The sequence below is a fragment of the Akebia trifoliata genome, chromosome 12, assembly GCF_017979445.1.
Source record: "Akebia trifoliata isolate Shusen 1 chromosome 12, ASM1797944v1, whole genome shotgun sequence".
Classification (NCBI taxonomy): domain Eukaryota; kingdom Viridiplantae; phylum Streptophyta; class Magnoliopsida; order Ranunculales; family Lardizabalaceae; genus Akebia; species Akebia trifoliata.
This window is the reverse complement of record NC_141386.1, coordinates 3,589,413-3,661,501: the sequence shown is the minus strand read 5'-3', so window position 1 is coordinate 3,661,501 and position 72,089 is coordinate 3,589,413. Positions and strand designations below refer to the sequence as shown.

Sequence of the window (72,089 nt, the reverse complement as noted above, 5' to 3'; positions counted from 1 at the left end):
CACCAAATTAACATGGGAGAAAATAGAAATAGAGATTACAAAAAGGTATTGGATTTAACAAACCATTTGTACATTCATCAACAGGTCATGTTCTTGTTAAATCCTTAAAGATAGTATTTGAAACTCAGTGAATCAACTCATATCGAGTACCAGAGTTTGCAGTGCATCATCTTCCCATTAGCATTTACGAAGACTGATGATCTCCAGCAATTTCAGGAAAAAATTGGAACCTTATAAATTAGTACACGCACGTACCTTATACACACTTCAGTGCATTTTCACCATACATTTCAAGTTGAAGTATCCCTAATAAATGAAGGGGAGGATGGCACGCCGAGTACATGGGTAGTTATCAAATTTATGAAGGTACCACCTCTGCGTTTCGGCTGCAGCAAAGACGAGATTTGCCACCTGCCATCACCTGGAAGGTGAGTTTTTCATTGAAACAAGGCATGATCATATAGAATTAACTTCCAAAACAAGGCCTGAATTAGGGGAAGGGGAAAATACCACAAATCCCAAAAGCAACCAGATTGTGAAACCAGAATACCAGCATATATAACCTACATAACAGGAGAGAAACAATTAAGAACATGAGAGCAGTTGGCCCTTGACAGCAGTAAAATTTCTTCGCATTAAGCTGATTTTGTATGTTGCATAGAAGATGAAGATGTTTAGTAGATGTGTTGAGAGAGAGATTTTACAATCTCTGCCAGATAGTGCGGGCATGAAACAACTTTGAACCAGTCACCATGCGGGATTACATATTCATCAGTTTGTTCCTTGTGTTCTCGCAGCAAACCCTGCTCAAGAGTTGGAATTTCAGTCAGCAATGCTGGTGAAAAGGGTCGAAACACGATCTCTTAACAGTGTCTAGCCAAAAAAAGGGTCCAAGCAGACACATATTTTGCAATTCTACTTGTTGGTCATGTAACTATGCCATGAACTAAAAGAAAGTAACACTTACAAGAATTGCATGGCAACGGTGCTGATGTATCCAACCCCAAATAAAAATAGCTGAACCAATCCACTGAAACCATCCAAGCTTTGTCAGAGGCTTTACACATCCCCACCAATCAAACTCGATGATTGGCATTCTATCTCGACCTTAAACAATGAACTCAGCTACTAGATGAGTTGCAAAGTATAACACCTCCGATGCACAATTGCTGAAAAGGGATAGTGGAGTTGCTGTGTAGAAACTAACTTCAGAATAATAACACAAGTCAGTAAAAAAAGTTTAGCAACATGTGAGTAAATGGAGTTATACTGATGGAAAAAAAAAAAAAGACAACTCTGCACAGGTTTCAGCATTACGAGATCAACTTCATGCAATAAAGTGTTATTTACAAGTGATTTGACCAGTCTGATTAGGACCAATCCATCAACAACATGACCCAAAGGTGGTATGTTTTCTGATAAAAGCAAGCTTGAGTAGGAAGCAAGGTTAAGTAGGAGTGTCAAACAGAAAGTTCTGAAATTTGGTTTTAACAAGAACAAGTGCTCCTCTTGTCAGTTACTAAAATCCAATCATTTATGAGCTGGGTGTTCTTAGAACTTCAGTTCAAGCTGCTTGTCTGGACCAAGGGAAATTCCCTTACACTTGTGCATGCACCACTAATTAAGACTGTCCTAATGTTGGGGCCAACCCTTGGATCAGGCACAAACTAAATTTCAAAATGCTTAAACAAACCCAGCCATCAGTTTTAAATACTTTTATATAGACAGACCACCAGCCTTCACACACAAAATAAAAATACGAAGTAGATGCTGCATTTAGCCCATGGGTACATAATTAACTAGGTTTTTTAAGTTCTGAAGCAAACCTTGAGATTGTAGCTCGTGATTCATGACAATTACTCTTTACAAAAATATACTATGCATTCCTAAGGGTTTTTATGAGAATGTATCGCCCATGGACTACATGTAGGTAGTTTAAGAGGACTTTTTGCACAAACAAAACTGTGGCACTTGTGGAAAATAGGTTTGAGTGGCATAGCGTTAGAAATGCTGACCACATTATCAAAAAGAGTCAAGCTTAATACTTGAGTGTGGGGAATAGACAAAAAAAAATTTATTTAACACTTCTACGGATAACTCGTGGAAACAGGAACTAAAATAATGTTTCATGGTGCTTGCCATCCAAATTAAACAAGAAAGATGAATGTAATAAGCTAAGGCTGGAACTAAACAAAGATCTAGACCATAAAGGGAGCCAAATTTTGTTACCAAAATATCATATTAATACACTTCATGCAAGATAGCCAACTGGGGATCATTAAATGCATTGTTATAGAGGTCATAAATTACCAAGAAATTTGAAATGTGATAAAAATATGTTGCAACAAATGGACAACTAGGTTATGGCAAATGCAAACAAGCTAAGTATACTTCATGTGCAATCAATCCAAGCAATAGAAGATAAAATATATAGTGCAAATGATGAACTTCACATATCGCTAGAGAACTTACAACATCCCAGTCATATAGCCAAAGATGTGCATTCGTGCTGAAGGACCGTAGTCAAAGACATGAATGGTTTCATAAAGGCGTCTCAACACTTGAACTTCCATCAATAAAAGCAAAAACACGGTTCTCCATACCCTGTATCTAGGCTCTATAGGAGTCGAATGAGACTTTTTGTGCCTCGAAAAGATATGCAAACGTCCAGTTAATTGGCTGGCAACTGTCGTATAATGCAGCGACTCTGTTTCAAAGGGTACAGTTCTATACGCATACAACCATGTCATAAGCAGCAACAATGTAGTCCAAACCACGGCCACCACGTAAAAATGCAAGGAGTATCTATGAGGAACACTGAATTTCTACCTTCCATTATCTCCATAAAATTTAAACTTCGTTGTATAACACAAATACATAAGACTATATATATATATATATATAGATAGATGAGTTTTATTGTATAACATGAATATATAACATATGTATTTAAATCAGAGCGGATATTAACGAATTGGATTTCGTAACATCCGAATTCGTATCCAAAATTCATTTGAATGTTAAAATAACATCTGAATCCAAATCCGATATCCGAAAATTTTGGATAATATCCGATTTTTCAAATTCGAATTTCGACCATCCATTAACACCCCCTCAATCAAAATCCAATCTCTTACTGGACCCTCTGTTTTTCAGGTTTTTATTATTTATTCTCTTTGTGATTCATGAAGATTATCGAAGCTTGATCTTGGTCTCGTCTTTCTCTGCAACATACTTTATCTCGAACCTTCTCTCTCGCTCTCTATGGGGAATGGGTTATATTTGTTTAATGGGTGCATCCAATTCTGTTTTTTACGTGATTGGTTGAACGATTGAGAGACTCTCAAATTTGGGTCTCTATTTTAGTTTGAGACCAAATTTTCTATATGAATTTTGTTTTTTTCCTTCTTCTTACTATAGGTTTGAATCTGTTTTCTTCATTATTTACAACCCATTCTCCTTTTCAATCCCTGGTAACCAAAAAATAAAAATAAATGATTTTTTTTTTTTTTTGTCTTACGTCCTTGCAATCTTTTCTCTGAGATACCTAAGAAGTGAAAATCCATTTGTTTCTAAATTTATTGACCTTTGTTGTTGGAAACATGAAAGCAACTAAGAAACAGGGGAGTTATGAGAAGCAAGAATTGCCTCAGATGGCATCAAAAGATAGCCATCAATGGAATTCGATTTCTGAAGAGGAATCCACATATCATGGGCCTCTCAAAAAGATAAGAAGCCCCAATTATCAAACCCCTTCTCATCCCTCCAATTGGATTTTCCATCAAACATCACATTCCCCATTTCGTCTTCTTCTCTTACAACCACTCTTACACCTTAAAGGGTTGAAAGTTTTATTATAAAAAAAATCGACCCTTCAACAGTCAAATTTTTTATTAAAAAGAAAATCGACTGTTGAATGGTCGATTTTTGTTTGTTTTGACAATTTCTTAAAAATTGTTATTTTTTTACTAAATATTATTTTAAATTAAAAAAAAAATTGTGTGATAATTTTCCCAAAAATATAAACATTTTATAAATATCAAAAGTAGGAGAATACAAATAAGGTCAAAGAGTCTCAAGATGAAAAGAAAAAACAAAATCCTACTAGTTAGATAGGCTATCACATCTAAATACAAAGTCCTCGAAAGAGAACTCGGAGAAGTCTTTCCTTAACTTTACTTAGACAAACAACAATCCTAAAATCTTCATGTAGAATTGTTCTTCTTACTTTGGAACACCCTGTTATTTCTCTCTTTCCAAAGACACCGAGCTATGATAGAAGGAAAGATAGTCCAAATATGTCTTTTTCTATGAGAGAATATGTTGCAAGCCCACCCTTTAACATCATAAGAAAGTCATTTAGGAAAACCCAATACATGTGAAAAAGAAGACATGAACTACGATCAAATTCCTCTGGAGAAAGAGCAATAAAGAAGAGTGTGATCCACAAATTCTACATCACTCTTACAAAGGGGACAAAAATTAGGAGTGGTCCACCCTCGAGAAATTAAATTATTCAAAGTAAGAATCCTCCCTAAGGAAACAAGCCAAACAAATAAGGAAATTTTGGAAGGAACATGAGAAGACTAAATGAGAGATTTCGAAAAACTATTCTTCGACCTTGGAAGAATGGCTTTGTAAAATGAGCGAATAATGAATCTCTTATCATTAATCTTGACCCATTTCCCTCCTATCCTGACCATTTTCCCTGTTTTTTACTTCATTCAAGAAATTTAGAAAAGATGTTACCTCAATTATCTTTCAATCATTAAAGTTTCTTCTAAAACCCTGATCCTAAGAATTAGTGATTTCGTTACTAATCAGATAGTGCTTAATAGGGCAATTCTTTTTAAGAGAACAAGCGTACAATGATGGGTATTAGATTGGTTGAGCCGAATTACCACATCACCTATCTTCCCAAAACCTCAACCTATCCCCTAAATCTACTCTAAAACTAATCTTTTTCATAAAATCATTGGCTACTTTGAGAATACCATTCCAAATACTATGACCATAAGATCCCTTGGCTTCCCCGCTGTACCACCCAAACATCTTTTCCCCATACTTAGCACAAACAACCATCCTTCACAAACTATCCATCTCTTCACTGAACCTCCATAGCCATTTGCTTAAAATAGTTATTTTCCTTAGCCTAAGACCTCTAATCCCTAGACCTCCATTTTTCTCGAGGGTGCATATCAACTTCCAATTAATCAAATGATATTTTCTTCCTCTATTCTTATCAATCCATAGAAAAATTTTCATAAGTCTTTCTATGTGGATCTCTATTGACTTAGGCATAGAGAAAAGGGAAAGGAAGTAGATAGGAATGCTAGACAACGTGATTTTGATTAAAGTCACCTTACCCCCCTTAGAAAGATATCTCACTTTCCACATGTTTAACTTATTTTTCATTCTATCACCTACCCCACCCCAAATGCTCTTATTGTTATACGCCACACTCCTAAGGGGAGATCCAAATAGGATGAGGGAAGATTATCACTAAAGCACCCCAAGATAGTTGTAAAAAGATCTTACTTTTTTGCAAATTGATATAAAGATCAGAGATTGCCTCAAAGCAATTTAATAACAAACGCAAGATTCTCATTTGATATTTGGAATGGTCCAAGAACACTAAGGTGTCATCAGCTAATTGAGGTGGGAGATTAATGGTCCCTCATTATTCACCATAAACCCCAAAAGCTTTCCTATGTCCACGGTTCTTTTCAATAATCAACCTAAGGCTTCGGCCACAATAAAAAATAGGAAATGAGATAAAGGATCACCCTGCCTCAAATCCCTCAACCCTTTAAAAAAAATTGTCGGACTATTGTTGATTAAAATGGAATAGGATACCAAGGTTATACATTTTATAATCCAACCAATCCACTTCTTACCAAAACCCATTCTACCCATTATATACTCCAAAAAATCTCAGCTCACATGATCATAGGCTTTTTAAATGTCAATTTTTCCTACCAAACCCGTCTTCTTGTCCTTAATCCTTGAATTAAGATACTTATTCGCAATTAACACCCAAACTTTTGCTTATTACACTCCAATTTCTTAAATTGTTTATTGTACCCACAACTAAAAATTAAAACACACTCTTCAAACCTTACAAAGGTAATCTCAACTTTACAAAACATTATAACACTCATTCAAAAAAAATTCAGTTGTTATTAACAATTTTAATTAGACTTATAAAATCCTAAACCCAAAAAATAGAAATTTAGTAAAAAAATAAAATGAAAAAAAGAAAGCTTCTATTAGGATCCCAACTTTTAGTTATACTCAACAATTCAATTATGGGATTTTCCCCAAAACGTGTGCAACTTATGTCAAAATTATGATTTCGATACACTGTTCATTTCAACTAATTCACTGATAAACTACTAGCGAGATTGTTGATATGGCAAAATCGTTGGTATTTTATCTACAAATTTGTTGATATTAAAAGTGACGAATTCACGAGTTTGTAGATTATAAAAGTGCATATTCACTAGAAAAACATGTTTTGGGAATTAAAATGAACAATATACCGAATTCAAAATTTTAATGGAGATTCACTTTTCAATTAGTTTCTTTATTTTTAATTGGGTGTAATAAGTAAAAGTTGTGGTGAGCCAAAGGCCCTAGAACTTGAAGCCCAATCTGCCCAAGTTTTTTGGGCTCAAGACTAGCCTAGGATGAGTCCTTTCAGTCCAAACTGGAACCATCCCCACATAGCTGGCCCGAATCTTGACTTGAGTCCAAACAAGGCCAATCTAACCAGGCTCATTTGGGGAATCACTAAGTACGTGTTTGATTCAGCTTTATAAAGCTGCGTTTTACCGCTTTTTAGCATCAAAACGCAATTATGTGCCGTGATGCATGTTTGATTGAGCTTCGTAAAGCTGCGTTTTGATAAGCGGATGAAAGGAGCTTCTCACAACTGCATTTAAAAGCTTCGAAGTAAGATGATGAAAATAACCTTCATCAAATAATCAATTTCCAACGAATGTTGTTTGTATAACAGAACCCTATCGATCGATTTTCGTTTTTGTTCAACCTAAACCCCCGACAACAGCTCTAGATCTCTCTCTCACGATGGCAGGCATCTCCGATCGACGCCATCGACAAAACCCACACACGACGGCAGGCATCTCTCTCTCTGACGCCATCGATTTTTCATTCGACCTAAACCCCACAAACACCACAAGATCGCCATTGACGACGACAGGCATCTCTAATTGACGCCATTGACAGAACTCACGCTCTCTCTCTCTCAATCGCACAACATCTCCAATCAACGCAATCGATAGAACCCACGCTCTTTCTCTCTCTCTCGCACAACTCTCTCAATCACATAACTAATAGGGGCGTTTTCTGAAGCTAATTAGGTGCATTTTCTAAAGCTTGTTTTGTGCATTTTTTGAAGCTTGTTTTGTTGTTCGATTAATTGTTGCTTATTTTGTTGTTTGATTTAATTTATCGATTAATTGTTGTTTGTTTTGTCTGTTGAATTGTTGCTTGTTTTAAAAAATTCGATTAATTGATTGATTAATTGAATTATTTGTTTGAATTTGTGTGGTTGTTCGATTAATTGTTTAATTTACAAATTGAAAAATTCAATTAATTAATCGATTAATTGAATTATTTGTTTGAATTTGTGTGGTTCGATTAATTTATATAATTTTTAAATATAATTTTATTATATTTATATATATTTAGTATAATTATATATTTATAGGGGTATTCTTATAATTTTTTATGCATTCTGAGTGCATTATGTTGGATTGAGTATTATGTAGGTATTTTGTTTATCAGAAAATTTTCATATGTCTATTTTTAAGAGGAGATGTTGTCAAAATTTCTATAGAATTATAAATTTTTTATAATGTTTTAAATAATTATAAAAATTTTAAAATTAAAATAATTATTTTTATAAATTTTTAATATAAAATTATTATAATTATATATATTTAATGTAATTATATATTTATAAGGGTATTCTGATAAATTTTTATGCATTCTGGGTCCACTATCAATCTTAAGGGTATTCTAGTCATTTTACCCTAATATAGTAAATTCTAGAAGCTGTATCAAACAATAATTACCAGATTCTGGTAAACAACACAGCACTTTTACAAAGCTTGATAACAAGCTTTTCAGTGTTTCAACTTTTAAGAGCAAATTCTGGCAGCAGAAGCTGACAGTAAATTCTGACAGCTGAATCAAACGAGGCCAGTAACATCCGCTTTTAATATTTGATTTTAAAAACGCAAATATGTGATGCAGCTTTTTTCATCAGACGACAATCATGACTGAAAAATCGATTTAATGACGCAAAAGTAAAAAAAAAAAACACTTTTAGAATCGATATCAAACACCTACAAAATTTGTGGTCCATTGGCCGTGGAACTTAGGTATTAAAATTCGATGGGCCACGCCCAACAATTTTTTTTGTTAAAATTTTGGATTTTTACATAGTATCTCTTCTTTCATTTGAGTCCAAGAATTTCTTACATTTTAAATCCCTCGATACTCCTTTTACAATTAGAGCTGATTTTGAAATTTTCTACAAAGATCATGAAGGCTTAAATACTCATGCTTTGTTTTCTTGGAATTGTTTTGAGATTTTCAAGATTTGAGAGACACCATCTTTGTTGCTTCGGTGTATTGGGTAATTAGTTATGTTTCGATTTTAGATGCAAGAAGCAGATATTGTGAACGATGATGACTAATAAGTTTGATATTTGAACAACTCTATATATATATATATGGGGAGCGTTCGGAGGTCCCAAAGAGAGCCAAATATTGTGTCAAACATTTTTACAAAAATGGGTGAGATATTTTGAACTGGGCTGATTTTTTGTGAGTATGATCTCTACGGTGAGGAGATCATCCTAAAAAAAAATCAGATCATTTTGAAACTTTTATCCCCATCAAAAGTGGTTTACAATTAATTGATGGTCCACATTTCTTCAACTAGTAAACTAGAGTTAGAAGTTTCAAAATGCACTAAATTTTTTTTTTTAGGATGACCTCCTCACCAAAGAGATCATACTCACAAAAAAAAAATAGCCCATTCCGAAACTTCTAACCCATATTTTGAAACATGTTTGGCATGAGTTTAGTTCTCTTTAGGGCCTCCAAATGCTTGCTTTTATATATATATATATATATATATATCCTAAAATCATATGTGTTCATTTTAAATACTTTTACTCTTTTACTTTTCCTTATTCTATACTCTTCTTTATGTTTATTGTGTTGAAACCAACTACACAACTTTGGCTTCTTTGTTTTTTTCTTTATCACGTGATATGGATACTATGCTACAATTGAAAGCCAAAGTTGAATCCAATCTTTTGTTGAGTAATTGTCTTGTATTCTAATTTTGGGATTTTTTATTTTTACTGTTATTAAAAGGAAATTATGTAAGATTTTCTTTTGGGTTTTTTTTTTTTTTTTATATTTTATTTTGGGGGAGATAAACTTGTTTTAGTAACTCCTGATTTATAAATAGAGATTTTTAAAGTTGTAAAAATTACAAGGAATTTTCTTCATCTAAGAATTGAGAGAGAAGGAGGGGGTGTATAATAATTTTTTGGCTTGGGTTTGGAATTAAGACCTTAGGTATTTTTTTGTACTATTCTCCTTTGATTTCTTAGTAAAAAAGATTGGTTCTGATTTGTGGACGTGGGCACACTGCCGAATCATGTAAATCATTGTCTGTTTCATGTGTTTTTTTATTTTTGTTCTATCTACTATTTCATTATTTCACATCTTTTTCACCTAATTTACTACTGTGGTAAGTTTAGAAAATCGAGTGGGATCAATGAACAAGTGGAACCAATCTTCTTCACTTAATTTACCCACCACTAGTCTCATCTCTTGTTAGATGATGGAGCTCAATTGATCCAATATAATGTAAATATTGGATCAATGAATAAGAATGATGGGCAAATAAAATTATACATGGGAGTCTATTATGGTGGGAGGCTGAAATAATAAATGTCTTTTTTTTTTTTGGTTGACTCGTGTTGCAGTGACATTAAAATTGACATTGTTTCACACAACTATAAATGCTTTTCACTCGTATCTTGATGAAAGGCGTTTATTGTTACATATACACATCCATGTCAGCAATGTGTGAAAGAGTGTGAATTTTAATGTCATTCTAGCATTTATTTATTTATTTGCTTTTTTAGAGAGATTATATTGCCACGCTAACTTTTGCTTACATCAACTCAATTCATACGTAAATCACACAACTTGGGTAGCATTAGCGGTGACATTAGCAAAAGTTGGTATGGCAATAGAAACTCTTTTTTTTTTTTTTCTTTATTTACTTTTGTTTGTGCTTGTCTTTAGAAAAACGAAAAAAAAAAATAAAGATTAATAATAGTACATAAAAAGGTTCATTACATTAGAAGAGCAAACGACTTAGGGTATGTTGGTCATACTTTTGAAGTCTGAAGTCTAATTTTTGTTTTTTGAAATTTGGAATTTGAAGTCTTGTTCTGGAAAAATTATTTATTTATCATTTTTAAAAGCTTCTAATTACAAACAAAATTTTAAAACATAATGGTCATTTTGACAATATTATCCTTTTATAATTCTAATACATTGTTAATTGAAAAACATAACATGTTATGCATGATGAAACCATCCACACATATAATTTCAACTTATAATAAATCAAAAACCCAAAAAGTATTGTTTTCAAATTGATTTCATACTTGAAAAATTATATTCTAACAAGGTAAAACTCAAACAATAAACAATCATGCATTTTCTAGTTCAATTGCAATCTGATTACGTAAAATGATGTGAACTACCTACAAATTTAACAAACAAAATAAAAAAGAAAAGTGGATTGAGATGTGAACTACCTTATCAAAAGGAAAAGTAGAAAGACCTTGACAGCACAGTTGTAGAGGTAGAAAAGAAAGGAAAGGTAGAAAAGTTAAAAATAAAAGTTTGAGAATTTATATAAAGAAGAAATCAGTGTTTTGAAGAGAGTATTTTAGGAAAAATAATAATTCAGAATTTAGAAGTTTCATCCAACATCCCCCCATCGCTGAATCAAAAGTTCTGAATTTTTGTTCTTAAGTTTGAAATCTGAAATGAAACAAACGGCAATAAAGCTTTTGAAGTCTAGATTTTAAAGGTGGACCACTTCTATTTAGACTTCAAAAGTGTTACCAAATACACACTTAATTTCCACTAGATGTTGAGGACATTTCAGTTCACACAAAAGCACACACCAAAGATGCTTAATCACGAGATCTTGTTCTATATAGGTAACACTTAAATAATAAAAGATTGATTATTTTACATTTAAAAAAATCATTTAACTCGGGTGATATTTTCAAAATATTGGGCAAATCACCTAGGTGATTTGCAAGTAATCACTCTCTTATTATATCAAATCTCCCTCTCCTAGGACTTAAAATGGGTTGAATTCGGGTCGGATCTGAGTATGTTCATTTTCAAATATTTTGTCCAGATCAAAATCAGGCTCGGGTCTTATTGGATAACATCATGTCCACTTAAATTGAATATGTCCCAACCCGATCCAAATTGATTGATTTGGGTCAGGTTGATTTGGTTAATTTTGTACCATGTATCATTTTTCTTTACTAAAAGTAAGTATTCATGTTGTATTAAAGTAGTAGAAAGACATATTTTAAAAATCTAAAAATATTACTTTTCAACGTGATAGCATACTCATTGACTTTGATCTTGCACAAGAGACTCATATAAAATGACCAACACAGCCTCATGACAAAAATACTTGATTTTTTTTTTTCTTTCCCAAAATCCCATTATCAAAATATTTTTTTTCAACCTTGAACTCATTCAAGCTTATCTTCAACCTCTTGTAAAACCTTGAATTTTCTTGTCAAAGGTCTATCATCTTTATTCTCGTGGTTTTATGGTTGGAAGAGATAAAATATCTATATTGAAGATTAAATTTGTTTGCCTCGTGTCATAAGATAATGAATTTTTGGGAGAAAAATCAAGGATTCCCATGTAAATTGAAAATGTGGCTATTTCAATTCTTTAAGGTCAGGGGTTCAAGTCCAACTTACCTATAAAATAAAAAAAAAACATAGTAATCTCTTTTGGAAGATTGAAATCAGGAGGTATGTCATTTGTTTGAAAATACAAGTATTTCCAATTTTCACACCAAAACTTGGATGGGTTTTTCAAAATTATTCTAAAATAAGTCATTAGTTATTTCATCTCTAAATTGAATAATTTCGTAAAAGGATGATGTGTAATCATTATATTATAAGCTTAGGGTATAGTCATAAATAATGGTGTGGTAACATCATTTCTTAAAAAAAACCTTCACGTCTCCATTAGAGTTTGTCCAACTCCAATTTCTATTGTCACAAAAGTACTCCAAAATTATAATAATAATCTTTTGTGTCATAATCCTTGTGATGACACCTATCAAGATAATGTTAAGTATAAATCCATCAAGAGAAAAAAAATATTCCCCAATAACACAGATTTCCTCACACCCTTTTGGGATGGGACTAGTCCTTATAGTTGCACTTCCCATCACCATGGAAATTTCCCAAAATGTAATAGGTAATTTAGTAGGCCAATCAATTTCAAGTACACGATGAGAGCGAGTAAACCCGTGTCCTTAGTTTTATTACTTAGCCAACCCATAGAGGCATAAAAAAATATTGTCGAAACTCTAAAAAAAAAATAAGAAAAAAAAAATGTGACTAAGGAATCTTTTTTGTACCATGTGAACACCAAGATTTTATTCTAGGATTATTTATTTCATTGCCGTGTAAAGTGAGTTAAACACATTTTTAGTGGTTGATAAAGGTAAATGCAGAAAGAATTTATCAACGTCATGGAAGAATAAGTAAATAGTAATTATGTTTATAGTACGCTTGGTGAAAGGCTGTAATCTCTAACATGATTTTAAACTCGACTGCTCGTAGAATGAATTATCTGATTAAACTTTGGATTAATTGTCATATAAAAAAACCAAAAAAGCTTCGAACCCACGTAGGATTGTTCGAGTTTAAAAGGGATTGTTCAGTCTTTCGATAAGATTGATCCTGTTGATTTAGCGATTCTAATCCTAAATTTGAGTTCCCTAAGAATGATCAAAAATCAATTATGAAAAATGCTCAAAAGTATTTGACAAGACATTGCAATAGACATTTTGTGTTAGTGGGAACAATATGCGATTCCAACAACATACCCATACTATTTCTAAATTTCTAAATGTTTTTAGTGCTTATAACACTCCTAAATGAAATCATATAATATACCAAATAAAAATAGGTAATTTTGACATGCCCATGTTTTCAAAACAAAGGTGTACCACATGACTATGATCTTCTCTGAAAAGCCCACGAATTTAGAAATCGAATTTTGATGGCCTAGTACCATTGAAATTTTTTATGTTCCCCATATTCAATTAATTTGACCGTTTCTACCTACCAAAAAAAAAATTGACAATGAAAATTTGACATCTTATGCCATCGAATATAAGGTTTTTTTTTTTTTTTCCACGTTGTGACCCCTATTTTCAATTTCTTGATAAAATCCTTTATTTTGGCTCTCAAAAACCCATAGTCCAATCTAAACAACCTTTAAGATAGAAGGATTGGTAGATAATGAATCAGACCTCTCACCTCTGATATTTTTACAGTTCCTCTCACTTATAGTTATGAAAAGTAGTTCCAGTACAAGCACTTGTCAGGTATGCTCTAACTAAAGGTATGCGTTTCATAAACATAGTCATGGGACATCGATGAGGAAGAAAATGTTTTTGGTAGAAAAAAATCAAGGGCAAGGAGTTATTAATGAGGGTATTTTGACCTTTTTTATAAAAGACATAGTCAAGGAATATACCTCAAGCTTGAAAACGATGAGGACATATCAAATACCCACCAAAGAGATATATCTCAAAATTACATAGAATACAAGGTTACGACCGAAATAAGAAGGAGGAGGAGGGAGTTATAGCAATGACCGTAACCAAGAATGAAAGAGGTTCTAGTTAGGACTATTGGCCAAAGTCAAAGAGTCTTTGTGAGCAGAAAACAAATCCTGAATGGAGTTCTCATAGCTAATGAGTGCTTAGATTCGAGGTTAAAATCTCAGGAGTCGGGATTAGTGTGCAAGATTAATTTGAAGAAAAATTATAACCACGTTGGTTAGAGTTGCCTGAGATACTTGTTAAGATGAATGGGGTTTGGTCATAAGTGGATTTTTGGGTAATGAAGTATGTGTTAACCCTATCCTTCTTCATCCTAGTTAATGGCTCCCCGGAGGGCTTCTTTTAGAACTCGTGAGGATTACATCAAGGAAATCCGCTTTCCCCATTTTTGTTCTTGGTGGTGGTGGAGTCATTGAGAAGAATGATTGGTAAAACGGTGGAAATTTGGGATCTGAGAAGTTTTTGACCAATTGCAGGGGTCAATTGGTTGCCTAGCTACAGTTTGCAGATGATACTTCATTATTCTTAGACGCGGACATTGATCAGGTTAGGTTCCTTGAAGGCTTACTTTGTCATTTTGAAGCCGTTATAGGTTTGCCTGTAAATCTTTAGAAGAGCAAGGTTTACCCGATGGATTTTGTATCGGATGTGGAGTTTTTAATAGCCTCTTTAGGGTGTCATACGGGTTCTTTTCCCATTTCCTACCCAAGCCTTCCCTTGGGTAGGCAGTATAAGAGCAAAAATATTTAGGATTCGATGGTTGAGAAGGTTGTTAGAAAATTGAGTTCTTGGCAAGCAAATTACATGTCTAAGGATAAGCTAGCTTTGATCAAAAGTGTGTTGTTTAGCATTCCAGTCTATTATTTTTCTTTATTTTCAATTCCTAGAAGTGTGGAATTGAGGTTGGATAAGTTGTTTAGAGATTTTGTGGCATGATAAGGAAAAAAACAAACTTCACTTGGTCAGTTAGAAAAATCGGTGTATGGTTAAACATTTGGGGGGTATTTGTTTCAAAAGGTTGGGGAATCTTAATGGGACTTTGCTAAGGAAGTAGTTATGGAGATTCGGGGTGGATAGTGATTGGTTGTGACGAAAGGTTATAGCGATAAAATCTGGGGAGGATCGTTTGGGGTGGAAGAGTGATGTTGTTAAGAATCCATATGGATGTGGGGTGTGGAAGGGTATATTAGAGATCCTTCCTGAATTCAAAAAGAGAATAATCAAGATTTTGGGAAGATGTGTGGTCTGTAAGGGGGGGGGGGGGTGTTTCCCTTTAAAAGAGAGATTTCCTTAGTTATTTGCAATCTCAAAGAAAAAGAACCTTCCTATTACAAATTTTCGAGTCTGGATATTAAGGCGAGACCTAGGTTTTAGAAGCTTATTGAATGATTGGGAAGTGTTAGAGATTTCAGAAATGTTGGATATTTTGGATAGAGAGGCAGGAGGTTCAAGGGAGGATGATATGATAATTTGGAAGTCCAATAGTAAATGTTTATTTTCGGTTTGAGATTTTCATTAAGACCTTGCAAGACGTAGAGACCCCACTTTTCCTCATGTTTCTGTGTGGGGCCCAAAGGTATCGTCCAAGGTGGCTTTTTTATGTTTGGTCAACAATGTGACCAAAGATTCAAATGGTAGATATGGAGTTTTATGACCCAAATGTTTGTTGTATGTGCATTATCAGGGACGAGTCAGCTAATCATTTACTTATTCATTGTGGGGTCGCAAAGGAGGCGTGGGATCATTTTCTTTCTTTATTTGGGGTGGTTTGTTGCTCTCCTAGTTCGTTTATAGAAGTTTTAAGTAAATGGCTTCAGCTGGGGTTGGCCTTCTGTCATCCAAGAAGTTGATTTGAAAATTTAGTTCCGTTTGCGATTACTTGGGGCATGTGGAAAGAAAGAATGCAAGAACTTTTAAAGAAAAGACTCGGTTTTCTCAAGAGTTGATTGAGGACTTTTTGGTCCTTTGGGAGAACGATTGTAACATTTTTGCTCCCTAATTTCTTTTTGCTATTTTCGTTGTTTTTTGTACTTCCTATTTTTGGGGGAGTCATCTCGACCCTTCCTTCGTTGTATTTTCCCTTTAATCTGTCAAAAACAAAAACAAAAAAAAAACTTGAAAAGCATTCCCAATTATTGATAAGAAACCCAGGCCTGAGCATTTCATCAATGACAAAAAAAAGTTTTAAAAAAATAAAAATAATGATTATATGCAACCATCAGCTTCATCATTTTTTTTTTAGTAAACTTATTTTTAATGAGATCAATAACTTTGTGATGACAAGAAATACCTAATTCTATGATATCATCACCCATGAATTTTACTAATTACGCTCAGTGGCACCTTTAATTTCATCCTAATTGTCATCTTCAATGTTATTCCAAAGATTAGAGGTTGACTAGACGAAGTCCAAAATCGTGTCTTATGCATGGTTCCAAGTCTAGTCTCGTTTATGAACGAGACTGAGATGTTTGGGACAAGTCAACTCATATCAAATGAGATAAAGCACTTAATGTGGTTTACAATTATTTATTCATATGCATTTATACGAAAATAATTATAATTTTGTGGGTAAAATAAGGTAAATTAGAAGATGTTTAATCATAAAATTATATTTTTTTTAGATAATAAATATTTAAATAAAAAATTAATTATTTTAATTAAAATAAATAAAATCTTAACTAACTTGATGGTCGAAAATTTAAAAATATCTCATGTGATGGTGTAAAGGCTGAGCCGCATTGTAAATTCATCTCATCAATGAACAATATTAGGTGAGTCATCTCAATCTCTAATGAGATTTGAAACCATGGTCTTATATTATTGAAAGTTTATGTTTATATTATGTTCTTTTATTAACATAGAAAATGTTGGAATTCAATATTGATCTTAGAGATCCTTAGTGTATAAAATGATATAAGTTTTATCTTGACCATTGGATTTCATATTTCAATGATCGAGATTTTGTATCCTTTTGTGAATCACCCAATCCGGACCACTAAAAACTAGAGTGGGGGTACGACTGATGCAAACAAATGATATTCGATGTGCTTCATAATTCTTATCCTTTTTAGGAGTAGTGGTGAATCGATTCTTCCACTTTCCATCCCAACTTTCGAAAGAGATCTGTTAATGCCACATCAACTTTTGTTAATGCCACACCAAACCATATGCTTGCACACGGTTGGCGTGGAGTTAACACAAATTGGTGTGGCAATAACAACTCTCATTAAAACCCTAGTTTCTAAAACCACAATTAAGAAGACATCTTACCATTTTCCGAGAATAAGGGAAGATCATGTCAGGTGACACAGCGCCGCTAATCGATCAAATGGCCTCCACAACCCTAACTGACGGCTCTGATTCCTCTCCTCAGTGGGCCCAATTCTCTCGTCGCGTCCTGATCCGCACTATCGTCTGTCGTCCCGACGGAGGGGTCGGTCTGGCCGGCCAGAAAGTCACCGTCGGTGGATGGGTCAAGACCGGAAGAGAGCAAGGTAGGGGATCCTTCGCCTTTCTCGAACTCAACGACGGTTCATGTCCAGCTAATCTTCAGGTCATCGTCGAATCCTCCGTACATCCTCTTGGGGAACTCGTGCCAACGGGCACGTGCGTGTTCGTCGAGGGAGAGTTGAAGAAACCCCCTGAAGGAACTAAGCAGAATGTAGAGTTAAGGGTCGAGAAAGTCGTTGATGTTGGACCTGTCGATCCGGCGAAGTACCCATTGCCCAAGACTAAGTTGACTCTCGAATTCCTTAGAGATTACGTACATCTTCGACCCAGAACCAATACGGTAAGCCTTTTTTTTATCTTTAATTTGGTTTAGTTTTAGATTTTTTTTGTTGGAAATTGTTAAAGTTCATTGATTTTGGGGTTATTGTTAATGGGTTTTTGGAATTATAGATCTAATTTGTTCAGATTTCGTATGGGTGTTTAGTTATTTGGAGTAAAAAGAATTTAATTTTTGAAAATTAGGGCAGGTTGGAGGAAGTAATTTTCGAGTTAGAGAAGAATAAGGATCTGTTGGGTTTGAAATTGTGAAAGTTCATTGCTTTTGTGGTTATTATCAATGGGTTTTTATTTATTTAGCGTTAAAGGATTTTGATTTTTGAAAATTAGGGCCAGTTGAGGGGTATTTATTTTCAAGTTGAGAAGAATGAGGGTCTGTTGGGTTTGATATTTTTGCATCAGAGATAGTCCCTTTTTTTAATTAGAAGATGTTGTTGCCTCATCCTTTTTTTAATAAAAAATGGTTTTGTTGAAAAAAAAAACACCATAGATTTCTTTTTTCAACTTAAAGCAGTTCCCCCCCCCCCCCCCCCCAACCCTATGTGTCTTATTCTCATCAATCATGGTGATGAGACCCACTAAGGGCAGATGAAACATTTTGCATTCTTGACAATCCAAAATCCAAATAGCCTTTTATGTAAATCACATTTTAAACAATATATGTATTTTAAGAAAATTGTTTTTCATAATTAAATATGTTTTGGAAAAATGATGATCTAAAGGGACCCTGACAATTATTGGTGGTGGAAGGAACAAGGTTTTGAATGGTAAACCTGACTGTAAAAGGGAAATGATCTAAAGAGAAACAAATTGGTGTTTACTATAGATTAACTAATGATTCTTGTGCTAAGTGTTATGGCCTTGGTTGAAAACGGTTGTTCCAACTAATAGATCCCTATTAGAGTGCTAGGTAAAAAACAATGACTACATTAAGTCAGGTTGTTGAGTGAGAAACCCCGAGGGGTTGGCCTAGTGGCAAGCAAACCCTCGAATTGATAAGCTCCTCAAGAAGGGTAGGTCAAGTGTTCACAACCTCGCGAAGCAATGAATTCCTTGGGTCCAGTTGACTCTCGACTCAACCAGTTGCACGTAGGACTTTCCGAGAGGGCGGTGCGTGTGACCATGGGATTAATCTCACCCGAAGGGTGGGGATACCCACAATAAGCAAAAAAATAAATGTTTGTTGAGTGAGAAATGAATTAGCTAAGGTACATGGTCTTTGAGGAGGTTTTTATGTGCTACAAAATGGAACTATAGCCTAAGGGTGAATATGCATTTAAGGCTTATTTGGATGGACTCCAAAATATAGTCTCTCATTTTTGAATGTGCAACAATTGTTTTTCGAGATTCTATGAATTTTTGTGGTGTCTATTGATGAGCAGCGAAAGTGAGGGACCGAATAATTGAAGTTTCATGGACATTACACCCTTGTAAAGCATACTTTTAGGGAATAAGTAGGTAAATGGGATAATTTGGGGATATTTAATCTGATCGGGGAAATTTTTTGGGATTTTATCAAAATGGGTCTTTGGGATATTGTGGCAATCCAGGGGATAGAATTTGTTGGGGTTTGAAATAAACCAATTGTAGAGATGGAGAGCTTAGTTTTGGATTTGTATTTATTTTTATGAATTTGGAGCAGGAAGGGAGGGAGGGATATTACACCATTTTTTCATCATCATGGTTTTATCCCTCTTTTTATTCTCTCTTGTTTTCATTGTTTATGGGGGTTTTCGGACAGAATCTTATTGGAAATTCCGCTACATTGCCCTCCTTGTGCCTTAATTTGCATGCATCAAAGACCCCAAAATATTGGGCAATCCTAGGGGGAAATGTGTTCTTTTCTTTACCTGTAAACATTTCCCTCTTATTTGAATTTCCAGTATTGGGTCTTATGCCTCCCAAAAGGTGGTGTAATTTCACACTTTTGGTTTACTGAAATCATTACGTGTATAATAACTTGTTCTATATATCATTAGTAACATTTGCTTTATGTGCATGTTTTCAGATATCTGCAGTTGCTCGAATCAGGAATGCACTGGCTTACGCAACCCACACATTTTTTCAGAAGCATGGATTCCTTTATGTGCACACTCCTATCGTCACAACTAGTGACTGTGAGGGTGCTGGTGAAATGTTTCAAGTTACAACATTGCTTAATGATGCAGAAAAGCTAGAAAAGGAGCTGAAACAGAATCCTCCACCATCAGAAGCCGATGTAGAAGCTGCTCATCTTCTTGTCAAGGAGAAAGGAGAAGCTATCTCGCAATTAAAATCTGCTAAAGCAAAAAAGGAAGAGATTACTGCTTCTGTGGCTGAACTTACAAAGGCTAAGGAGAATCTTGCAAAGGTGGAAGAAAGATCTAAGCTTAAACCTGGTCTCCCACAAAAGGATGGGAAGATTGATTATTCAAAAGATTTTTTTGCTCGTCAAGCATTTTTGACGGTGTCAGGCCAGCTCCAAGTTGAGACTTTTGCGTGTGCTGTTAGTAGTGTGTATACATTTGGACCAACTTTTCGAGCTGAAAACTCTCACACTTCAAGGCATCTTGCAGAGTTTTGGATGGTGGAACCTGAGATAGCGTTTGCAGATTTGCAGGTACTTTGAGATAACATTTGTTGATAAACTATTATTTGAATAGTCGAAAGCTCATCTCAACTTGAAGGTTAGTCAATTTGACATCAAATTTCTATACTTCTAGCTCTATTAATGGTTTATTATAAGTTGAACAAAGCCGGGTCATCAATTTCACCATTAACTAAAACTCGCACGTTTGATATGGTTAGAAGATACAAAATGGTTTTGTTTGTGTTAAGATGATCTCTATAGTAAAGAAATCATTTTGACAAAAAAAAAAAAAAATCAAATGATTTATCTGTGTGTGGTCCATTATTGGCATGTATATTTATAACATTCTTTGTTGTCGAAAAAAATGAGCAATGTATTCTTTCCAAACAGCCCAAAAAGTCGCCCCCAACTTAGGTGAAGGTTCAACACATTCATAGGCATAACCTAGGACAAACCAAAGCTACCATAGGAGGTCCAAATACTCCAAAAATGGGCAATAATAAGAAGGTAGTCTATTCTCTTAGCGGCTCTCGTGCAAAGAGTGCATCTATTAGTGATTTGGAAACCCCTACTTGATGAGGTGATTCACTGTTAGAATTTTGATTAGGATAGCCAAAGAAAACCACCGTTGAGGGAATTGAACCCGATAAGGAATGTTTCATGAACTGCACATGCTACTTGGCTTTCATTTTCAGTGGGTAAAAGGGATATAGTAGGGCTTAAAACAGGTTGGGTTTGGGCTGGATATGTGTCTACACATATCTGGATTTTAATTTGGGTCTACATCCGGATCCGACTTGGATCCTACTAGCTCAAACCATATCCATTTTTTTTACTTTCATTAAACCCATATTTGGATCCGATTCGACCGAATTAATTGTTTCGGGTTGGTCGGGTAGGATAATTTCAAACCATTACAAAGTAATTTATTAAAAAATGTGGCTTAAATGTGATTTGAACTCAAGACCTCTCCCCTTTTGAAAAGAAGCTTTGACCACTACACCTAATATTCTTTTGTTAATGAATGATAGACTAAAAAATATAAAAATATAACATACAAAATAATATATCATTCGGATATAGGCGGATATAGGGATGGGTCCGTATCTGACTCGGCTCAAGGGACATCAACCCATATCCGACCCATATTTTAATTCGGATATACTTCAAGAAACCAAATCCGCTAAAAATCGGATTCCGATCACTCGGATTTCGGATAACAATTCGACCCATTTTAAGCCCTAGAATATAGTTATATTTTGGGAGGGTAGATGGTGTGGAGAGTGAAGAGTGGAGACTCTACTTTGAAGTAGGACTTTACGTTCATTTTCTTCTCTGTTCTATAGGATGAAAGATTTCATGATGTGGGATATGGGAAGAATTATCCTAAAATTCGGTTTCAAGAGAAATTTGAAGGATTGAGAAATTAAGTCAATCTCTTGCCTCATCACCAATATATTTGGTGTTGCCTATCTCCTCTATTGTGCCTCTTTGCCCGTATTGCGGTTCTGGAATAAGAATGGGCTATTTTTCATGCTTATTCTTCCTTGTCTTTCCTCGCATTTTTTTCTTCGATTGTGTGGGTGGGAATTCTAAGATTCCTTCAAACATGGTATTTTTTTATGCTTGGACTGCTTATTTAGACAAGATTCTTATTGTTGATTATCTGGTTACGAAGAATGAGATACTTGTTTTCTTGGCTCCATATGTAAAAGCGAGTGGTGAAACAGTGAACCAATTTCCATTGCACTTTAATTTTCCTAGACACATTTTGGCCTTCTTTACTCATTTTGGGATGTCTTGGAACCTACCGAGTGAGGATATGTTTGCCAGTTGGTTATTGATTTTTCGTCCAAAGGCGCAGATACATGTGTGCTATCATTTGGGCCATTTGGAAGAAGAAGAAGAATAGAACTTTGAAGGGAAAGTAGGTAGATTTGCTGGACATTCTTTGCACTATTGTGGGCTTTCTATATCAGTGGTCTTCAGCATTCAAAGAGTTTTGGGATGTGTTGTTCAAGGATTTTGCTGTGAGATGGGAGTCTATTTTGGCTGGAGTGATGCCTTCTTTGTACAGTTCTCTTGTATGCTTATTTGGTTGTTGCTTTATTGTCCTAGCCTCCTAGGTCATTTTGACCTATTGGGTTCTCCACCAATAAAAAAATAAACAGAAAAGTATAAAAAATAAATTAATAAAAGTGCTACTGCCATTTTTCATATTTAGAAAATGTTTTTTTTTTGATAATGTTCAAACAATGAATGCATGATACCCTCATAATTCTTGAACTATATGCCAGGTACAATAGTAATTTAATTTTACTGAACCTTTGAAATCTTTGCCTATATACATTATTTCAAAATGAAAAAACCATTTATAATGTGCATAATTCATTATCTTGTTGACAATGGCATTCCTCTAGTTTCTGATGGGTTATATGTAACGTCTAGTTGTCTTGGTCTCTGATCACGTTGTGTTATGTTGAATTTCAGTTGATTCGACAAGTTCTAGAATTTTGGGATACACAGGACCATGTCTGATTGCTAGCACGTTCTGGAATTCCATTCTTCAATTGGCATTAGTTTTCTTAGTTCTTTTCACAATTCACACTTTTTGACTGTTTGTTAACCATAGTCACCAAGCTGGGGTTTGGGAATAAGTTGGCAACAGAAAATTCAAAAAATATGACGAAATCGGGCTAGGGCTAGGGCTGTGTAAGTATTCCTAACAGGTAGCGTTATCATAGTACATCATCAAATCTCATATTAAATTGCAATTATAAATCACCAAACACTATATTGATATCATCCATCATCCACAACAAATAACCATAGGTCTATAACATATTCAAGGTTTATATTGTGCTGGTCAAAATCATTAAAATCAATGTTATCCTCATTTGCATCATCATTATATTGTGCTTTATTGGTAAAATCGTTACCATCATCTTCATCAAGGTCATATTCTCTTACTAGTGCATCAAAGTCGTCTTTCATTTTTTCTGATTTAATCATAAAGATCGTGATTTTATTGTGAATTTTGTGATTTAATTACGTGATTTGCAAAAAATGTGTCTTATTGAAAAAGTCTTTGATTAAATCAGTGAAGGTAAATGTCATGATTTAATTACTTTTTCAATAAGTCAGAATTTACAAGGCATCTTTTTTTCCCAAATGGACCCAAGTTTTGTGGCTTTTTGAAACATATGTATACTTCAGAAACATTCAAGGTTTGCATTTTTTGTAGGATGATATGAACTGTGCAGAGGCATATGTGAAATTTCTCTGTCAATGGCTACTCGACAACTGCTTGGATGACATGCAGTTCATGGCTAAGAATTTTGATAAAACTGCCATAGATCGTCTAAAACTGGTTTCATCAACTCCCTTCGAGCGTATTTCTTACACAGAAGCAGTGAAACTTCTAGAGAATGTTACAGAGAAGAAGTTTGATAATAAGGTGGAATGGGGAATCGATTTAGCCTCTGAGCATGAAAGGTACGTGAAAATCTTATGACATAAATTTGGATCTGTATTTTTTTTTTTCCTTTCTAGTTGTGTATACTGAGCTAAAGTTTCATTAAATGGTTCAGATACTTGACAGAGGTAATATTTAAAAAGCCTGTTATTGTGTATAATTATCCAAAAGGAATTAAAGCATTTTATATGAGACTCAACGATGACATGAAGACAGTGGCTGCTATGGATGTGCTAGTACCCAAGGTATGTTTATTCATCTTTTGATTCTAAAAGATAGGCATATCGTCCTCCAGAGTCACGAAATATATGTATATATATAGTTTTACGTTTATAATACTAAGAAACTAAATGTAAAGCATCAATGCAAACAGACATGAAGAAAAAATAGATAATTTTTTTTTGATCGATAAAGATAATAAGAAAAAATAGATAATTGAAGATATTAAATCTTAAAGCCCTAGCAGTTTACCAATTACCTAGTCTATTACAAATGGTTCATAGTCTTGGTTATCTTGCTTTTTAAAAAAAATTGAATCCACAGAGTAATAGACTCATTCTTGACCACTTAATTCAAGAACTTTAATCATCCGATAAATATTGCTTTTCTATAGGCCCTCACACTTACATTTCTGACCATTCTTAAAGAGCATATCTTATTGGATGGTTAGAATCATTGGTCGGGGACAAATGTTATCTAGGTGACTACGGATATCAGATTGATGGATGGTTCTAGCTGCATTTTTTTTCAATGAACCAGAACAATAGAAAATATTAGGGTTTCAAGCTTGAATAAAAATGGTAAAACCCAATGTGCATTTGTGAGTGGCATAAGAAAATAGACCACATGTGAAAGAAGAAAAGTACAGAAGCTCAAGCAGGATTGAGACTTAGCAATATTCCCACAAAAAACCATGTGTATCCATTTAAAGTGAACCTGCTCGGTTAGTATTTCAAAAATTGAGAACTTTAGTAATCATGTTCCATATCTAGATAGATTGTGGTAGATTGTTTTAGGGTTTTAAAAAATAGAACCCTAACTGGATAAAACATAATTTTCCTACTATTTATAACTTTTTCTAAAATGCTACCCTGGAGGATACTGAGTCCGATTATCCAAGTACTATCCTCAAATTTGGCCAAATCCTTGCAGCACAGTACAATATAGGGATACATAGGATAGTAGTTCATAAATTTTTGGGGATAACCTTTTGGGAGTTGTCTGATTAAGATGGTGCATTTATCATAATAGGTTACATTTAAGTTTCTTTATTTCACTTTTCAGGTTGGAGAATTAATAGGAGGAAGCCAAAGGGAAGAGCGATATGAGGTCATCAAGGAAAGGTATGCAAAGCTATTTTTTTTTCTTTATAAGAATCTCATATGCTGTCATGCACGTATGACATGCACTTTATAATAATTTGCATCTGATCATCATTTGGTGGATCTTAATCTGATAAATATTGCAATTGCTTTCCTAATACTTGGATGGGATTGTTGATTCCGATGTGCTTCAATCATGGTTTTAAATTTCTTCTGAGGCCAAGATGACTCGCTCAAGTCATCTCGTATCGTTCGGCAATGAGACGGATATACACTGTGTCTCAGCCATCACAGCATATCAAGGGATAAACGAGATGACTCGGATTATAGACGAGACGTCAAACTGAGTTTTGAAGCTTCAATAACCATGTTATCGGAAAATAAGAGTCATGCTTTCCAACTTTAGAATAACAGAATCATTGATTGATAGACAGCTATCAGTATTGAACACACACACCTAAATTATTGCCATTCGTGCAAATGTTATCGTAGTTTCCATGAATTGCTGAATATTGCTGCTAGACCTAATTTTTGTATTAGGAAATCTAGTTTCATGTGTGCTATTTATGAAAATAATTCCTTCAATCTATACATTAATGTGGAACAAAATCATAAACATTATCAAGATAATGTTGTATTTCGATCATTGCAGAATTCTAGAGATGGATCTACCTCTTGAACCATATGAGTGGTACCTCGACCTCCGACGCTATGGAACAGTCAAACATTGTGGGTTTGGTTTAGGCTTTGAGCGCATGGTTATGTTTGCCACTGGCCTCGAAAATATTCGAGACGTAATCCCCTTCCCCAGGTATCCAGGGAAAGCTGATCTTTGAATTTTCTTCCTTACACAGATAAAAAGATTGCTACTATCCACTTGAGGATCTGTTTCTTTTTTGTTTGTTTTATTATTGAACACTTACACATATTTATCAAGTATTCTGGATGACTTCCTAGTGAAATGACAGTTACAGTAGTGATTAATGATATTTACAGCAGTGATTAATGACATTGTTGAGTTCCTTTCAGAGCCTTATTACCAGATTAATTTTCTTTTCTGTTCTTTTTGCTTATAAGATAAGATTCTCTTCTTTGCTGCCATGCGTGTGACATTGTTATATTCTTGGGGATCTACTCTTGCTCAGCCAAAGCGCTGAAAGATGGTACGTGGGTGATTGGGGCCTTACTCGATAGTTGATATAGCATAAAATACAATATTTGCAGGTTATTATGTTTCAAGTGCAAACTTTTTTTTTCCCAGTAAAAAGACAGATAAACCTGTTCATATGGGTCCCAAAGCTCTGTTAATCTAATAGTGATCAGATAGCTAAAGAAGTAATTCCATTAGCAGCACAACCATTTTGTGGTGTGGGCTCATGGATAGGCGAATCAAAGCTAGTAGCCGCCAGCTGTAGTTGTGATTTGTTTTATTTTGTTACATTTCTTACTGGGTGGGTGGTGTTCTGGGAGGGGATCATGTTGATCTATATCTAGTTGGTCCCCGGAACACAATCTCTAGGGCCATTTATTGATAGTTTTCGTGTGTTAAGCATCTCAAGTAATAAAATAAGAGACTTACCATGGTCACCACTTTTCATCATGGTTTTCAATCTGGTCCAAGACTGAGATGACTCGAGCGTCATCTTGGTCAGTCTTGTTAAGTAACGGGATTTGCACCATGTCTCAACATTCATATCATCTCATGAGATATCTTGGACTTGATAAAGTCAATAAAACGCAGCCGGGATTTTATAGATTTTGATTAAAATAATTAAATTTTTTTAGATTTTAAATATTTATTATATAAAATAAACATATCACTTTATGACCAAATATTTTTAATCTATGTTATTTTATTAAAAAATTATAATTATTTTAATTTTAATGTGTGTAAATTAATCCATGTTAACCAGGGAACAGATTGAAAACCATGCTTTTCATACATCCCAAAGGCCCAAGAAAAACACCTCCATGTTGTGCACCGAAAGCAAGAGATCCCACCAAATCATTCAAGGCATTAGCATTAGAAAGAGAAAAACTAATAAATCCAAATCAAACAAATGCCTTCACTACCATTGTACTAGTCATGGTTCTCACCTTGCCTTGGGTAATGTAATCGAACTATGACCATTGGGGATGCAACCCACACCTCTCTCCCTCCTTCATTCCACGAGAGCTTTAGTTAGAGTGGGTAATTTTTTGCTCAACAGAATTTTTTTCCTCAAGACACTATGTTCATGCCATGCCATGTCCAGCCTAACAAAGGTAGTTTTGTAAATTAGGGATGCCACTGCTCGTGTAATTGGTGGATCCAGAATCTGTGAGTACTGTGATGAAGAAATAAAAATTCAAGCCAACACAATGATGCACCAGCTGGTCTACCAAATCAGCATAGTACATTATTTGGTAGAATGAATCACCAGGCACTTGTGTTAAATGGGTTCCTTGAGGTATGCTGCTATTACTGTCTAACAACCGAAATAGCAAGTGTTGCTGAATCGTGATGATCAAAGCATCCAACCTCAGCCCCATAAAAAGGCAAAACGATGCGACAAAGAATAAAAGTTCTGCAAGAAGTGAAGTTTGAGGTTCATCCAATTCATGTGTCATAATCTGACAATCAGAAGCAAAATGCTGGTGGCCTACAATTCGTTAAATCAAGACACCTCCCTCTATTATTGTTAGATATCAACCATGTTGTACTTTATGGAAATGTGAATCCAGGATCAGGCTCAAACATGATTCAACAGCATTTGAACATATGAACTCGCCGACTAAAACCAACAAAATTTAAGCTCCTAATTCAATCATGCATACATTACGGGAATAAAAACAGTGGGCAAATTAAACAAAATTCCATCTATCCATGTCATTAATTTATAGAGACTTCATATTTTAAGTATCACAACCAGTTGAATCTTCTAAACTTATCACCACTAAGACCTCCCTGCTTCTCTTGGTACCAAGTATAACTTGCCTATGACATGAAGAATGGCAACAAATGCTATGAATCCAATGCTCATGACAAGCACAACATTAGGAGAAATCTTCAGTCCTGGGGCATCATCTGTGTAGAATTGGAGCATATTGCCAGTTGCCCCTGTAGTAGCTCCACCACTTGTTGTCCTCCGCCTCCTCATGCCTGCAGTTGCCGCTGCACTACCCCTGGGAGGAGCTCCGTTTGTAACCATTCTGCTGTTCAAACACATTTGGGGGAGAAGGGGGGAAAGTCAGAAAAGCCTCTCATGTTCAATGTCAAATGCAAAGAGTCAGAAATTAAGATGCAAAAAAAAAAGGCCACATAAACGGTAATGAAACATATTTTGAAAGTTTTATGGACAAGCGAAGTTGAAGTCAGACATTTGAGGCCACATACAAGAGATCGTCTTTTTATTTTTGGACTTCTCCAGTGTTTGATGAAAAAGGCTTAGATGGCAAGAGAAATACAGGTTTGCGAGGATCAGTTTCGTAGGGAATCCAAGGAGATCTCATCCCTTCACATCTGTTTGTTGACCAGTAGAATGTTTCTTTGTTTTTTTATCATGAGATGTATCTACTATTAATTGCAAAACCCACCTAATAATAATAATTTATACTGACAGATGATTCTGATGCAATGGTCCATGTTCCATAGGTAAAAAACAAAGAGTACATCAAAGCAACATCCCGAAAGGAGCAAATGCAAGATGGGTCTTTCAAAAAATAATTACAGAGCTGTGAATGATGTTCAACAATAATGAATCTCTATAGGAGACACAAGATGGTAAAGTGCCAGTCTGAACATCAAGCATGGTTCAAATATCACCAATCAGTTGATGCATGAACAGAAAACTTGCAAGAGAAAATATCATTTGGTTAGATGGAATGTGATTTGCATGTCCAAGAAGAATGGGGGGCTAGGCATTAAGGGGCTTAGGTTAGCTAATAGAGCGCTTCTAGGAAAGTGGCTTTGGAAGTTCGGTGAAGAGAGAGGTAGTCTTTGGAGAAAGGTCGTTATGGCCAAGTATGGGGAGAGGAGATTAGGTTGGTATAGCGGTGAGGCTAGAGATTCGTATGGGTGTAGTATTTGGAGAGGGGTTCTTAAAGTGAGCGAGGATTTCGAGAGAGGGATCGGGTTTAGAGCAGGTTTGGGGGACAGAAGTAGATTCTGGGAAGACAAGTGGTGCGGTACTTCGACTCTGGCTACTCAATTCCCGTCATTGTATGCTTGTTCTCTAAAGAAGAATTGCTGTATACAGCAATGTTTGGTTAGCAACGTCTCTAGTGCTACTTGGGATCTGGGATTCAGGAGAAATTTTAATGATTGGGAGCTAACTGAGGCAATATCTTTCCTTGATCTCCTGCATACGTTTCAGCTTAACGAAAGCGAACAGGATACATGGGAATGGACAAGGGCTAAGGACTCAAGATTCTCTGTCAGGTCTTTTTAGAAGGCGATCAATCCTTCTGTTGAGTGACCCATGTCGGGATCCATTATTTGGACCAGGTCAGTTCCGTCTAAAATCTCCTTTTTCATTTGGTTGGCTTCCCTGGGTAGGATTCTTACGTTGGATAATTTAATTGCCCGTGGTTGGATTACTCCAAATTGTTGTCCGCTTTGTTTAAAGGATGGGGAATCCGTGGATAATATTTTAATTTACTGTCCATTCTCTTATAATATGTGGTCTACTTTCCTTGGGTTGTTTTGCATCAATTGGGTTTTTCCTCGCAAGTTTTCATCGTTATTAGAAGGGTGGACCAGTAATGTCTTCCACACCAAAAACGGATACTGTGGACTATGTTTCCTTCGGCTATTGCGTGGGGGATATGGAACGAGAGAAATAACAGGGTGTTCAATAGCAAGATTAATAGTTTTCATACTTGTTTCTTGGAGATCTTGGGCCTATTATACCTTTGGTCAAAGCAGCACACTGAGTTCGTAGGGACTACCTTCGATGACTTTGTTTTCCGATGGAATTCGTTATGTAATCACTAATGCTGTTTTTTGTTTTTTCTTTTTCTCGTTTTATTGTGAGGCCTTCTCGGCCTCCTTGTACTTTCCCCTCTATTCAATATATTACACTTTTCAAAAAAAAAAACTTGCTTCCTAATTTATCACCAATATCTTCCACCAAAACAGGTATATTTGTATAGAATACATTATATGCAAATACCCATGATGCCAGATTAGATGCAATAGCAAATTAAGATGACATGTGTTGCAAAAGCTATGATGCATGACGATGAGGGGAGATAAGAAAATATGGGGTATAGAGAATTTGGTCTAGGATTTTGGATAAGGATTAAGGATTTGAAATTGGGTTTATGATTTGAGTTAGGATAAGGTAAACCCAAAAGTTAAAATGAAAATTTTATTTCAATTATTGTAGGATAAAGAAAAGAGAAAAGACTTAAAAGGTTTGTAGGGTAAGGAAAGTATTAAGGGTTAAAGATTTGGAAAAGAGATTAATGAAATAAGGGTTAAAGAAAATGGGGAAAGGATTAAGGGTAGAGGTTTGTAGGTTTCAAGAATCAAGAAAAAGAAAAGAATAGAAAAGAAAAGAATATTATATTAGACTCACTCCAAAATGACTAACACCACACCCATTGCTGGGAAAATCAAGCTCAAGCTTTCTTTTTATTCATCATTCAAGAAAATTATAGCAAAAAGTAGGTATTTATAATGTTCTCTAAACTCTAAATGTAATTTCAACAATCCAACTAAAACAATGAGATCTAATGGTTGAAAATAAAACTTAAAACAAATTAAATAAAACAAAATCAGAAATACCATCTATTTCCCAATCCCGTAACTTAATTTCCCATGAATTTTCAACCTATGAAAACTTATTATAAAACCAAATGGCCCCTTAACACCTATTACACTAACATCATAGGCTAATAATAAAACTTCAAAATAAGCCCAAAAAACATAAAATTAAAGTCCTAAAAAATAAAAAATAAAAACCCTAAAATAAAAAACTAAATAAAAACTAATATCTACTCTTCAATATTTGATGTCCCCATCAGCTACAGCTCACAATGACTCTGGATGAATTAGACAATACAATGTTAAAAAAAATAAACCCTAAACTTGATGTATGCTAGTCACCCAGGGAATGTGGATGTGCCATAGAGGGGATCGTAACCAACAAAATAGCATAATCTACTAAGGCTTATGCTCTATGTAACAAAGACAATACACAAATTAAGGTCTGCCACAGATACAAAGTTGTCCCTACAGACCAGGTAAGTCAACACAGCCGTGTAGTTTTTTTAATATGTTTGGGTGTTTTATTGTGTACTTTACATTAAAAACATACAACATAGAAAGAATGTATTTAGATTCCTTAAATTAAAATTGTATACATCATGGGTGAAGCAACATAGTTTGATGAATTAAAGATTTGCTTGTTAAAGTGTTGATAAAATGACATGCATGTACAACACATTCCTACACAATAAATTCTTAGAAAATGAAGAGGAGTCCTCATTACACATCTTTTGAAAGGAAAAGATAAAGACAGTGTCCTACCATAGCATAGGGGAAAACCCAGAACTTGTTCCACCAAGGAGAATATTAATTATTTCCAATTTTATGAGATCTTTCAATTAGCCACCTCAATTTACATCGGGTACCATATTTGAAATAACGAAAATAACAGGGGTAGCAATAGTGGTGAAACTTGGGCATTACTCACTGTTGCAATGTTTTTATAACAACTGTTATGAATGACGAATGCAATTTCTTTGTATTAATCTTTCAATATCATTATCAAATATTAAGTACTATATATTTTATTTGAAAAAAACTAAAAAATTCATGTTAATAACATTATAGCTATCCTACTGATAGTAAATCCATGACTAAGAGCCTCGTTGGAAAAAAAAAACTAAAAAATTTGATTTTCATATAGTGAAAACATGAAGAAAAAAAAATTGAAAACGTGGAAAACAACAGACAGAAATTTCTTTTTCATAATCTTTTTGAGGGTTTTCATTTTAATTTGTTTTCTGTGCATTTTTAATTGTCTTTCATTGTTTGCAAAGTACAGAGTGAGGGAGGAGCAAGCATGGATAGAGGGAGAGTGGGATCAATGAGAGTGAAAGAACAGAATTCCAAACTTCCCAGCACTTTGGGAAAACTTTGCAAGACAGAAAGTCTCGCAAAGTAACGCCATATTTTTATGGCTTATTTTATATGAAATGGTTAAAATTCATGTGGGACCTATTTTGCAGAAATGTAGCCCCCCAAAAGGCCCAAAAGCATGAATACTCTGTTTTTTTAGTGTTTGCGGATACAAAGCAGGGCCTGAATCGTGTTTGATTCACAAATTATATGAAGCTTTTAAAGAAATGATTAATTCAACCATCGTATGATTGAATGATTAAATAAAACATGAACTATGTCTCATGATTAAATCGCAAAGCTCAATAAAAATTCATATTAAATCATGCATATTAAGGATCAAATAGAGTAACTCTTCTCTCAAACTCCTTCTATGTTATGTATCTGCCACCAAAGCACAACTACAAGCCAGAATCATATTGAATCCCCTCCTGTCCTCTCTCTCCTCCCTCTACTCATTCCCTTCTTTACTTTTCTTTTTTCTCTCCCCACCCTCAACTCATTCCATTAATGCAAACGTATGTGGGGAAAACATAAAATTAATCATCTTTACAAAACCACCATTGTACCTAAATCCCAAAACTTAAAAATAAAATATAAAAAAAAAGCTTCAGTGACCTATATAGTCACTCTCCAAATTATTAACTTAGAAACTTCAACACTTCTTCAAACCACGTAAAGATCATTAACAGAAGAGACCCTAACCCATTAAATTTGAAACCCATCCCAATATTTTCGAAAGCCCAAACCCACAAAATTTGAAACCCTAGACTTCGATTTACCAAAAAAAAAAGTTTTAAAACCCCAAACCCCATATTAGATCCATAAAGGCCAAACACATAAACCCTAGTGGTCCAATGTTATGAACCTAGTTTGATTGAATCACAAAAATAATAAAAGGTGAAGAAATATCAGGAATTGATCTCATTCGAGGGAGATCGGACCTCCTAAGCCACCAATTCGAGATGGTGAATCTCCAATCCAATTAAAGAATAAATATCTTTTCTCTACATATCTTCATTAATCTCACACTGAATTTAAATAAAAGAGAAACACTACCCTAGCTACCCACTTCTCCAAACTACCCACTATCCCATAGCCCATAGTTCAATTTCTCCCACAATACAGATTATGATCCCATGCACCCAACCTATTTTAACTATTCTACCACTTATTAGGAATATATTCTATTCATCATATGTACTCAAAACTACTCTACTCTCATCCTTACAATTAGGCACATAACATTCCATCCTCCTTGAAAACGACATTGTTCTCAAGGTCGAAACCTCCCGGATCCCAATTGATATTGGAATCAATTACATTCATCTTAACATATAACTCCCAAACTATTTGTCTCTTAGAATCGATGATATCCTCGCGAAAATCATTTTGGATGTCGTTGTTTTAACACTTCTTGAAAATAATTAATAGCTTGATGACATATGCTTTGAATTCGATAGGGAGGATAAAGTCAATTTTTGAATATTAATCAAGAATATTGACTTCGCCTTTGTCCTCTTCATTAAATCTTTGATGTTTTTTGCCTTTAGCATACTTGACGAGGTTCTCATTGGCATTTATCTCATATCTTTGGAAAGATGATCGTGGAGGTTGATCTTCTATCACATCTAAGTTCTCATTTATAGGGTCATCGACTCCAATAAATATAGTTTGTCCTCTTCGAAAAATTTCTTCATTTTTTTGAGAAATTCTTCAATTATAAGACAACATTTCCTCAAACCATCACACATAAACTTGCAAAACTCCTTAAATTCATCATCCATCGACTCAATTTCCATGTGAGAATCGCCGCTCTGATACCAATGTTACGAACCTAGTTTGATTGAATCACAAAAATAATAAAAGGTGAAGAAAGATCAGAAATTGATCTCATTCGAGAGAGATCAGACCTCGTAAGCCACCAATTCGAGATGATGAATCTTCAATCCAATTAAGGACTAAATATCTTTTCTCTACATATCTTCATTAATCTCACAATGAATTTAAATACAATAAAAACACTACCCTAACTACCCATTATCCCATAACCCACAGCTCAACTTCTCCCACAATACAGATTATGATCCCATGCACCCAACCTATTTTAACTATTCTACCACTTATTTGGAATATATTCTATTCATCATATGTACTAAAAAATACTCTACTCCCATCCCTACAATTAGGCACATAACATCCAAATCCCTAACTCCTCATAATAACTTCAAATCTATATACAACAATACGAATTTTAGCCCAAAAAACAAAACCCTAAATCATACCAGTATCAACCGGGCAACAAATCGTTCAGAAAACTTGCTTAGAATAGAAGAAAACAGAGATCGTACCTGCCTTCTTGCACCTGATGGTCTCACGATTGTCTTCTTCTACAAATCCAGAATCCCCTAAAACCACATGTAATTCTTATCAGATAGATTTCGTTAAACGTGAGATCAAATTCGATTCAGACATGCTTGCAAATCTGGAAAAAAAAAAGAGATTAAATCGAAAGAAAGAAGTCAAATTACCTCGATCTATCGATTTCTCTGAAAACCCTAGAAAGATATCTAAATCTGATTTCTATGCAGAAAACTCTGACACGGTTGCGCCTTTATACTTCTCTTCCTGCGGTTGCTGCTTTGATGGAGAGATCTCAGCCGTCGATTAACATACCACGCGTAACGAACGTGATGGTTTTTACTGACACGTCTCCATCACGCAATCCCCATAAAAGCCACGTGGCACATTATTCTGAATTTATACATACCCCCTTCACGTTTTGGTGAATATTTGAGATACCCCTGTTTTTTTCACTGATTGTATTCATCTCTTGACCTTTGTCTTTATCTTATAGATTAAAGAAAATTACCTAAATGCTCTCTTTGTCTTCAATCAATAAAAGGAAAAGGAAAAAAAAAAAAAAAAATTTCTTGATTCTTCTTCCCAAAATTAGCTATCTTCAATTTCTTCAATCTCTATAGATTACTTTTTATCTATTTAATCTCATCTTCAATCTGTTGTTTTAAACCTCACTATAATCCCTTATAGAAAATGCTTGATTTGTTTAATCAAAATTACATCATCTTATATTTTTTAAATTCTATCTTGCACTTGAGGGTTGATGTAGATGGAATCTTAGAGTCATCAAGGGGAGTGACAATTTTTTCGAAGGTTCGAGTAGATTGCTACACTTTTGTAATGCAAATGTTTGTGATGAAAAATTAGGTATCTTAGAAATACCCCTTGCAAAATAAGTGAAAGTAGGGTAACTCCAGCGAAATTGAAGATGAGGTCTACCCCCATTAAACTTTGATTGACCTGGTCAAATAGTTGTCAACATTTGTTCGATTGACGATTTATTGTCTGAATGCCCAAACTACCCTTGTAGCATTTAAATTACCAAAATACGAACATTTTAATTGAAATAATACAAAATCTAATCCAATTTATTTAGATGGATGGAAATAGTTTACACCATTGAATTAAATAAAATACCAACTTCATTATCTCACTTATTCCAATTAGGGTTTATTTTTTGTTATTGTTGGATAGTTCTCAAGAGTATTAGGATTCTATTCTTAATATCCATTGATTTGAATCCCCTATCGTAGACACCCCAAAATTGCACAATACCCAAATCCATACCTGAATCCAAAATTCAAAATCTAAATCTAAATCTAAACCTAAATCAAGTCAAAATTGAAATTTGAATTCAAATAAAAAAACCAACTCCTCCCCGATCCTTTCAACCTCCTAACCATCCCTTATCCCCTCTAGTCAATACCCACCTCCTTTTTTTTCTCAATTTTACACGAACAAAAAGAGGCACAACTAAGCCCCCATCCACATATCTTATAACAAGGCTTGAAGTTTATCCTCTTCAATAATCTAAGAAAAAGGAAATTAGAGTCTTCATATATATTTTTTGAGGATTTTTTAGCAGTCAGGTAAATTTTTTTTTTTTTACCCTAATTAGAATTCCATTCATTTGTAGTTTATCGGTATAAATGACTGTAAGATTTGCGATTCTGAGTAGAATTTGATTTAGGATGGAAAGGGTATAATATCACATGAATTAGAATGTCCCACAAAGAGAAAATAGTGGAAATTCCCCTTGTCAATAGCTACTGATAGTCCATTTGGAAAAGCCTTCGCATGGCTAAAATCATGCTGCAATCGTTCAGTTTTTATAACTTGAGTGTTTGGGATCAATAAGAACTCTTTTTATTGCCATTTCATTCAGAAAAATCTATACATTCTCTCCACTACCAACACTTAAACGAGCCTCCGCAAAATCACACGGTTCGACAAAAACAGAGTACAAACCGTAAAGGGGCAAGGATGCGTTTCAGTTAGTTTGAGACTTGTATTTTTGTTGTTAACGTGCACGACGATGCATGCTTTGGTAGTAATGTGTATGAAAGCACTAACCCTGTTTCTAACATGGCGAATCCAAAACCCTAACAAAGACGCAATGTGGCTTTGGGGATTGTCTGTAGTTTGCGAGATCTGGTTTGCCTCCTCATGGCTTCTCAATCAGCTCCCCAAACTCAGCCCCATCAATCACTCAGCCGATCTCTCCACCCTTCAAGACAAATTTGAACTCCCCTCACCTTCAAACCCTCACAGAAGATCAAATCTTTCAGGCATGGATGTCTTCGTCTACATAGTCGATCCAGAGAAAGAACCCCCACTCATGACAGCCAACACGATCCTCTCAATCCTAGTTGTCCAATACCCAATCGAGAAGATTTATTGCTACATATTTGATAATGGAGCAGCTATTCTAACATTCGAAGCCAGGGTTGAAGCTGTCGAAAACACAACATCGAACTTTGAAATCCAAATAATTATTTCTCAATTAAGAGTGATCCAACGAAGAATAAGAAGAGAGCTGCTTTTGTGAAGGATAGACGTTGGATTAAGAGAGAGTATGATGAGTTTAAGGTTAGGGTTAATGGTTTGCCTGAAGTGATAAGGAGAAGATGCGAGGCGTATAACACACCATTCTCCGTTCAATTTCATTTTCAATTGAATTGGTGTGTTATAAATAAAAGTTGATGTGCCAATAGAATCTCTCTTTTGCTAATGGTTCTAATCACTGTTGTGGGGCCTGCTGCAAAGCATGTGGTGGTTTCCCTGAAGTGATAAAGAGAAGACGCAAGGCGTATAACACACCGTTCTCCGTTCAAATTGAATTGGTGTGTTATAAATAAAAGTTGATGTGCCAACAGAATCTCTCTTTTTCTAATGGTACTAATCACTTTTGTGGGGCCTGCTACATAGCATGTGGTCCCCCCCTATGGAATCTCTTCTTCATTTGAATAAATAATTTCGAATTATTTAACAAGGAGTTTAATTAACAAGCATGTTGAACTATTTTCTAAGGTTGTATATATTTGGAGAGTAAATATTCTGAAAAAAATCAATTCCACATAAAAGTAATAATTAGAAAATGGATTTTTGTAGAATATGTTTCCTTATTATTCAATAAATAAATAGGAGGAAGGATACAATATGGAGGATTTTTCAGTCATCCATCTTATTATTACTCTAATCCAAACATGTTGAATGACGAGATTCAGATGGAATTCGATGTATTTAGTGTGGGTAAGAATGTGTATATTTTTATAATAAATATTTTTGAAAATACTAATTCTGCATGAAAGTAATCATAAGAAAATAATTTTTCCAATAAAATAATTAGTGCGGGTAAGAGATATTCTATTGGCACCCTAATTTTTACTTGCTACACCCCAATTAATAAAGAATATAAATGAATGGTTTAGAATAAATAAAAGTTGGGGTGCCAATATAAATTCACTTTTTTTTGTTGTTGTTAGATTTCTATTTTTTAGGTTTAGGATTTTAAAAGCCTAATCATATTTGTAAACAACTATTCAACAAGTGTTATAATGTTTTTTAATGTTGAGATTATAATTTGAACTGAACCTTTGTAATGTTTGAAACGTGTGTATCAATCTTTAATTAGGGTGTGATAAATAATTTAAGCAAGTGGATGTAATAAGTTAGTGGCTCTCTAATAATCATAGTCATATTATTATCTACGACCCCTTTGATGGTTGTTTGGGTCTTCTTGAACAAGATATTATAAAATTATAATTCAATTTGATAGGTTTTTCTCTGATTTCTTGATTTAGACTTTTTTGGGTGGTAATTTTTGTTGTTGTAAATTTCCTCCTTTGTGTTTATTTTCATGTTTTTTTTTCTTTTATAATTTTGATGGCGTTTTGAATTTTCTTGACTGAGATGATTAAAAAACCTAATTTAAGTTTAATTTTGTTTTTTATTTTTTATTTTGTAATATTAAATCCTATGTTTATACTTATTATTAACATATTAGTACTTATATAAGATAAATATATATATATTTTTTTTTTAGGTTTCATCCAGCAAATTTTAGGCAACAGGTTACCAAACAGTTTAACATCTTAACAACACAATTAGACAACATGTTACCAAACAGTATACTCAATTCAGCAAATTGTTTTAGTAACAGCAACAACAACTTTCTCTCAGCTTCAGCAACTTAATTCAGCATCAGTAACTTTACATACAACTTTTCCAAACAGAGCCTAATGCTGCGTTTGGAAAAGCCGTGTGAAGGCTAAAGTCATGCCGAACACGTTACTCTTTTGGAACTTCAGTGTTTGGTGTCGTTAATAATTATTTTCAATTGCCGATTCGTTCGATAAAATCAGCCGAATCTCTCGACTACCTACACTTCAACGAGCCTCCGCAAAATCACACGATAATCCGAATTCCAATTTCCAAAGCGTATTTCAAAAACGAAAGACTCTTCTCCCACTGACCATTGGTGATTGGCTGTAAATCTGAAAACCCATCTTTATTAAAACCTATTTGAGGCTTCTCTAGCTTCTTTTTCAAATGGGTATTCCAGTGATTCTTGATATTATTATCTGTTCTCTAAGGAAGGTAGGATACCATGGCAACCATTAATCTTCGAGGTAGAAAAACAGAGTCCATGATTTGATTTCAAGTTTGAATGAAAAACATCAAACACTTTCAACCTTTTCCCCAACAGCCCCAAACCCAAACCCAATAACCTTTTCTCCTCTTCTTCTTCTTGGATCTTCAAGATGAGGTCGTTTCGTTTCACCAATTTCTCTATCATGAACGATACCACACGCAGTATTCTTGGTGAACTCGACTCGGCTTCGTTTGGATCCAATAGTCCACGCCCATGATTTTCTTCTTCCCTGTTCTCTATCATCTATCTACCCTACACCACCATTTCTCTCTCTCTCTCTCTCTCTCATCTAAGAAAATGTGCAGGTGTGAGTGCGCACTTGTTATCTGCTTGGGAGAAGGCTTGTATTGTATGGTTGACACGGGTTGTTTGCTGGAAATTATTTTTACAACTTTGATTTGACAAAAGAAAGTAGATGAAGGTGAAAAAAGAAAAAAAATTATCCTTTTATGACATGCTGATTTTTTAATTGAATGTAGAGTTGGCTCATCAATTTTAAAGGGATTTTGATTTGACAAAAATATATATATATATAAATGAAGGTGCAAAAAGACAACAAAAAAAATTACTTTTATAACATGCTGATTTTTTAATTAACTCTAGAGTTGGCCTATCAATTTTTAGGGGACTTTGATTTGAAAAAAAAAAAAGAAGTAGATGAAGGTGAAAAAAAAAATAGTATTTTTATGACATGCTGAATTCTTAATTGTCTTTAGAATTAACCCATCAATTTTTTGGGTTGAATCATGTTAAAATCAAATTAAAACGAGTTGACTCATTTAAGTGTGAAGTTTAGTTGAGCTTTAAAATTGTTAGATTTGTTTGGAATTATTATTCTTCTTATGATGTTTTTTATAATTCGATTTTATGTTTTGATGATTTATTTCATCCCTGAAGATTCATTTTTGTTTGATGTTGTGATTTTGCTTTTCTTATTGAACAGAGTAGAAATTAGTCACTTTAAACAAATATTTTGTTCTTCTTGCTTCGAATTTCAATTTTAGAGGAATTTTTACTTTTACGTGGTTTAGATCTTTCATCTTTTTTTAATATTATTTTTAATTTCATCCAGTAAATTCTAGACAACAAGTTACCAAACAATGCAATATCTTAACAGCACAATTAGACAATATGTTACCAAACAATATACTCAATTCATTAAGTTGTTTTAGCAACAGCAACAACAACAACTTTCTCTCAATTTCAGCTACTTAATTCAGCATCAACAACTTTACATACAACTTTTCCAAACAGAGCATAAGTATTGGGTCAAATAAAATGCCTTTAGGATGAGATGAGAACAATGAGATTGGGATGAACACGATGAGATTAGGTAGAAAAATATTTTTTTTTAACTTGAAAATGTTGAGAATATGAATGAGTTGAAAATGTGTGATTTGATTTCAAAACTACAATATTTAGATTTAGATCGATGATAAATTGGGCTAGGAACGATTCGGGTTCTCACAGTTATTGTGTTTAGAGCGATTATATTGAACATAGCTGGGTTGTTTTAATCGAGACACATTTTTCGTAATTTCTACATGTAAAAGTATTTTTGATATTTTATCATCTTTGTTAAGAGACAATCGTTTTTGTTAACGATTCAACCAGGTCAACGACAGTTCCAAAGGGTAAATCTCATCTTGCATTTCGTAGGGGAGTAACACTAAGGTTGTCTATTTCATAGAGGGTTTTACTAAATACCCAAAAAAAAATCACTACTTCTTGGTAGCCAGTGGGAAATCTCTTTCGAAATCCTTTTTCTATGTTTGATTGATGGCTATTAATGTTTGCAATGCACGAAATTTCACAGTGATTTATTATTAAAACAAAACATCTAAATGACTTTAACTTGTTCGATCGCATCAAAGAAATTATTTAAATTATTAAAATTACCCTCAATAATTGCTACATTAAAATACAAACGAATTTACAAAAATATTCTTATAAATACATATTATAATTATAAAATATTTATCATTAAAAACATTATTCAAATTACAAAAATAATTTTAGTACTTGTTACACTAAAAACATTAATAAAGGGTATTTTGTAATTTTCATGTGCAAGTAAATATATTTTTGATGAGATGAATTTTTTGATTTCTCACATTCTTGTGTCAAGTACTAAGGATTATTTTTTGAATAATGATAAATTGGGTCCTTCGCTCATACTCCCCCCTTCTTCTCTCCTAACATGGCATGTGCATAGACCATAGATTTTTTCTCGGGATACACATAATAAATTGGGTTCCTCGCGCATACTCCCCTTCTACTCTTTAGACATGGCATATGAATAGATGTATCCCGAGGAAAATCTATGGTTCAATGCATATGCCATGACGAGAGAGTAGGGACCTGTGTGTATCTCGAGGGAGTATGTGAGAGGGAGCAAATCACAATTATTTATTTATTTTATAATTTACTATTGGCACCCCAACTTTGACTTATTACACCCCAATTAAGGGACGTGGTTCACCGCCTTTTTGGTGTCTCTGCACGAGTTATAAACTTCGAAACCCTAACCCTAAGATTTTACCATACCGATCTTGATTTTTGAATCACCAAAGCCCTTAGCAGCAGAAGTAGCAAAACCCTAACAATCTGAGATGGGTAATCTCTCTCTCTCTCTCTCTCTCTCTCTCTCTCTATTGGGGTGTTCGGTTTGGATTGAATCTATATGTGGGTTTGTTGATCCGATTTAGTTTCTCTGTTAATGGTATTTTTCAGGTAAAGTTCATGGATCTCTAGCTCGAGCAGGGAAGGTAAGAGGCCAAACGCCGAAGGTAGCGAAGCAAGACAAGAAGAAGAAGCCAAGAGGCAGAGCTCACAAGAGGATGCAGTACAACAGGCGCTTTGTCACAGCTGGTATGCCAAATCCTTCTCCCATTTTTCTTCAATTTTTCCTCATGTGCATGTTAGCAGCAATTATCTTCTCTAGAAACCATAACCAGACTTTACTATGATGAGCCTCCCCCTTTGAAACGAACGGATCAGATTTAATCAGTATAGTTATCTTAATGATTGTTTTACTTGATTCGTTTTGTTATTATGCGCCACAAATTACTAGCGCAAATTAGCAACAACCCATGGACAAATTCTATCTGGAATTAGTGCAAATTTGGGTTTTTGGAGATCTTAGATTGGTGGTCATACCCTCGATCGGTTAGAGCCGAACATATTGTTCGATCATTCTAGATAATTCCAATCATGGTTACAATGAATTAAATCTAGACTGGGCATGTGACGCTTTTATCGTGCCTGTAAGAACCTTAGAATCATGAAAGGATTGTGCTATCTCGAGGTTGGAGATGGGTCTTAACGCGTACACACATTGCCGTTTTGGTTGTAATGGGATCCAATTATTTGGTTGATGGAATAAAAGTTGTTATTTAGTTTAGGAAAATTTTCTGATTTAAAGGATATTATTCTTGAGGAAAAAAGGGACTTGTAGAAAGAATGCTCTTTATATAGTCTATAGGATGTAAACATCAGTTTGGGGCATTGATGTGTGCACATAAGATTCTAAGAATCATAAAAGGATTGTGCTTATCTTGGTCCAATTTCAAAGGAGACTTGACATGGATAATATTGAGGTCGGTCTAGCATGCATTTTGAGGTTGACATATAAAAATATCCATTCTAGATGCCCCCGTGGAAAATTGATTAAGAATTTACATTGAAAATACAATTGAAGAATGAAACCCATTCTAAATAGGAAATGGAGTTGGATTGAGATATAACTGTTAGATTTTTTGCTAGAAAGTGATTTATTTAGCTCATTAACTTACCCTTTTGTGGGATAAAGGGAAGAAAAATCAGTCCAAGCTATCTAAGCTTTTAGGAATAACATTATAATATACATGATAAATACTCCATTGGTTCTCTCTATTGTTCGGGGGTATAGTTGTTGGATTTGGAGAGCAAATGACCTCTCTTTCCCATATATGATGCTAAATTGCTTGGGAAGTGCCTTGTTATTCCATGCAACAATCACGGATATCTTGCTTGGTGAGGAAAGCATAAACTCACAGCACATTTGCCTTAAAATACTAAAAAGAGAAGTGGGCTATACGATGTTTATTAATGAGGGCTGTTGGTTCAAATTGACGACTACATCCTTGGGCTCTAGATAGAACCTACCCACTAGTTCTCATGTCTATTATAACCTTTTCTCTACAACTGTAAGCCTATTGGCCTGATTTTTCTACCTTATATCTTTGGGAAAAAGGTCCTCTAAATAGAAAAATTCCTTGGGCTAACAAAAGTAGATTTCTCTGCAAACATCAAGAAGTTGGATCCCATATTTCTGATTTAGTAATTAGTATAGATTTCCTTGTACAGCTGTATTTTCTATTTAGTTAAGTTTCCTATTGCAAATTCTTGCTTGAGCAACTACTCCATGTGGACATTTAGAATGTGAAGGTTATCTTCACCTTGGGATGTACGATAGACCAACATTGAGTTTGTGCCGACCATCTTTGGGATATTCTCAATTCTTTCATGATTCTTATGCTTGTGTATTTACACCTTGAAACGCCACATGTTCGGGCAAAATAAGTATGATTTGTTCACCCATGCTGTTCCTGTGGACCTTTTGATATTATGACATGTATGCAAATCTTCTGTTGGTTGAGGCTATATGGGCAAGATATCGATTGGGGGAGATGGATAGCTATAATTAAAAAAAAAAAAAGAATCAAATCCATCTCTTAGTTTCTCCACTAGTTTGTGGTTGATACATAAATTATGAATTTAAAGCTTTGAATTGGTTTTGTGGTTGGGATTTTATCATGGCTTTAACTTGCTCTTGCAGAAATTAAGTAGTGTTATAGTAGTCTTGGCTCAGAACCATATTGTGTTCTGTTTGCAATCCTTTTATACCTGTTCCCACGGTGCAGTTGCTTTTTCACAATATTGATCACTAGTAAAAAAAGTAGAAAAAGTTCTTATCATGAGAAATCATTAGCCTAGAATAAAATGACAATGATCAGATGACAGGATCCGGCGTATTTACCTGAACGATTCAACCAAAATGATCCTCCACAAAGCTGAGATAAAAAACCTATCCAATCTATTCGTATTTGGTTCTCCTAGGTTATTAGACCATGTGAAAGCATTCCTCCCTAAAGTTGTCCATCGATCTGTTACAATTAAAGAACTTGCAAAATCTTCTCATGTTCCTCCTTTATCAAAGTGTCAAATTATCTTCCCACAATTCTAACTTATTTTTATAAGTTACATGCTTTTGAAATCTGAATTAGTTTAGACATGTTTGATACCCCATTTGTTTGCGTAGGAATGAGTCTTTCTTCTTTTCATATCTTTTTTAACGTCGGATAACTTAACAAGTGTGTGTTGACCTTGTTGTTTTCTTTTTACAGTTGTTGGATTTGGAAAGAAGAGGGGACCCAACTCTTCGGAGAAGTAAAGCTTGAAATATGAATGAATTTTTTTTTTTTTTTTGGTATGCTAGGTTTGAGTTTGTTCTGGTCATTTGAAACTAAATTTTGAAACTACTAAGTTTGTTCTCAGTGATTTTTTTTCTTCCCATAACATGTCATTGGAGTTCTAAAATAGATCTTTTTGTTCATTGTCTGTGTTTTCACCATGAATTAGATAATCTGTATCTTGTTTTATTCCTTCTTTAAAATGTTATACCTTCAGCTATATACTTGTCTACTTGGGTTCGGCGGTTGCCGTCTGTCTGTCTGTCTGATTTATGAATTTTCTTCATCATAATGTGGACCATTGGTACAAATCGACTGGCCTTGTCTAGGCCTTGATGAAACAAGATCAAAGGAGTGTGGGTGTCGGATGAATGCCTGAACATTCATGGGATCAGTGTGCTGAATAATGCGTCACGTGAACTTGTGTGACCAACAATACATGGAAAGATCGATTAAAAATTTGAGATGACGACTTGTTTAGATGATTTCAACTCAAAAGAATCATTCTTGATCGATTTTCATCTATAAAAAATAAAAAATAAAAACATGAAAAAATCCTAATTTTTTAAAGTATATCTTCAAAATATTTTAAAAAAGCTTTTGAAAACGGCTTCTTCTTCCTTCTCAAATCTCAAATACTTTCTAACGGAATGGAGTCTTCAAAACTTGATTGAGATGTCAAAAATCCAATCTTTTGGATGAAAATGATGATTTCACATGGTTAGGACAATGGTGAGAAATGAGAAATTTGAGCGATTAGGTTCTTGATTATTTAGAAAAAAGTCCCTCCACTGGGGTCTTTTTAATTAATTTTTCCTAATTTTTTCTTAGATTCAGTTACTCGAGAAATAACACTATCACCCAATCATTGATGTACATACTAAATTCAATGATGGAATATTATCCTCAGCATGGGTTGTGATGAACATGAACATTTGATGAGAAGCTTATATTTTGTGATTCACAGGTACGTCAATGGAGTTTTAGGAGGTCTTGGGTAAAAGTATTTGTTAATTTGCTAAGTTGGTAGAGCCCGAGAGTACTGGTATCATGATTTGGATACTTCTTGGTACGTTGCAAATAATTTGTAAATGCAAATAATTTTCTAAAATCAATTTATGGGTGTTTGGTTACACAATACAAATGATTTCCATCGTGAAAATATTGCATAGATTATCTAAATTCTTAAGAAATTTCAGTAAATGATTTGTGGTTAAAAAATTATTGCAAAATATTTTCAAAATAATTCCATCCTATCTATGCATATTAAAAATACCCTCAATTTTTGTTATGAAAATATGTACATGTATTCTTTACACATTCCACATCAGATGCATGTATTTGAGTGTCTTTTTTGAGTGAGTTTGGTAGTATTCTTAAAGATACATTAATTGCATATTAAAATTACAAAATAATCCTCATCAAAGAAAATTTTAAATTAAAAAATAATCCTCTTAAAGATACACTAATTGCATATTAAAATTACAAAATAATCCTCATCAAAGACAATTTTAAAATTACAAAAATAACCCTCAGTACTTGCAACAATATCCTACACATAAATTCACAAACATACATCTCACCAAAGCCACATCTATTGCATATAATATAAAATAAAATAAAATAAAATCCTTCGTTATGGGAGCATTTGTCTAAATTCAACTGCATATTATTGTAACATGTAGGGAAAGAGTTTTTTGTAATTTGAATATTTTCTTTGATGATGGGCATTTTTGTATTTCAAATATGCCAATTGCCATGTTAATGTAGCAAGTACTGAGGGCATTTTTGCAATGATCATTTATTTGATGTGGTCAAATAAGTCAAGATTATTTTCACATTTTATTTTAACAAATATTGCAGTGTAAATATAAACTGTTGCGAGGAAGCATAACAAGACTAAAGATAAGAAACCAAAATGAATACATAAGATTTACGTACGTGATTTGGCAAATTGCCTACGTCCTTAGAAGAGAGGGAGAAAAAATCTACTATCAACGATAAATATTACAGACTCTTTGTCCACAACCGCAAGGAACCTCATAGAGCAAAAATAATAAATCCCTACTCAAAAATATAATATATATATCAAAAAAATTTGCCTCGGAGATGCTGCAATCGAGTAACTTGTTCGAGTCGAGCCCACTCCGCATCGGGAAAAGATCCAAGCCTAAGCCCAATAAGAATACTAGACATCGCACAACATAAACATTATACAAAAATGATCTCGCAAGAGATATCTTGATGGGTACCAAGCAATAGTTAATTTTTCAATGAAAATATTTGCTAAAACAAATCATTTGTAGTGTAACAAGAAAACAGGGCTTATGATTCAAAATCCACCTTCACTCATATGCTTATATTTAAAAATACAAATAAACGAGGTAGAAAAACTCTAGCCTCGACCATTAGGCTAGAAGCCTTACTAAGGCTTTTGAATACTTCATGTGGAGGAAAATCGGTTATAGTCAATTACCCCACATTGGGTAAACCAATATAACCACCTTTTCCTCCATGTGGTGTGCCTCGGAGCCTCATTAAGGATGGGAGTCTGATTATGATAGTCCAATGTGCCCTAATAAAAATGGGTAAATTCTCAAATAATTATAAAAGTTTTCAATATTTTTGAAATGTTGCTAATGTTGATAAAGTTATCACTTAATATTAAGAATTTAATAATATTTTTTCAACATTACTTGATAGTTGTATCAACACATACAACACTTTTGATATTTTTGAAAACTTCAGTAATTATTTGGGAATTTACCCATAAGAAAACATAAGGTAGATTCCACATTTGGTAAATATGCAAGTCATCAACCCCACAAATTTCAATGCAATACTTTTGATTTCTATATACATATCTTTTGATTTTCTTAAATATAATTATACAATATTAACTTAAACAAATTATTAAAGATATATTAAAAATTTAAACAAAAAGTTTTTACTTATGTTAGTGAGAAAAAATAAAGGAATAGTCATCATGGACTTCGCTCCAAGTTCGATCTCGCCTCACTTATTTGAGGCGCATTTGATCAATGGCTCTCGTGCCAACATCACTGTGAAAGATGAAAACTAGCACCACTAAGGGTCATGTAGTGACAAAGTTCAGATTCGGTAATTATCCAACAAGGGTTCAATTCGATTAATTCAAAAAAATTTAGTAAAAAAATTGACAAAATTTTGAAAATTATACAAAATATTTTATTGGATTTCTTAGCAAAACCTATCGTCATTAGCCTCTCTCTCTAAATCCTAACTTTTTTATTTTTATTTTTATGTTTAAATGTAAAAAAACTAAAAACTAAAACTTTGTAGATGAAGGATAAAAATGTTTCCATATTCTATGATTAATTGAGGGATCGTCGATTAATTATTGATTCGTCAATTCACCAAATTAATCGACTGACCCCTAATTCAGAGAATTTTATGATTTTTTTTGAAAAATTGGGAGAATTTGTGACTATACTCATGTGGCGTAATAAAAGGTGAAGCTAACTTCTATTATGGGGAGCAATAGAGGTGAAGCCCTCATTCACTACACAATCCCCTACATGATAAGAAAATAACCAAGGCTTTGAAGGGTAACTAGTAGAAAGATGCACAACAAACTAATTATTTTGTCAAGTGTCATGAGGTCACTTTGGGAAGGGAATTTTCATCTTTTTTTTTATTATGCATTTTCTATCCTCATAAAGAATTTTGATCTAAAAGGACTAGTCCCATCCGAAAGGGTGTTGCAAATACTACGATATCAAAAGAAAAAGAAAAAAAAAGTGGTCTTCGATATATTGAAGAGGATGGATTTTCTCTAACCCTTATCCAAGTTCTCTGTCTCTGTCTCTGGTCTATTTCATTTCCTCGACACAATGACAATCAATTTGATTTATGTGAATTTGGAGTCAATTCACTTGCATTAAATCTAATTTATCAAGCCACATTCACAAGTTTTAATTGGACTATATTAAATCAATGTGCCTTTTATTTCCATGTGGCACACCCTTTCTAACGAATGGATATTCCACTTACTAAGTTTCCTCGATGCCCATGATTAAAAAAAAATCCCAAATCCAATGATTAAAATTTTACTAATTAATCAATTTTTCATGTATGGGTGCTCAAGGAAAAAAAAAAAAAAAAGACAAGTATTTATGAATTGATATAGAATTGGGTAAAGTTCCTCAATAGCACGAGTAAGCGATCTAGACTTTATAATCTATTACCATCTTAGGCAGATTATGTGTGGTGTCATAAATAAATTGAAAATTAAGAGCATCAATGAATGAATTCTTTATAACGTATATTTAGGGACAAATCTACTAGTCCTAGGGTTGCAACATGTGTCGCCTTGAGATTTAGTGAGGTCGGTGGTAGAAAGGTTGTACTGAGCTCATAGGTCAGGGGAAGATGGCTTAGAGCTCAATGAGTTGGGGAATAGAGCCAAAAAGTATGAGGTCAGGGGAATCTCTCGAGTGCTGTGCATCACAAATCACTCCAAATCTCTTAAAAAATGATCCTATATAGAGATAAATTTTGAATAATGATTTTCTAACGAAAAAGTCTTCACTCGATCAATACTCAACTAACATGACACGAATACAGAGTCATAGATCTTTTTCCTTGGGATACACAACTACACATCTTTTACGAGGATACACAATTACAAATTCTTTGCACTAAAACTTTGCTTAAATTATTTTGTGGACTAATTTGGGTGTCGGAGGCTTTGTGATGTAAATACACTCAAGGGGATTCATAGGAGTAAAGGAGCATCAATAAGAAGGTTGCAAATCTCGAGGTATAACAAAAAAATTACATCTACAACATACTAAAATCAAAATTTATTATATACGATGATCCTGATTTTTATCTATCACATACCATTATGTTATAAAACATGAGATGAATAATGAAAATGATGTTTTTCGAAGAATTAACATCCTTAGCCTCATTTTACTAATGCCACACCAATTCTTACGTAAATCACCAATGAGTTGCACATAGTTGATGCGACGTTAGTAAAAGTTGGTGTGATAATAGTAAATCTTCAAAATAATCGCGTGTTACAGTTACAAATCCCGAGACGGAATCTCCCTACGGAGGCTATTTCGGTTCTGTTTGTTAAACTTTGAAAAATCTAAACTAATAAATACTCAAACAGAAAGAGAAAGAGAAAGAGAAAGAGAGAGAATCCAGAAAACATCTCTTTCTAGATTTATCGTTTCTACACGGCACTTTTTATGGTCGACTCTGGAGTCTCGAAAACTTCCCATTCTTTTGGACTCTCTCTCTCTTTCTCTTTGATCTTTCTGTACTTCTCCGCCTAACATTCAATTCTGTTTGAACTCTTCGTACAGAAACAAAAGAGAAGTCTCTCTGTCTGTCTCTCTCTCTCATAGTTTCTGACCCTCCCTTTTCTCTCACTAAAAGCCAGCACAATTCAAGCAATGAAGGAAGTCATGAATGGATCGATTCGATATCTCCATACGTCTTTGATTCTCCATAAATCTCTCCGAAATTAAAACGCCCATATGGTAATAATTCAACCCTTTTTTGTCATTTATGTTCTGTAAAAGTTGCTATTTTTGTCTCTTCTCTTGTTTTGCTCATCGAGGTAATATAATAAGTCGGTTTCAGTGAAATTCAATCTGATCTCGTTTTGATTCTTCATAAATTCCTCGCTAATCGAATATCCATAACGTAGAAATCCCACCCTTTTCGCTCTAGATGTATTAAGTTGCTGTTTGATACTCTGTTTTCGCCATTAGAAGAAGAAAAAAAATGATTTTTATCGTATCTTGGGTGATCTCGGTGAGTTTTTAATGCCAAGTTGGGTTTTTTCTTGATTAATTCCTCAAAATTCGAATACCCATGTTTCAAAGTTTCTACCCTTTTCTCCAATTTTGTTCTAAGTTGCTATCTGGGACTCTGGTTCCCCTATTAGAGAACAAAGAGATTGATCAGAAATTGTAAGATCCAAGCAAGTTTGCGAGGCAAAAAGTTTGTAGTTTAATTCAATAATCCTGAAAACGTGGTACCCAGAAGTCGAATTTGATACCAATATTAGATTTAAGATGAATCTAGAGGAAGGGAAGGAACCCATTGTGGTAACCCGAACGGCGCAATCTAGGGTTTTGCCACTTAGGCTATTCCAGTTCATTATGGTGTTTGTGGTAATGGGTGTTGGGTTTTTGATCATTAGTATGTATATGGTTCGGTATTTTGGAGTTCAAAATGTAGTTACAACAGCACGAACGAATTTTCAACCGTGTGTTGAAGAGCCGCCTAATCTAGACCGTTGGATTAGGCCTCCATCAAGTCTGATGCACACCATGAGTGACAAGGAGCTGTTTTGGCGGGCATCTTTAGTACCTCGAGTGAAGGAGTATCCATTCAAGAGAGTTCCGAAGGTTGCTTTCATGTTTTTGACAAGAGGGCCGTTACCGTTGGCACCTCTTTGGGAGAAATTCCTAAAGGGACATGAAGGGCTTTATTCGATCTATATTCATTCGTTACCATCTTACGATGCGAAGTTTCCGCCCTCTTCCATATTCTATCGAAGACAGATTCCTAGCCAGGTATGACATACCCTTATCTTCTTCATCCTTGTTTTTGTAGTTTTTGCTATATTTCATTCATTAGGAGCTATGTTCTTTACTGGTTTCTTGAGTTTTGATTCAATTAAGCACAAAGGCATGAGTTGTTATTGGAGAGGTTTTTCTTTAATTGCTGCCTGCATGAATCTATAAATTTCCCCAATGAAATCGTGCTTACATGTTTATCAGATATTTTATTGCTCCCTTTTTTGTGAGAATTCCTTTCATCCTTGGGAGGAAAAGGCTGCAGAATTTTCTAAGATGATCCTTTTAGGGAGAATTCTAGTGGGACCATTTTCTTGTCTGTTGGTGTTGGTTTCTTCTTTATGGTTTTGTGCAAGGGATTTAAACCTTGGTTTAATTGTTTACTTGTTGACCTGAAAACTAATGAATTTTACTATGATAGGTGAGTATCATATGTTTTATTTTGAGAGTAATGTTGTCAGAATTGAATCCGGATCAGAAATCTTAAGGAATACGATTCAAATCATAATGGCTGTTCGAGCACAAGATTCATTTGAATTTATTTGTGAGTTCAATTGATTTGAAAATATATATATGGGAGTGGTTCAGCAGCCCCTTATGGTGCCACACATTTTTTGTAAATTACTTTTGATGGGGTTACAAGTTTTGGAATAGGCTGATTTTTTGTGAGGATGATCTCTACGGTGAAGAGATCATCCTCACCAAAAATCAGCTCATTTTGAAACTTCTAACCCAAGTTTACAAGTTGAAGAATCGTGGACCATCCAATTTTTGTAAATCACTTTTGATGGGGTTAGTAGTTTTGGAATAGGCTGATTTTTGGTGAGGATGATCTCCTCATCATAGAGATCATCCTCACAAAAAATCAGCTCATTCCAAAACTTGTAACCCATGTTTTGAAAAATGTGGCACCATGTGTGGCACCATAATGGGGCTGCTGAACCGCTCCCTACATATATATATATATATATATATATATATATATATATATATATATATATATATATATATATAATGTATTATATGAATAACTATTACAACCCATCATAAAATGACTAGGTTTTATACATCTACTGAAGAGCAAGGACAAAACAATTTATCGGGCAATATTTTTATGCACTATAGAGCCACTGCTCTAAACTTGCAGTTCTACAAACAAGAGATATGTTTTCACAAGGAAAATTAACATGATGTATCACCACTTCGAGTCAAATGAAACAAGTTTTCATCTCTCATCAATGCTCAATTTTCATCCTACCAAATTGTATGCTTATCATCCATGTTAGGTGATCTTAGGTAATCAGTTAAACCCCCACTAATTTCAATATTATAGTTCAAGGTTTAAGAAGAACAAACAATAGGAACAAAATGGTCATTGTTTTCACTTGAAATGTACCCCATGTTTTACTCAGATTGTTAAATAGTTTTGAAACATTTGTGACTTCACCCACAAACTAAATTGTTCTGAAAGATTTTACTCTGGTGTTGATCTCCAATGAAGAATATCCTTGTAGAGGGCCCTTTTACAATACTCTTGGCTTATGTTGCAAGGGGCAGATTCTAGTATAAATTCTGGTATTTATTTATACTTCTAGTGAAAGTATTCATTAGTGTTCCAGCTCATAGTTACTACATAGTGTAATAAATGTGTAGAATTTACCTCCTACAGGTAGGGTTGTCAACGGATGCTTATCGATTCGAATACAGCAATATCTGAATTCGAAAATTTTATCTGATATCTGAATCTGAATCTGACGGATGTTCTAAAATTATATCCGAATTCGAATCCAATTATCCTATCGGATATCGGATAATATCCTATTCTAAATTCGAATTTTCGACTATCCATTGACACCCCTACCTACACGCGTCTAAATCTGAGAATGATTTAGTGACTGGGCATGGTAGATTTTAGCACTGCCCTACCTTGTGGTACCTAAAGTTTTTTACAGCTCTACCTAGCATAGCATGGATGACTCAAGTTGGGTGCATGCTCTTCTCTAGATGGGGAATAGTATATCACAATAGATTCTATAAAACGAGCTCTCTTTTTTCCGAGTTGAAATTAAGAGAAGATCTTGAGAATCTAAAAGTGATTGACTGTGTCAATCACATTCTTTCCTAAGTGGATAACTTCCATTTTGAAGGTAATTTTCATTAGCTAATCATAAGATTTATGAGAAGATCACCATAAATCCCTATGAACAAGAAAAACGGTGATGTGACCAATGGGGTAGTCAAGGAAAGAGATTAGCCTATAAATAGGGGAAAAAATCGTGAATTAGAAGAATTTTTGGAAGGTGATTTAATCATATAGTTACTTTCTGCAACATTCATTCTAACTTGAGCGTCAAAGGGTGTTTGACAGGTATTACGCTGGTGCCCCAGTTTATCTTTGGAGTAGGATTGACCATGGGCTAAATACTACCCGTTTACCTAACTCATCTGACCCAAATAAATTGGATACAGGGAAGAGTAGCCTCAAGCACTGAGGCAAGAGACAGAGGAAGACATGAAGGCAACTATGATTCATGTCATTTAAAATACGACGAAAGGAAAAGTGGGAGAGTTAAGTAGAAACGAGGATAAAGATGCACCAAGCAACACACATGGAGCATGTTTACACAACCCGAAATGGATCCATTGAGTTGGTTGCAAATCAGGAAGGCGTGACAGTGACATTCTCAAATAAGGATCTTGAGTGAGTATTTCACCCTTACTATTATGCGTTGGTGGTTACGTTACATGTGGGAAACTTCACCCTCATAATGGAAAGTTTAATTGTTATCCTTTATGAAGCCGTTTTTGTGTAGATGGGACTGAGAAGGTCTATTTTGACGTCCTCAAGGGCACCGTTGGTTGGATTTGATGTGTTCGCTTGGTCTTTGGATGCCCGAGAATTTCGGATCTGTCTCGAGATGATATTCCATTATCTCAATGTATCAAGGGTTCATCCCATGAAATAAAAGTCAAGACTACTTGCACCACATTTGCGAGAAACACTAGATGAAGAGATCAACAAACTGATCAAAGTAGGGTTTATTCGAGAGGTCCAATACCCAAATTGGATTGCAAACATTGTAGCAGTCCTAAAGAAAAGGGAAAGTCATAGTCTGTATTAACTTCACCAATTTAAATAAAGAATGTCCAAAAAATAACTACTTCCCTATGCCCAGAGTAGATCAGTTATTGGACGCTACAATAGGGTATGAAAGATTATCTTTCATGGACAGTACTCGGGTTATAACTAGATACAATTCAAAATGGAATATCGAGAGAAAAAACATGCATCACCGAGCAGGGATTGTGTTGTTATAGAGTTATGCCGTATGAATTAAAGAATGTAAGGGTGACTTACCAACGACTAGTAATAGGCTTGTTGGGAATCTCTTGGTGAAGAGTAGGAGAAATGAGCATCATATAGCTGAGCTTGAAGAAGTTTTTTCACGGATGAGGAAGATTAAGATGAAGCTCAATTTAGAAAAGTGCACCTTCATCGTAACGTTAGGAAATTTTTGGAGGTATCTACTCACTAGGAGGGGTATATAGGTAAATTCAGATCAGATCAGAGCTCTCATGGAAATGCCCTCTCTAAAGACGAAGAAGTAAGTCCAGAAGTTGGCAAGAAGGATAGTTGCGTTGAACATATTTATTTCCAGGTCATCATACAAGTGCAGATACTTATACCAACTCTTGAGGAAAAACACAAGGTTTGAGTGGATTGAAGTCTGTGAGAAGGCTTTCATTATGCTAATAATGTACCTGTGGAAACCACCCATTCTCTCCAAGCCACAGGAAAGAGAGGTTGGGAGTGTACTTAGCAATGTCAGAGTATGTTGTCAGCTAAAAAGTATTTTCCCACAGACAACACCAAAGATTTTCGGATTAAATTTTTGGGCTTGCTTTGGACAACTTTAATTGCTTTAGCATTCAGTGATGGGTTCTCCTTTTCCAAAGGCAAGTTAGGACATCGGTTTGATACCTACTAAACACCCTCTGATGCTTAAGTTAGAATGGAAGTTGTAGAAAGTAATGGTTATATGCTTAAAACACATTCAAAAAAGTTATCTTCTTCACAACTTTTTTCTGTATTTATAGGCTAATCTCTTTCCTTAATTACTCCTTTGGCTATATCACCATTCCCTTATTTGTGAGGATTTAAGGTGATCTCATAAATCTTAGGTTTAGCTGACAGAAATTACCTTTAAAAATGAAAATTATTCACTAAGGAAAGGACGTGATTGACATAGTCAATCACTTCTAGATGTTCGAAATCTTCTTCCAACTTCAATTTGAAGAAGAGGAGAGCTCATTCTAAAAATCTACTCTGATCTACCCTTCCCCATTGGGTAAGAGTAGGCACTCCGCTATGCTATGTTGAGAAAGGTTGTCAAACACTTTACGTACTACAAGACAGGGCAGTACTAGAATCTACCTTGCCTAGTTGCTAAATCATTATTGGATCTAGACACTTAAGGTCCAAATTCAACTCATATTAATTAATGTAAATTTAATTAAGAAAAAAAGATGAAATCAACGCAGGTAGAAAGAGGTCAAGGCGACCAACCTAGAGAGACTGAAACTACCTCAATAATGAATCTAAAAAACAAAGTCCACAAGATTCTACTAGAATTGAGATTCCCAGTTGAAAATTAAATCTTCAAAATAAAGTCCCCTAGATTCTTGACATTTCTTACTCTAGTATACAATGGACCCAAAATACTTATAATAATCTATCTCCCCATTGTTGTGCTTCTTCTATTCAAACACCCTCCTATTCCTTTCCTTCTAATGCCTCATTAGATTGCAAACTGAAGAAGAACTTTGACCGATTTAGGAATCATCCACTTAGATGCTCACAAGATGGAAAAAATTGGACCATATGGACTCTTTTTATTCCTTTATTTTCTATTTGCAACTCTCTTCTTTTCTTATCACTTTATCATGCAACAATTTACCTACCATAGGTTTGGAGAGCGTAAATACCATGGTCACGATGAATGAATGGTGTACCCTTATTGTTTTGTTACTTCACTTCAAAGGGAAAAATTGTTAACCATTAGATGTGAATAAATGTGGTCAGATTGATTATATGGCCATCATTTACTGTGAGTTTCACATGTTTCTCTCGGTATCCAAAAAATAAATCTTTATCGAGATGTGGAATATCCCATAATAAAGAGTCTTGTTTATGAAAACTTAATATCTTGCAGGAAAGGGATGTTCCATAAATCTCACTAAAAAATCTCAAGAAAAAAGTGTTATAATATTCCAAATCTTCCTCTCTCTCTCTCTCTCTCTCTCACACACACACACACACACACAAACAAACAAACAAAAAAACACAATTACGAGCTCAGAGGCCTACTTCCTCTCATCCTTGCAGTTCTAATGTAGAACTCTCTTCATTTGGTGTGCCAGGTCTGCAACCACAAAAAACCTACTCTTTTATAATGGGCCTCTTCCTCTACCTAAATGCTTGCTACTGAAATCAATCACTAGGATCTCTCTATCTCTTAAGTATCACTAACTAACCGAACTAAATCCCTAAAATATTTCCTTCTATAAATTTCTGCCTCTATCTCCAAACTCTAAAATATTTCTAAAACATCTCCCATTTATATCATCATGGAATCACACTTTCCAGTGTCTTAATTACTTGGTTTTTTTTTATTTTTTTATTTTATAGGTTTTATATAATACATTGTCTTTGGAAAACTTGAACAAACCTTTGGTCCAGAATTCACCATTCAAGTGGATATTTTTTATATAGGTCCTTCGAAGGGTAACCCAAAGGGGTTGGCCTAGTGGCAAGCTGAGTGTTGATAAGCTCTTCAGGAAGGGTAGGTCAAGAGTTCGAAACCCCACGAAGCAATGTATTCGTTGGGGCCACCTTCCAGGATCTGGTTGACCCTCGACTCAGCCAATTGCACGTGGGACTTTCCGAGGGGGCGGTGCGTGTGACTGTGGGATTAGTCTCACCCGAAGGGTGGGGATACCCATGATAAGCCAACAAAAAAAAGGGTCCTTCAAAGGGTGGCTTAACATTCATGGGTTAGTCTCTCAAAGATTGTGCCATTTAGACTAACCTCTTTTTTTGGTGCGGGGACTTCAAAATGAGATAAAAAATTCCCTCTTGGTAAACTTTGTGACGTGTGTGCTGATTTAAACCGTTGCACATAACTAGATACATGTAGAATTTGGGAATTTTTAGAACTATTTAGGCTCTGGAGTAGAATTGCATGTTCCATGGTAATATAGTATAAGAATCTGATAAGCATGATGGACCATTGTCTAACATCGGTCTATTAGTAAATTTGGTGGGATGATTCTAACTGTTGATGTATTGTATTTAATTTATGACCAGAGAATTTTTCACCTTTGTGTGGGGTCTTATATGCATCTAGTGGCACGTCGTTAGAAACTACAAAGTCAATGCAAACAAATAAATATAGTATAGGCCTAGCAAAACAAAATATCAAGTATCCCAAAGATTTGGTGAACGAGTCCTGTTCCTCCATTCCACTTTTTCCAACTATTTTGTTATTGAAAGAGTATGTGTGAGATTATTAGTATTACACTAACTAATATATTCTTAAGTGATATGTTTAAAATACTAATTTATTTACAATTTATGTTAGAAATGATGTGTTCAATAATAATTTTATACATAAACACATGGACAAAATATTATTATAAAACATTTTAATAATCAGAATAGGTCCATTTGAAATTATAGAATTTTACACCACCTATTTTTGATTTGTTAGTATCATACACTTTGGTTCACAGTTCCTAATTTTATTGCATAGTGCCTGTGATGAACATGAGCGATTGAAGGTTACATGTGTGTGTAAATGCGTGTGGGTGTACCATTACCACACAAAATATCGTGCGCGCGTGTGTGTGTGTGTACCATTACCACACAAAATATCACAGTCAATCTTGCGTTCCTAATGTCATGAAAAGCTGACTTGATGTTCCAACCTAATAGCAGTCCTCAACACATGCCAAACATGGATTGTCTATTCAACATGGCCTGTTCTATAAAAATACCCACTGATTATTTGAATATTGAAGCTTACTTTGATGATTTGTAATCCTGGGCCAGTCACAATAGGTGTTTGTATATAAGAGAGAACAACTGAAATAAAGTGTATTTTAGCTTGGTGTGAGGTTTTTCTTTGTTGAAGGGGATTCATCCAATACCTTCATATAGATTGAAGGCCATGGAAACTAGCTAACATTTTTGATTGTTTCATCAACTGCGCAATATTCTGTATACTTACGCTCCTTATAACAATAACACGGACATGTAAGACTGTTCAACATTCGTGTTTGCATATGGAATGTTAGACACACTAACCCCAAAATCAATACCCTGACACATCCTTAGAATGAATTCCATATGTTTTAATTTTTTTTAAATACTTCAGTTCATGGTAAATATAAAATATAGAAAGAAGCGATAATTGGTCAAATCATATATCAAGATATGTTAATAATAGTTCGAATCAAAATCTTTGAATAAATTAAGATTTTTTTGAAGATGTGTTTCGGCATGTGTTCGACACCTATGTCACCCATTTCGTTGTTACTAGTCCGAACTACAAACCAGTATGAAGTGAACCGGTTCGCAATACGGTTTGTACTAAATTCGTGAAGTCAAGTGAACCACAAACCTATTGAGTGTATATTTTCCTCCACTCTCGGGTGTGTCATACCCCAGTTAAGCGTTGAGACCCTCTTATATTCATAGTTCTCCCCTTCTTCATCAATCGGTCTTTTGGGGTAAATGGTTGTCAACATGGTATCAAAGTGCTAGGTTCGTATAGGTCACGGGTTCGAATCTTTCTACCTAATGGGTGAGGGGGAGTGTTGAGTGTATATTTTCCTCCACTCTCGGGTGTGTCATACCCCAGTTAAGCGTTGTGACTCTCTTATATTCATAGCTCTCCCCTTCTCCATCAGATCGATTTTTTGGGGTAAATGGTTGTCAACAGAACCCACCAAATTTTGATTGGGTTCAGTGAACCAAAGCATTAAGTCCAGCGAACCAAACCAATTTATTATATTTTTTTCATTATTTATATTTAAAATTTGGATTATTTTATTAATTTATTTCTATTTAACTTGGAATTTTTTAACATAATAATTGTACTTATAACTTGTATACTTGAATTATATATATATGCACAAGTGAACCAAGCTAGCAAACCAATCTAGGAAACCAAAATGAACCAAGAAATGAATTATCTCTGCCTATCCCTACAAACCGGGTTCATTCTAAGAAAACCAAAATGAACCAAGAAATGAATTATCTCTGCCTATCCCTACAAACCGGGTTCATTCTAAGGAAACCAAAATGATCCAAGAAATGAATTCTCTCTGCCTATCCCTACAAACCAGGTTCATTCTAGAGTGGCGAACCATGAACCCGAATTCAAACCGATGAACCAGGTAGCATAGTTCAACACTGCAAATTCTTATAGACAAAGGCATAATTGTAAAATTCGTATCCAGCCTTGTCCCCTTACTACAAAATTTTCTTTTGCCATACATGCTTCCATCCTATATCTGTTTCATAGCCCATGGCTATATTCCCTCATCATTATGTCATTTTATTTCCTAATTTTATAGAATCTCATTCTATATATTCTATCTTACTAGATAATGTTATGGGTGTGCAGGTGACTGAGTGGGGGAAGATGAGTTTATGTGATGCTGAGAGACGACTTCTTGCAAATGCTTTGCTCGATATTTCTAACGAACGGTTTGTTCTCCTATCTGAGTCATGCATTCCTCTATACAACTTCAGCATCATCTATCATTACTTGATGAGATCAAGGTATAGCTTTATGGGTGCGTTCGATGATCCCGGGCCCTACGGCAGAGGACGCTATAATCCCAACATGGCACCCGAGGTCAACATCTCACAATGGCGTAAAGGGTCACAATGGTTTGAAATTAACCGAAAGCTTGCAGTCAACATAGTGGAAGACACTACATTCTACCCTAAGTTCGAAAAGTTTTGTCGGCCAGCATGTTATGTGGATGAGCACTATTTCCCGACTATGATGACTATTCGAGCCTCACAACTCTTAGCGAATAGGACCATCACTTGGGTTGACTGGTCAAGGGGAGGTGCCCATCCGGCTACATTCGGAAAAGGTGATGTTACAGAGGAATTCTTTAAGAGAATTTTCGAAGGTCGCCCCTGCCTTTACAATAACCAGCCGAGTTCAGTTTGCTTCCTTTTTGCAAGAAAGTTTGCTCCTAGCACTTTGGAGCCACTATTACAACTCGCACCGAAGTTTCTTGGGTTCGACAAACAACATTTAATGAATGTTACTTCTCGGAGATGAGATGAAATGGAGAATCGTACTTTACGAGGCTCTGGTAATATCGTCATACCATTTATAGGTAACCCACTTGAAATATCAACTAATGGAGTGACATTAGACAACCCGGGGTTGAGATGGGTTCAGAACCCGGCCTCTTTAAGGGATATGATCGGTTGCATTCTTGTTATACGTCGATTTCAATAGGTTTCAGTATTACGGTACAAGAATTTTCAGATGTACAGAACAAGTTCGTGGATATAATTCCATAGACATATTCTTGTATTTGAGGTCATAATCATCAATTTCGTTAGAGCATAATTCGTCTGAACTTTGCATGCCGCCTTGTAATTTTAGTTTCAGGCCCCAAATGAAAGCTTAGAAAGTATTTCTTTTTTCCTCAAAAAAGGATTTTGTTACTGTTTTGAAACTCTAATAGAGTAGAATTTTCTTATTAAGCAAATATTTACAATGAAATTTTTTTCTAAGCTTTCATATCTGGCCTAAATTGATTGTTCACCCATTGTTTTACATGGGTTCTGCAATATTTTCGTCAACATTATTTGATTTCGATACTAGCATCGTTTGAGTATGAATCTATGGTGATCCCGAGGCATTGGCGTGCAAGTGTGTGGTGCAGATTTCCATTTTACTATGGTACACCCTGCCTCTTTGACCATTATTGAGATTGATGGGCAGTAATGATAATGGGAAATGAGTCAAAGAGCATATTATTAAAGTGCTAAGTAGGTTTAGAATTTAGTGAGCTAATGTAGGTTGTGTGTGAAAACATAGATTATAGGTTAGAATTCAAGTTAATTTTTTAGATAATCTTATGGTATAAAGTTGTGGAGTTTGATGTTACGTTTTTTATGTGTCAAGTAACATAAAAGATTTGGCTTTCACTTTCAAGTTTCGATAACGTGGATTGAGATAGTGAAAGTAGATACGAACGCACTTTCAATAATAAAATACGTGGCTTTAGAAATAGTGAAGTGGAGAAATTTGATTCATTACGCCAATCCTAAATACTTCGAATTTAGCTTTTTGAAATGAATAATGATTTTCGGACCCCCCCCCCCTCCTCTCTGACATGCACCCTCATCACAGATTTATAAATCATTTGCCTCGTGATATGTAAAATCATAAATCTGTTCTTGTGTATTCCGAGGCAGATGATCTATGGTTCTATGATGGGGGTGTGTGTCAGAGGGGGTGTCAGATTATCACAATTATTTTAAAATTGATGACAAACCCCCTAACAAAAGTGATCAAAATTCCCCCCCATCTTCGACCTCTTATCATTAATTTAGAAGACAAAATAATAGAGAAAATGGAGCATTTAATGAAATCGTATAGTTATTTTGGAACCAAAAGGGCAAAACCCAAAGTTGAAGAAAGGTTTTTGAGAAAATTCAAAAAGTGTTTTAGCTTCGACATCCTATTTTGGTCATTTCCATGTTAGTCTCTAATAAAAAGACTACAGTCATGACTTATGTCATCAATTTAATAACATGGGTATCTCAAATATTCATCAAAATGGGTTGCAATGTCAAAATTACAGCTCTTTTTTGTATGTTGTTCCATGCCATATTAGCAATTTCCATTTATGGAAAATATTCTCCACGAAATTAATTCAAGTACGGTGAATATGAATATGCATCCAATATTAGTGGACCTCACTTTTTAAAAGCTCAAACATACACTTCCTCCCTGACGTGGCATGATCGAGAACCACAGATCTTTTTCTAAGGATACAAAATTGCATATCCCCATAAATTTGTGCAATTGTGTATCCTAAGGGAAAATGTCTGTGGTTGTAACACATGCCACATCACAGGGCATACAGGAGTATATGTCAGAAGGGGGTATTAGAAAATCATTATTCTTTTCAAGATCGTGATAATTAGTCTTTATCTTTGAATTAATCATTCATTAAATCTAGTCCGTTAACATATATAAAGTCAATCTTGAGGTCTTCTTGACGATGGATGCAGCTTAGTAAAACCTTTTTCCTCACTTATGTTGGTTAGGAAAGTGTCAGTCTTTGGTTAAGGTGACCCCATATGGTTTGATTACAAATCTACACTCAATAATGGTAATCCCTAGGCATCAGTGTGCCAAATGTGTGGTGTAGATTCTACTTCGTGGACTGCTTCTTTGACCTTTCAAATTAATGGGCGATGATGGTAATGGGGATATTTTAGTGAATTGGGGGAATGGTTTTAAGACTCAATTTTATGTCTCGTCTCGTCTCGTCCAGGCTTGATATCGAGTTGTCTTAGATGAGTTTTTCGATACGTTTGAGACGTCTTGTGAGACAAATAAAAAAATTGAACGTGAGTCTTAAATCTCGATCAAAAAAGTGATTTTGTGAGTTGGTCTCATTTAGTTCTGATACCGAGTTAACTCGGACGATACGTCTTGGACGAGTTTTAAAATCATGATTGGGGGACATTAAATAATATTATTATATTATATTTAATTACCTGTTAATCAAAACAACTAAATGATTTATGGTGGGTATCAAATTGAGGGTCTATTTGTAATTATTGACACAAAACAGTATAAAAATTTTAATTTTCTTTAAAAGAGTGACTTTAAGAGAAGTTCACAGCGCTGATTGTTGATGTGGGGTCTACCAAATGAACAGTCCACATGTACAGTAGAGTTAGGTCGGTTGGAAATGTATCTTTCCCATGTGGCCATGTGATGTGTGGGACTTTAAATTTTAATCAATAACTTATATTTGTTAGTCACACACCTAAACTATTAGGCAAAAGAAAATTAGGAAACAAAATTATTAAAGCTCCATGTGATGTTGTGATGTGTGTGCACTTTTTAGAGAAATAGTTTTAGGGTAATTAAAACAAACCACTCCCCATTTTAATAAACATTTGAGATGCACCCTTATGTTTTCAAAATGATCCCTTGACTATAGTCTTCTTTGAGAGATTAATGAAAAATCAGCAAAAACACTTGAGTTTTGTTTCTTTTTTTTTCGAAAATCCTTATCTAGTCACAAAGTTTTTTGAATTTTTCTTAAAATTCAAAAAATTCTCTATATAAGGGACTAGCAGATAAATCCAATAATCTATGAATTAATTGTGATTTATTAAGTAATCGTGAAATATGGTAACATTTTTATCCTTCACCCTTAAAATTTTATTATTTTCAACATTTAAATGTCAAGAGCAAGATAGGTGTTTTAGGGAGGTTGGAGATGATGGTTTTGGTAAGAAATCCAAAAACATCATTCATACATTCTTAGAAAAATTTATTACTAAACAAGTTATCTGAATTAAAATAAATGAAGTTATCCCTTAGGTGACTTATCCAAATAAAGCAAGAGTTAGAGAATATTGTATTTTAGGAAAATCAAGGATTACTAAATAAATAAAACTAGTGATAATCTGACACTCTTTTTCAAACACCCCCCATACACTCTCTGACCTGGTAGTTACATAATCATAAATCTTTTTCTTGTGTATACCGAAGCAAAGCATCTACGATTCTAGAATATTTGGAGTCGAGTCTGCAATTCTACCCATCAAGCATTTTTAGCATGGTGTTAGAAAAAATCGTTTATGTATCAGTAGCTGAATGAAAGGTGTTGTTTTCTTCAGATTCATGAAATTCATCAAAAACCCAAAGATCATATAAGTCGTTTGCTTTTGAGAAATCTTTAGAACGTTAGATTATCGTGCCTCAATAAATAAAATTTTTACCTAAAAAGATTGAAAAGATCAAAAATATTTTAAAACAGGATTTTTAATGAGAAATTGAAGATCAAGGTCATGTTTCTCAAATGAGTTGTGCTGGAATGACTTCAAGCTGGAGCTTCATATCGCACTTTCTTGACATGAAAGTGTATGAGAACCATAGATGCTTTTCATTGAGATTCAATCTAAGGTCACTTTAGCATTAATCTTCTCAAATAGACATAAAAATCATTCTATGCCAAAATGTGACTCACCCCAAATCTGTTTGAAAATGTACGGGCTAGGGGTTACATGAACGGATTTTTATGTGATCCAAAAACGCATTTCAAGAACCGGATCCGAATTGAGACCCAATGAAGAAAACACCTCTAAAACGCTAAACCAGTCAAAGGATATTATCGTAAATAAAAATAAAATAGGACGGTTCCACTAACGTCCGGAATGGAAACTATCAAAACCCTTTCAAAGTGCTTTGAAAAGCGGTTACTTTTCGTTTCAGATTCAAATAAATTGAAACCAATAATTTTCCCATTTTACCCTCACCCGTAATTTTCGTCGAAATAGAGGCTAAAAAAGCCGTATCATTTACTCAGGAATCCAAAGAGTCCAAATTACACAAGAACCTGTCGTTTTCAAATGTGGGGTCACTTTAGCCAGGTGTCAAATTGCCAGCTAATACAATTGTTACGTTTTTCCTGCCGAAATTTTTCTCATAAATACCCCTCGCTTTCTCCACTGGGGTCACTTTAGCCAGGTGTCAAATTGCCAGCTAATACAATTGCCATTACGGGCAGCTCAAAAACAAAAACTGCCCGAAATTATTTTAATTTTCTCCATAAATACCCCTCGCTTTCTCCACTATTAGATCCCTCACCAAAACAGAGAAAATCTGAGAGAGAGAGAGAGAGAGAGAAAGAAAGAAAATGGAGAGTTTCAGTTGCAGAGCTTCGTTTTGTGCTCTAATGGCGATCGTTTTCGTCATTTTGTCCTTTGTTGGAAATGCTTACGCAGCTGAAGCTCCAGCTCCGAGTCCAACCTCTGCTGCAGGTGCTGTATCTCCATCGTTCATGGCTTCTTTTCTCTTCTCAGTTGTGGTGTTTTTGTTTGGATCTCTTTATCGTTGAAGCTTCAACGATCTGAATCTCTGATTTCGGTTCCTGATGGTTTATGTGTTTTGAAATCTGAGATTTAGAGTCGTTTTCGTGGGATACAGGTCAGATCTACGTGTTTTCTGATTTTTTAGTAGCTTTTCTTTTTAGAATTTTTGGAGTTGTGTTTGATGGATTTGTTATGGAGCGTGTCGATTCGTCTGGTTGTTTAGGTCTTGTGATAGTGGATCTGACGAAATTTTTAGGATTTGTGTCGTTTAGAGATCATATAGGAAATAAGATTGTTGTTCTTGATTGATGGATTTCTGATACTTTGTTATAGATCGTTTGATGGATTTCGCTGTGTATGAGACTATTGATACTCTGATATATAGAAATATTACTGGTTTCTGTTGTTAAATCTTTGTTTGTGCTTTATTTCATCATGTTTCGTGTCTTTTTCTTTCTTTTTAATTTAAGTTTTATTTAATAAAATGGAGGGATGGACGAAACAGAGAGACAGCTGTTTTCTTTTGTCTCTAAGCATCCTTTGGACTCGTTGCCTTATGAAATGTAATTTTTAATCCCTACTAAACCTAGTTGACTCGCCCAGGTCATCTGTACTCGGATAATGTGTTTTAACTTTGGTTTACGACATAAGCACATGTATCAAAACGGTTTATTTGTAATTTAAAATATTGAAGGATTTTTAAAAGATTACATAGTAAAAAAAAAAATAAACTTTTGTAATTTTAAAAACTAAGGAACGCGTGATTATAGGGTCATTGATTGTAATTTTCTTTGATTTTTATCAAAATGACTCTAATTGTATTAAAAAATAAATGTGGGGCTATTTATGGTACTCAAATTTTGGTGTTGAACCATTTCTATTCATAATCACAAAATTCTCCGAATTAGAGGTTAGCGGATTAATTCGACGAATTGATGAATCAATCGAATTGATGAATTAATCGATAATCCCTTAATTAATCATAAAATATGGTAATATTTGTATCTTTCACATCCACAAACTTTATTTTATTTTTACATTCAAACTGAAGATTGGATTTAGAAAGTGGTTGAAGATTATGTTTTGGTAAGAAATCCAAAATAATATTTTGTATAATCTTTGAAAATTTCCCATTTTTTAAGGAAAATTTTCCGATTTAACTGGATTGAACACTCACCGAATAATTGTCGAATCTGAACATCGTTACTATGACTTGGCCTTGTTTATATATAAAAATGGTCTCATATTCAATAGTTTATAGGTAGATTACCAATTAATTTGTTGATCACTTGATTTAATTGGTTAATATTCCTATTTTGGATACTTTTGTTACTATTTTTAAAAGGGTAATTTAGTAAATCCCGCAGTGAAATTGGTGATGTTATGTATACATATGTGAAATGCGTGATTAGCTCTACCCTAACTTTCTTTTTTGTCAAAGAGTTAACAACGACTTTTTGATTTCTTTTTTCTTTTCTTCAAAATTTGGGTATCTTTCATTACACTGAAAATCAGGGGAAAATTGAAATTTCGTGAAAAATGATAATAAAGTCAATTTTCATCCTTCCATAAAAAACGGACATTGCAGCTAGGGGTAATTATTTTGGAGGGGATTTTTACTAAATTGCCATTTTAAAAACCAGATATGATTGGAAAAATGTTCGTCCATTCAAATCCGATAATATTAGGTCACAATCGAGGAACATCAGATCTTAATGGATCAATAATGCTCTAAGTTGGGAATGGGGACCCAATTAAATTTTTTGAACTATCTGTCGGCTTCAAAGAATTGAAGGAACCATATCCTCTACATGACACGTGGGTCCTCAATTTTTTGGGGGAGTTTTAAGTATTACACACCCCTTGACCTCAGACTAGACTAATGAAAAATCATCTCAATTCCGTTGATGTTTTTCATCAGCCTCTTCATTGTCATTTTCATCCCATGAAGTTATTTATGAACGGAATTGAGGTCATTTTTCATTAATCGACCCTAGAGTGGAGAAAAATGACGGTGAGATGTCATTGATTTAAAAACGTAGACTAATGATAATCTAACTAGAAAAATGTCACTAGAAATTCACTTGCTAATGTAGCATGTGTAATAAATTCATTTTGCTAACTTGGATGTGTGTGTAGAACCGATCCATTTCCTTGTGTATCTCAAAGAAAAAGATAAAGAAAAAAATATGGGTAATTTTGTTGACACGATCAAACAGTTAATAAAAACGATTGTCAGTTAACAGAGAAGGTAAAATGTCCAAAATACATATGTTGAAATAATAAAAATATTTTTTAAGTAGAATAATCCAATTGTGTTCGATCTAATCTTTCTAAATACAATAATCTTAAGAATTCCAATTGTTTTCAACACAATTTCTCATGAATTTATATCTATATATTGAAGTTCTAAAGTTAAATTTCGTTGTGTCCAACCTGTGTTCATCATTTTCAACTTAATTTCATATTTTTCAACCTAAATCCATTGTGTTCATCTCAATCTCATTGTTTTAATCTCACATCAAAGACATTCTTTGATACAATGATAATTCAGTGAAACAAAAAGGAAAAAAAAAATAGAGAGAAAATACAAAACAATAAAGAAAATAAAATTAGAAATACCCTCTCCTATAATGCAACCCCCCACTCACTCACAAGAAGGAATACAAACTTTTTTTTTTTTTTTTTTTTAAATATTTTCCACGGAAACTTAAGCATTGAGGTCAAAATTGTTTAAAGAACTCGTACGAGAGTTCAAACCTCCACCCAATCCACAAAAAGTGATATTTTTAACTTTATTAACCAAAGTCTAACCCAAAATCAAAATCAGATACAAAGATGTTAATGTTTCAAAGCAATGAGTTTAAGGAATAGAACCCTAACACTCTCGAGAACGTTCAAATATTAGTGAAATAAGTGAGATAATTGTAAAAATTTAACTTCATGTGAAAAAATGAAATTAGAATTTCTTTTAATCCAATAGTGTAAAATATTTCGATCGAATGATTGAGATTAGATTAGATGATTTATTCTTTCAATTAAAAAAAAAAATGACATTTTAATAATTTAAATGATATAAGAGTAGTTTGGATATTAAAAAATTAAACTGTCACCTGAAGAAAACATTAGTAACGGTTTAATCAAGTCAAAGAAAATCTAGAGGGTAAGGCTCATCTTGCATTTCACAGGGAGGTATCACTAATATCACCCATTTCGCAGGGGGTTGTTACTAAAATACTCGAAAAAGATAAATGATTGTCACGTTAGCGAGTGAATTTTGAGTAGGTCATAAGTCATGTAAAGGAGAAGATTACTTCACACCTACGTCAAAGGGTGGTGAGTGTTAAAATTCTACAAACATTTGTGTCGTCTCAATTGTCTTTGAAAAGTCAAATCTAGTGTAATAAAATTCCACACACCTTGTCCATTCATAATTCTACTCTTGACTGACCAACTCATTAACGTAAGATGTAAGTTGATAAAATTAGGGTTGAGTTTGGGGACTAATGACTGACTGACTGACCTATCCATTAATGATCCAATCCAAAGAACATCAAATCTATTATGAATGAACAATGCTTCAGTTTTAAGGAAATGGAAGAAGAAAACAAAACAAAACTTTGAAGAGGCCTAACCGCTTTGAAGAATTGAAAAACCACCTTCTCTACATGACATGTGGCCCTTCCATGTATTGAAAAATATTTGATACACCTATATTTTTCAAATCAAGGACATGTTTCTCAACCTTGATTTTCTCTTATAGATTAATTAAAATTGATTTAAGTGCTTTTGATTTGTATCCATCATCTTCAATTTTTTGGATATGATTATGATGACGAATGATGAGGTCATTTTTCATTAATCTATGAGTGTTGATATTCTAATTAGAAAATCCTCATTCGGCCAATACTCAATTGACGTGTTATAGATACAAAATCATAGATCCGTATTCTTGGTAAACATAATCCATTAATAATAATTTATTATTCGATAAATTATATATTTATGTAAGATCTGATTATTACTCAAGTGTATAGTCATAACACATAAATTTGACGGTGAGTGAAGTCATAAATTAGATATTGAGTCTTAAAATTTCGATTAAGATATTTTTATTAGTTAGTATGTGTAAGGTATCTCAATCAAATCAAACCATCAAAACCGTACGTACGTCATTGGTTTGAAAATATAAAGAAAGGGTTTCTCCATAATTTTGAAACGGACATTCTATATCAAAGCGAAGTGGATTAAATAAGAAAAGTCTGTGTGTCAAAATTCCACACACCCTGCCCAAAGTACACCTACACGTGTTGTTTCATTTTAGCCATCAACATCAATTACGCATTTAATTAGGTTTTTCTTGAGATGTGAAGTAATAAAAATTTAATGAATAACAAAATATATTCCAAAAACTTTGTTTTTATCTTATCCTCGATTATCCCCATCCTTTGATTGAGACTAATCCCATGTCACCCCCTTGAAAAGTCTTACATGCAATTAGTTGTGTCGAGGGTCAATCAAACCTTAGAGGATGACTCCAAAGAATTTTTTACTTCATGAGGTTTCGAACACTTGACCTACTCTTCTTGTGAAGTTGATCAAGACTCGACTTGCAATTAGGCTAATTCCTTGGGGTTAACTTGGTCATACCGGCTTGTCATAAGTCTTCACAATCTCATGTAATGTATGCTCAAAGCCAACTATTAAAACATAGAGAAGTTGGGCCATAGCTTAAATTATTAAATTGATGATTGTTACCTAATTCAGACATGTTTAGATAGATAGTTACTTATCAATTCATATTAGTTAATCGTGGTACATTATCACCCGCCCTCAATCAAACTATTTCATGCAAACCATTCGAATCTACATCCCCATGAAATCTACTAATCGATAGCTTGGATTTGGGACCCAATTGAACAAGAAGGAAAGAACATTTAGCACACTAGTCGTCTGATCTAATATCACAAGTATTGAGTGTGATTGGGTAAATTTGCTATCCGGTATGACACTCCCAATGGTTCCTGTGATATGTATTTGTATAAGCTGTGTTGGAGGATCACTACTTCACAATAGTGTCCTCGAGTCACTACCCATGGTACATATCAGGCACATAATGAGGTTAAGATATCATATCAAGTCAATCTCTTGGATTTTAGTGGGGAATTTTTTTTTTTCTCACAGTGGTCACAGGCTCTCCACAGTGTGACACATGCAGCCTAACAAGTAATTTTGTAAATTTGAGGACGCCCTCGATACACATGGGCTAATGTGATTGGTCGGGTTCCAAAAACATGATCTGATGCTACGGGATTGTAGAGGATAAAATTCTATGAACTTTGAAAAAAATAAAAATTATTTTTTCACCTTTGAATTTCAATTTTAAGTTTGGGAGTTATGTGGAAGTTAGGTAGCTGTCCATTTTCAAAACCTTGGGTTAAACTAAAAAGAAATTGGTTTTTGAATTTGGATTTTTCTAAGAAACTTGGCAGTGGTATTGTGGTATTGGATTGCTGATGAGGTAATCCATTTGAGCAAAACCATAAGGCTTAAAATCTTACTAATTACTATATTTAGTAAGGAAGTGTTTTACAAAATTTTTTCATTAGCCCTTCCACATTTCCCATATTTGAAACAACTTATGTTTTTAAAATTATTACAAGCCATTTAACCTCAATCTTCTCTTATAAGCTAATCAAAAATTGCCTAAATGATCATGACAACAGCGATGAGGATGAACGATGATCAGGGCATTGAGATCAATTTTCATTTATATGTACAAAAAGATCAAGGTCAAAGCACATGCCATGAGTAGAAAAACATATGGATAGGGCTGGCAATGGGTCGGATGAAGTTATTTCTATATCCTTATCGAACTATATATCTGGATATCCATATCCGATTTTTTACCCACTTATGCTAAGGATATCTATATCTGACTCTTTATCCAATTTTTTTGAAAAGATATCTATATCCGACTTGTACCCAAATGTCAAGGGGATATTGAAGTCGGATACATATATACCTCACTGTGAACATGATGAAGAAATCTTAATTTTTTATTATACATATATTTTATTATGAATTTACTATATTAAACTCAGATAGTGGATAATTGGGTTGGATAGGACTCATATCCATACCGACCCTAAAAATATTTGGATAAAAATAATTATAGAAAAAAAACTCAGATAGTGGATAATTGGGTTGGATAGGACTCATATCCATATCCGACCCCCTAAAAATATTTGGATAAAAATAATTATAGAAAAATTTATCCGAAATCTTAATTGAATAAAAAATTTGCACTCATACCCGAATAACTCTGGTAAGTGGATATTATCCGACCCACTGCCAGCCCTACGTATGGAGGTGTTCAAATAATCATCAAAGTGTCAGTTTTTGTGTATTATTCTCTTGTTGAAATAAATAAAGTTATCTTAGGAAAAAAATGAATATATGTTACATATTTGAACTTTTTTTTATAAACATACAATGGTCCAACCAAATTGAACCATGATCCGACCAATTTATCGGATCATTAGTTCAATTTTTGAAATATTCTCACGTAATATGGGCCAAAGTCAACAAGATCGATTTTGATGTGAGTTTCTTGTGGAGAGGGAAAACATAATTATGGGAAG

General features: G+C 34.3%; 4 protein-coding genes across 7 annotated transcripts; 3 read left to right on the top strand and 1 right to left on the bottom strand.

Moving 5' to 3' along the window:
* Positions 1 to 17,217: 17,217 nt before the first annotated feature.
* LOC147388657 (asparagine--tRNA ligase, cytoplasmic 1-like) lies at positions 17,218 to 26,152 on the top strand. The gene is made up of 6 exons (XM_086419145.1): positions 17,218 to 17,762; positions 19,767 to 20,357; positions 23,572 to 23,822; positions 23,918 to 24,047; positions 25,087 to 25,145; positions 25,777 to 26,152. The coding sequence occupies exons 1-6, from the start codon at positions 17,268 to 17,270 to the stop codon at positions 25,958 to 25,960; spliced, it is 1,710 nt and encodes a 569-aa protein (XP_086275271.1). The 5' UTR covers positions 17,218 to 17,267; the 3' UTR covers positions 25,961 to 26,152.
* Positions 26,153 to 27,899: 1,747 nt separating this feature from the next.
* On the bottom strand, positions 27,900 to 34,892 carry LOC147388656 (protein transport protein Sec61 subunit beta-like). 4 transcript variants are annotated; one of them, XM_086419148.1, is made up of 3 exons: positions 34,764 to 34,892; positions 34,584 to 34,640; positions 27,900 to 28,316 (listed from the first exon to the last, which is right to left on the bottom strand). In XM_086419148.1, the coding sequence occupies exon 3, from the start codon at positions 28,313 to 28,315 to the stop codon at positions 28,061 to 28,063; it is 255 nt and encodes an 84-aa protein (XP_086275274.1). In that variant the 5' UTR covers position 28,316; positions 34,584 to 34,640; positions 34,764 to 34,892; the 3' UTR covers positions 27,900 to 28,060. The 4 variants fall into 4 exon arrangements, with proteins under 4 accessions (XP_086275274.1, XP_086275275.1, XP_086275276.1 ...); XM_086419149.1 differs by having other exon boundaries at positions 27,900 to 28,319; positions 34,588 to 34,640; positions 34,764 to 34,888; XM_086419150.1 differs by having other exon boundaries at positions 34,588 to 34,640; positions 34,764 to 34,888.
* Positions 34,893 to 41,706: 6,814 nt separating this feature from the next.
* LOC147388655 (small ribosomal subunit protein eS30z/eS30y/eS30x) lies at positions 41,707 to 44,843 on the top strand. Its single transcript, XM_086419540.1, has 3 exons — positions 41,707 to 41,863; positions 41,981 to 42,118; positions 44,635 to 44,843. The coding sequence occupies exons 1-3, from the start codon at positions 41,860 to 41,862 to the stop codon at positions 44,679 to 44,681; spliced, it is 189 nt and encodes a 62-aa protein (XP_086275666.1). The 5' UTR covers positions 41,707 to 41,859; the 3' UTR covers positions 44,682 to 44,843.
* Positions 44,844 to 49,867: 5,024 nt separating this feature from the next.
* On the top strand, positions 49,868 to 60,910 carry LOC147388654 (glycosyltransferase BC10-like). The gene is made up of 2 exons (XM_086417987.1): positions 49,868 to 51,281; positions 59,975 to 60,910. Exons 1-2 carry the CDS (start codon positions 50,778 to 50,780, stop codon positions 60,647 to 60,649), a joined length of 1,179 nt encoding a protein of 392 aa, XP_086274113.1. The 5' UTR covers positions 49,868 to 50,777; the 3' UTR covers positions 60,650 to 60,910.
* Positions 60,911 to 72,089: the final 11,179 nt, after the last annotated feature.

Excerpts from the sequence above, each read along its gene's own strand:
- LOC147388657 (XM_086419145.1), top strand. The coding sequence starts at position 17,268 with ATGTCAGGTGACACAGCGCCGCTAATCGATCAAATGGCCTCCACAACC. Across the intron at positions 17,763-19,766 it reads TTCGACCCAGAACCAATACG|ATATCTGCAGTTGCTCGAAT; the intron begins GTAAGCCTTTTT and ends GCATGTTTTCAG. Across the intron at positions 20,358-23,571 it reads TAGCGTTTGCAGATTTGCAG|GATGATATGAACTGTGCAGA; the intron begins GTACTTTGAGAT and ends CATTTTTTGTAG.
- LOC147388656 (XM_086419148.1), bottom strand. The coding sequence starts at position 28,315 with ATGGTTACAAACGGAGCTCCTCCCAGGGGTAGTGCAGCGGCAACTGCA.
- LOC147388655 (XM_086419540.1), top strand. Across the intron at positions 42,119-44,634 it reads CAGGCGCTTTGTCACAGCTG|TTGTTGGATTTGGAAAGAAG; the intron begins GTATGCCAAATC and ends TTCTTTTTACAG.
- LOC147388654 (XM_086417987.1), top strand. The coding sequence starts at position 50,778 with ATGAATCTAGAGGAAGGGAAGGAACCCATTGTGGTAACCCGAACGGCG. Across the intron at positions 51,282-59,974 it reads GAAGACAGATTCCTAGCCAG|GTGACTGAGTGGGGGAAGAT; the intron begins GTATGACATACC and ends ATGGGTGTGCAG.